Source organism: Scyliorhinus canicula, chromosome 25 (genome assembly GCF_902713615.1).
Source record: "Scyliorhinus canicula chromosome 25, sScyCan1.1, whole genome shotgun sequence".
Lineage (NCBI taxonomy): Eukaryota > Metazoa > Chordata > Chondrichthyes > Carcharhiniformes > Scyliorhinidae > Scyliorhinus > Scyliorhinus canicula.
In genome coordinates this window covers 22,578,354-22,650,442 of record NC_052170.1, presented here as the reverse complement: position 1 = coordinate 22,650,442, position 72,089 = coordinate 22,578,354, and the positions used below count along the sequence as shown (strand labels likewise).

Genomic DNA, 72,089 nt, shown 5'->3' with positions numbered 1-72,089 from the left:
CAATTTTAAATTGCCCAACCGATTGCAAATGGGACACTAGCACCAGAAATATTTGCTCAGGGTCGATTCAATATAGAAACCCGCGCTTGCCAGCGTAATCCCCATCCTGGGCCCTGATTGGTTAACTGGGTTATTAACTGGGTTATGTGACCTCGGCCTGGGGACAAACACCACACCCCTCCCTGTCTAAAGTTCTTTTAAAGTTCTACCGCAGCACGGTAGCATTGTAGCTAGCACACTTGCTTCACAGCTCCAGGGTCCCAGGTTCAATTCCCGGCTTGAGTCACTGTCTGTGCGGAGTCTGCACGTTCTCCCCGTGTCTGCGTGGGTTTCCTCCGGGTGCTCCGGTTTCCTCCCATAGTCCAAAGATGTGCGGGTTAGGTGGATTGGCCGTGATAAATTGCCCTTAGTGTCCAAAATTGCCCTTAGTGTTGGGTTGGGTTATGGGGATAGAGTTGAGGTGTGGGCTTGGGTAGGGTGCTCTTTCCAGGAGCCGGTGCAGACTCGATGGGCCGAGTGGCCTCCTTCTGCACTGTAAATTCTATAATTCTATCTATGATACATTGATAATAATTAAGTTACTTAGTCCCCAATAATTAAAACATTAGGCCCATGCAATCATTTCACTATAAATTGAGTCTATCAGGTGGTTTCCGATTTCATGAGGAGTGACATAACTCTGGGGTGCCTTCTACAGAAACGACGGTACCCAGAATCTCCTCGGGTACTGGTAACCCAGCTTCAACTGTTTCCATGGAGACAACTGACCCGCCTGTCACAGGCTAGTTTACAACTTCACCACTTGGATAGTCAACAGCGTTTCCTGCTGGCAACATGGTTTCAGCTGACATTACTGGCTGCTGGAAGAACTCTCGTTCTCTTCCGTGGTCTACATGCTTCCGGGTGATCTTTCCTTGTCCATCCACTTTATAAGACAAAGTTTTTATACAACAGCTCCTGGGGCCCCAATCGGGCCGCTTCCAAAATTTCTGACACACACGGCTGCTCCACTGAAAATGACCGTGTTGATTTGCCTGAACCATGATTTTTCTTCTCACTGCGCTGACTGACCTCCACCCTCCCCAGCAAATTCGGAAACACCCCGCTTAGTCTGGCCCTAAGATGCTGGTCCATCAATAACCCTGCTGGCCGCACTCCTGTTGTAGAGTGCGGATTAGTTCTATAACCCAGAAGGAATTGTGAGATCCTGGTCTCCTGGGCTTCCCCTCCCTGCTTCTTAAGGACCCACATCGAAGGGTTGGACTGCTCATTCAGCCAGTCTATTGGATGCTGGGTGGGAAGGCTCAGTCCTGATGTGTCTGATCCCATTTAAGGAGGTGAAGCTTTGAAATGAAGCACCGGTGAAGTCTGTTCCAGTGTGGATTTCAGGTGTCCTGTCATAGCCTTCATTTCAAACACTGCCATCCAGTTTGAGTGGACGTCAATGAGGAGCAAAAACATTGGGCAGGATTCTCCGACCCTGGGGGCCAGAATGGCCACCCATCGTGGCCAGAATGGCCCCACATAATCAAGAGGAATTCATACCCATGGCCGGCCCACCCATTCCCCAAGAAAACAATGGAGCTGCTAGGCAACCTTTCTTGCATTTACCACTGTTCACAGCGCTTCATCAGACTCTCAATGTCGACATCGACGTCGGGCCACCATACATAACTTCTGGTGTGCATCTTTGTGCTGAATTTCACACTGACTATAAAATTCTGATTAAATTAAAGACACTTAAGAGTCAGAAATTAATACGCAGTGTACTTAACCCAAATAGAATAAAATCGTTACAGCAGACATACCTTTTTAGAAGCCATTAAGTACCTCACCGTTGGGTTAATTAAATTGCCTCAGACAAAGCCTCTAAGAAAGGATCTTGGATTGACAGAACATAAATCCCTTTTAATTACTCAATTAAAACTGCAGCTATAAACTGTACCGAGAGGCCCTCACTGAACCAATTAGGTAACTCTCGGTCACTCTGAACCATATGGCTGCCTGAAACGTGGGAGATGGCAAACAGTGGGAGTCAATCTTGAAATTTTATGCTCAACGATTTATTTAAAAAGCTATTGACACCTTAGACATCACGAGACTCGCAAATCTAGGCACTCATTTATTCCTGTCCTGCAAATGGTGCAGTCAAAGTTCTGTTTGAACAGCCTGTCTCACCAAAAGACAATCCCTCAGGACTGTTTATGAGTATGATTTTATTACCTTTAGTCAATTTATTGGGTGGGGTTACTGAGTTATGGGGATAGGGTGGAGGTGTTGACCTTGAGTAGGGGGTAGGGTGCTCTTTCCAAGAGCCGGTGCAGACTCGATGGGCTGAATGGCCTCCTTCTGCACTGTAAATTCTATGTAAAAAAAAAATCTATGTTCTTTGTATTAGTCAATTATACTTGAAGCTATTATAGGATTTTCCATGTGAAACATATTGTTCTGCGAAATAAATTAACCAGATAACAAAGGGCTGTTACCAGATTCCTATTTTTAAACTCTTTTGGTGTGATTCCCCATCTCGCTGCACCAGATTTCCCCTGGGAGTCTCCGTCTCTGGCCAATGGGGTTTCCCATTGTGGGCAGCCCCTCGCCCGTCAGGTCCGCCGGCGAAAGGAGAACCCCGACAGCAGAGAATCCAGCCCTGCATCTTTGTACTTTATAATCTAGAACGTTTTTATAGTAAAATCCCCCCTTAAAAAATATAAACTGTGCATTTTACTTTGGATAAGCCTTCGATCCGAGACACTCATTCAGAACGTCTTAAATGACAGAAGGGTACACAACCGCAAGACGGTTTAGTTAGTCTTTAATTTCCCTCGAGTGAGAGCTAATTCTGTGTCTTGCAGAAAGATACTTTTCCCTCCTCCAGTGGCTTAGTCAGAAATAGACTTGTAATATTAATGGGTCTGGTCAGGGAATTCTAAACTGGCGACATCTTCATCTTAGATATGCCCGATGGCCGGTACCATGCAGTTTAGCCAGGAGTAACTCCCTTCCTGGGACAGGGACAACTAATGTGGCTCCCCAAAGTATGATGCCACCATCTCTTCAGAAACCGACTCACTTAGCACACCCGTGCCTCACTTTGGACAGCAGTGGATCCCTGCTTGTCCGATTCTTGATTTGCTGTGCCAAAGCAGTCGACGTGTCCTAGGAGTTCATCACCATAACAATTTCCTGCAGTACTGGGGGAGGTATTACACCCTCTGGTGAAGGCAGACGACTCAGCGTCCCTTGACATTAAATGGCATTGCCATCACTGGAGCCCCCACAAATCAACATCCAGGGTGTTATTATTGATCAGGAACTGAACTGGACCCAGCCACATTAATACTGTGGCTACCAGGGCAGGTCAAATGCTCGGAATCCTATGCCAAGTAACTCACCTCCTGAACTCCCAAAACTTGACACCATCCAGGACAAAGCAGCCCCACTTGATTGCTCCCCCTTCCACAAACATTTGAACCCTCCACCACCGACGAATAGAACATAGAACAGTACAGCACAGCACAGAACAGGCCCTTCGGCCCTCAATGTTGTGCCTAGCCATGATCACCCTACTCAAACCCACGTATCCACCCTATACCCGTAACCCAACAACCCCACCCTTAACCTTACTTTTTATTAGGACACTACAGGCAATTTAGCATGGCCAATCCACCTAACCCGCACATCTTTGGACTGTGGGAGGAAACCGGAGCACCCGGAGGAAACCCATGCACACAGAGGGAGGACGTGCAGACTCCACACAGACAGCGACCCAGCCGGGAATCGAACCTGGGACCCTGGAGCTGTGAAGCATTTATGCTAACCACCATGCTACCCTGCTGCCCATAGTGTAGTGGTAACCTTGTGTATCATCTACAAGATGCACTGCAGGAACTCACCAAGGTTCCTTAGGCAGCACCTTCCAAACCCACGACTACTACCATCTAGAAGGACAAGAGCAGCAGTTACCTGGGAACCCCACCGCCTGGAGGTTCCCCTCCAAGTCACTCACCATCCTGACTTGGAAATATATCGACCGTTCCTTCACTGTCGCTGGGGCAAAATCCTGGAACTCCCTCCCTAACAGCACAGTGGATGTCCCTGCACCCGAAGGACTGCAGCAGTTCAAGAAGGCAGCTCACCACCACCTTCTGAAGGGCAACTAGGGATGGGCAATAAATGCTGGCCTAAACAGTGACATCCACATCCCGTAAATGAATTTTAAAAAAGCACGGTGGTAGCGCCACATGATGCAGGGTATCTCCGGTGCGAACATGGTACTTTGAGCGCAATTCTGTGACCCCGCCCAGCGAGGAGCCATGACAAAGCATGAGTCGCTCAAGAGCCCCAGATTGACTCCAGGCCGGGCCAATCAAAAATTACCCAACTCTTTCCGCCCAACACGATTTGGATCTCGCCCTCGCGAGCGTGTACCTCTCTCACTCTCTGTCACACTCACTCACTCACTCGCACCATCTCTCACTCTCTTGCTCTCCTCACTCTCCCTCACTTATTCACTTGCTCCTCACTCTCTCTAACTCTGCCAATCTATCTCCTCTCTCACTCCCACGCACACTTTCCTCAGCATCTCTCACTCTCTCTGCACTTTCTCAATCTCTGAGACTCTCACTCTGTCAATCTCACCTCATTCTCACTGCCTCCTCAGTCTCTCCGATCTCTCACTTACTAACTCTTCCTCTCTCAATCTCAAACTCTCACACTCTCTTTCACTCACCCCTCAGTCTCACTCACTCTCCCTTAGTCACTCTCAATCCCTCATTCTCTCACTCCTTCCTCACTCACTTTTTGTCATTCTCTCCTTACTCTCCCCTCACTCTCACGACTCCATACTCTCACTCTCTTTCACTCTACCCTCACTCACAATCTCTCACCCCCTCCTCATTGCCTCTCACTCTCTTACTCCCTCTTTCTCTGTCAATCTCTATCACACTCTCTCACACTCTCTTTCATTCTCTCCTTGCTATCTCATCCTCTCTATCACACTCTCTCACTCTCCTCTCATGCTTGCCTCATTCTCTGTATTCTCTCCTCATACTCTCTTGCTCTCTCCTCACCCTCACTTTCCCACCCTCATTCTTTCCTTCCCTCCTCCACTCTGATTCTCTGTCACTCACTCTCAGTCTCTCCTCACTCTCTCACTCGCTCATCGCTCTCACACTCACGTCACTGTCTCCTCACTCTCTCTTCCCTCATGCACGCCTCACTCATTCTTTGCTCACTTTCTCTTTCTCTCTCTCTCACTTTCTCCTCATTCTGACTCTCCCCATCTATCTCCCCTCTCTCTCCTCACTCTCACTCAGTAACTCTCCTACTCTCTCCATCCTTCTCAGTCTTTCATTCCTCACTCTCACACTTTCACTGCCCTCACTCACTCACTCTCATTCTCTCTCTCACACTTTCTCCTCATTCTGACTCTCCCCATCTATCTCCCCTCTCTCTCCTCACTCTCACTCAGTAACTCTCTTACTCTCTCCATCCTTCTCAGTCTTTCATTCCTCACTCTCACACTTTCACTGCCCTCACTCACTCACTCTCATTCTCTCTCTCACACTCTCAATCTTACCTCATTCTCACTCTCACTCTTACCTCATTCTCACTTTTTCTTACTCTCCCCTTACTTTTGATACTGAATACCCTCTCGTGCTCTCCTCATTAACTCACAATCTCTCTCACTCCTTCCTCACTGCCTCTCACTCTCCTCACTCTCTATTGTGGTGATCACAAGTTAACCAGATGCAACACAACTGAGCAACCACTAGAGGGAGTACGGGAGAGCCATATAAATAGATCAGGACAGGAAGTGAGGACACACTTCACTGAGGGCAGAACTTGGAGCAACACATATACAGAAGACACTCTTCACAGCAGGCGGGCTGGTAAGCAGGACACACAGCAAGCAAAGCTGGTAGTTAGCACTGGAAGGTAGTTCTAGGTCGAGCTCTGGAAACTGAACGAACTCACAATAAAGCATCTTCTCCACACTTGAGACTACGAGCTTTATTAAGACACGAGTAACAACACATCTATAACTCTCTCACTCTCTATCACCTCCTCTCACTCTCTCCTCACTCTCACTCCCCCCCTCATGCTCGCCTCACTCTTCATTCTCTTACTCTGTGTCACTCTCTCACTCACCCGCACATTCTCCCGCTCATTCCGCCCTCTCTTACTCTGCTCACTCTACCTCACGTCTCTCACTCTCTCCTCACACTCGCCTCAAGCCATCGCACACTCTGCTCACTCACGCTTTCCTCAAACTCTTTGGCTCTTTGACAAAGAATCATCGGACTCGAAACGTTAGCTCTTTTCTCTCCCTACAGATGCTGCCAGACTTGCTGACATTTTCCAGCCTTTCGTGTGCTAACCACTGTGCTAGCTTGCCGCCCTTTCCCACTTGCTCCAAGAAAACCACCATCATACCGGAGCCAAAGAGGAACCAGGTAGTGTGCCTCAGAAACTACCTTCCAGTGCCTTTGACATCATCGTTATGAAGTGCTTCGAGAGGTTCATCATGCGACACATCATCTCCATATTTCTAGACTGCCTTGATCCACTCCAATTTGTATACCGCCGCAATCGGTCCACAGCAGATGCTATCTCCCTGGCCTTACACTCATCCCTGGAGCACTTTTACAGCAAGAACTCCTACGTCGGACTCCTATATGGGGTACATGGTAGCACAGTGGTTAGCACTATTGTTTTACGGGTCGTGGGATCGATTCCCGGCCTGGGTCACTGTCTGTGCGGAGTCTGCACGTTCTCCCCGTGTCTGCGTGGGTTTCCTCCGGGCGCTCCGGTTTCCTCCCACAAGTCCCGAAAGATGCGCAGGTTAGGTGAATTGGGCAGCACGGTAGCACGGTGGTTAGCATAAATGCTTCACAGCTCCAGGGTCCCAGGTTCAGTTCCCGGCTGGGTCGCTGTCTGTGCGGAGTCTGCACGTCCTCCCCCTGTGTGCGTGGGTTTCCTCCGGGTGCTCCGGTTTCCTCCCACAGTCCAAAGATGTGCGGGTTAGGTGGATTGGCCATGCTAAATTGCCCGTAGTGTCCTAAAAAAAGTAAGGTTAAGGGGGGATTCTTGGGTTACGGGTATAGGGTGGATACGTGGGTTTGAGTAGGGTGATCATTGCTCGGCACAACATCGAGGGCCGAAGGGCCTGTTCTGTGCTGTACTGTTCTATGTTCTATGTTCTATTCTGAATTCTCCCTCAGTGTACCCGAACAGGCGCTGGAGTGTGGCGACTAGGGGATTTTCACAGTAACTTCATTGCAACTTGTGACAATAATAAATATTATTCTTATTCATTGACTTTAGTGCCAACTTCAACACCATAATGCCAGCCAAGCTCATATCCAAACCCCAAAGTCTGGGACTTGGCTCCACCCTCTGCAACTGGATCTTTGATTTCCTGATTTCTAGACCACGATCCGTAAGAATAAACACCAACGAAAGTTCTCAAAACCAGGGGGCAGCAAGGCTATGTATTTAGCCCTCTACTATACTCCCCATACGCACACACACAACTGTGTGGCAAAATTCAGCTCCAAATCCATCTACAAGTTTGCTGACGATACAACCGTAGTGGGTTGGATCTCAAAGAACGATGAGTCAGAATGCAGGAGGGAGATAGAGAACCTAGCGGAGTGGTGTAACAACAACAATCTCTCCCTCAATGTCAGCAAAATTAAGTAGCTGGCCGTCGACTTCAGGAAGCACAGCATTGTACACACCCTTGTCTGTATCAATGATGCCGAGGTGGAGATGGTTGACAGCTTCAATTCCCAGGAGTAAACATCAAAATCAATCTGTCGTGGTCCACCCATGTCGACGTTAGAACATAGAACATAGAACAGTACAGCACAGAACAGGCCCTTCGGCCCTCGATGTTGTGCCGAGCAATGATCACCCTACTCAAACCCACGTATCCACCCTATACCCGTAACCCAACAACCCCACCTTAACCTTACTTTTATTAGGACACTACGGGCAATTTAGCATGGCCAATCCACCTAACCCGCACATCTTTGGACTGTGGGAGGAAACCGGAGCATCCGGAGGAAACCCACGCACACAGGGGGAGGACGTGCAGACTCCACACAGACAGTGACCCAGCCGGGAATCGAACCTGGGACCCTGGAGCTGTGAAGCATTTATGCTAACCACTATGCTACCCTGCTGCCCCTTAAATTCCACTGTTATTGCTGTTATGACCAAGAAAGCACAATAACGCCTTAACGTCGTGAGGAAATGAAGGAATTTTGGCATGTCCACATTGACTCTTACCAATTTTACAGATGTACCACAGAAAGCATCCTATCTGGCTGCATCACAGACTGGTATGGCAACTGCTCGGCCCAAGACTGTATAAAAACTACAGGGAGTCGTGAGCACAGCCCAGGTCATTACTGAAAACCGCCTCCCATCCATTGACTCTGTCTACACCTTCTGCTGGCTTGGAAAAGCAAGCAGCACAATCAAACACCCCTCCCACTTGGGTTATTCTTTCTTTAACCTCTTCTATCGGGCAGAAGATATAAAAGTCTAAGAACACACAGTAACAGATTCAAAAACAGCTTCCCCGCTGTTACCAGACTCTTGAATGAATATTTTATGGATGGAACTGATCTCTCCATGCATCTTCCCTGGGCTTCACCCAATGTCTGTGTCTATGTATTTACATTGTGTACTGTCATGGGGGTGTCCCTTTAAGAAAGCTTTTTGTCTTATCACATGGCTTCAATGATGTCATTATGTGGGTGGAGCTGGGCTGTGGCTCTGTGAGCTGTTTTTGGTTTTGCTTTCAAATTTGGCTGCTGTGGACTCAGACAGAGAACTGAAGTGTTTTGGCCTGTCTCTCTCCCTATTTTCATTTGAAATATCAGTTCCAGTAAAAATCACTTTGGTGGTGAATTTAAAGACATAGTTTGCTTTTGTTGCTCTCTTTATTTGGTTCTAAATATGGCGGTCAATATGGTCGCCTTTCTCAATTCTAATTACGTTTGCTTTAGAGTCGCCAGGTATCTTTCGATACCGCCACAAGGTTCAAACCCGGATACTGATCAAAGAGCCGATACACCAGTTAGTTAGTTCAAAGTCAATACTATTTATTTACACACAGTAATATCTACTCATGCACAGATACCATAAACTAAACTATCACTAACGCTAAAGCCTATACTTAGCTTCGGGTGCCCACTCAGTCAGAGGAACAATGGCCGTTGTTCGGATCTGAGGCTGCTGGGGTCAAAGTGGTAAAGGAGAACAGCTAAGGTCGTCCGTCTGGTAGCGAGCGTTGACCTTGGACCTTGCTTCTGGTGCAGCTGGTGGACGGGTTTCTCCGCTTTGAGAGCCGAGTCCAAGAGAGCGATTCTCTCTTGGGGCCTTCTTCTTATACCTGAAGGGGCTTCGCGCGCTTTTGAACGGGCCTTGAACTTGGCCCCGATTAATTGGGCCGTATCTTGATCACTCGTATTGATCTTGACCAATAAAGGGGTGGGTGCCCTGATGGCTGGGCGTGTCCTAGTTGGCCGTTGGCCTGGCTTTGTTTATGCTTTCGGTTTGGGGAACTGGCGTCACGAGGTCTGGAGCCAGATCAGTTACTTGAGTATCTCCCTTTGTTCCCGGAGATGGGCCATCAATATGCTAATGGACGTACAGTTTCAGTCTTGTCTGGGAGATGTTTCTTCAATATGCATCCAGGTTCTGTGCCTTCCTGCTTTCTTAGCATTGTCCATAGTTCCCTATCGTCTTTGCAAACATCTATTTTGTATTCTGGAAGTGGCGAAGCGTGAAGGATCACCTCACCGCATCTTTTTCGTTCGCCTCCCAAGTTGGGCACCCATAAGCACTGACAGGCTCTACACTGCTCTGTCCTGTGAATTGCAACTTTTACCTAAATTATTTTATGTACATACATCATTATCAAATTCTACGGGGCACTATGACATTCAGGCATGCATTACAAAATAAAAAAACTGAACCTCTAACTGTCCTTAACTAAACCATCCTTACTCAATCAATCAAAATAATTCACAACATTTTAAACTGTACAATAGCAGCAACACAGGTCTCCCTGGCTTGGCAGTCAAGCACAGGGTTTTACATTTCTTTATTAGAACGGAACACAAAGAAAACAGATGTACTTTAATTCACTTAAAGGGGTTGGGGGCTTTGTTGAAGTCTGAAAATAGGGATCTGAAGGTGTATACCAGGGTGCGGGAGGCTTTCCTCCACCATTTCCTGAGTCTTAGGGTCTGAACGACACTGCAGAGTATCGCAAGTACTAATAGTGATTCGACAACGTAGAATAGGGAATATCAGGTGATGAACTTGTCACACCAGGTCGGTGCATTGGTAACTATCTCGGGGTACAATGTATGGCAGGGGTGGGAAACATTCACGGCCTGTGTGGTAGGGGTCAGGGGGGTAGCGTCCACATGCAAGTGGAGGGATCCCGCTGAGATGCAACTGTAGAGCATGATGATTGTCTTCACCTTTCCTTCTTTCTTTCTTCTTTTCTTCTTCTTGAGGCTTCTGTGGTTCCAGAGTTCTAAGGACACAAGCATAATTTCTGAAATTTTCTTGTTTAAGATCTCGTATGTCTGTCTGTCGGTCCTTTATTGTCAATCGGGGCGGGGACCCTCATTGCGTCTTCTTTCCATTTCCTACTCTACAAATGTGTCAAACAGACGTGGCCAAGCCTCATACTCGCTGTAGTTTGTTAGATCGGGACCTATTACCTGAATAAAATTTAAGGGCGGGGACCAGTGCCGTTTCTCCACTGCCTGAGCGACTGGCAAGAACAGGAAGAATTTGTGGTTGTCGTGGGGGTTGCATTTGTTGCTAACTTCTACCCTCAAAGCAGAAGAGCAGTTATGATCGCTTGTCTGCCGACAAACTAGTTCCTCTAACAGCCATTGGGCGACAGAAGGGTAGTTCTGACTGCATCAAGACTTTTTTTTTAATAAATGTTTTTATTCTCTATTTTCGAATTTTCCTCCAAAATTCACACCCCACCCACAAACAGTCAACGGTAACAAATACAAAATCAATCCACTTAACAATAACAACGATCCCATCCTCCCACCACCCCAAACAACGGCCCTCCTGTCAATATATGCATCCAATAAAACAAACCCTCCCACGGTGGAAACAAAAAGCAAGGGAGAAAAAGAAAAAAGGAGTCCGGGACCGCTCATAGTTCCATAGAGTCCGCTCCTCCCCACCCCCCCCACCCCCGTGCACACACGCAACACCGTCCAACCTCTGAAAGAGTGCCGTACATGATATCCAAGAGTTGTAACGCCCCCCACTCCTTCCCAACTCCTCCCATCCACTATCTCTTGTAAAACTCCTTCCCCCAACCTCGGTTCCTTCCCCTCCAACTTTCCACCCCGGCTAGACCACTTGGACCCTGTTCTGCCAGGCTCCGATGGCCGCAGCCACTCCCCCCACCTCACTCCCGTTCACTGGCCGGCTTAAACCGGCCAGCATGGAGGCCCCCGCCCGGGTCCCTTTCCCCCTTGCCCAACCCTAGGAAAGCCCAAAAATCCCCCTTTTAGCGCACAAACCCCGCATATCCACCTACACCCCAAAGAGCCCTCACTTCGAGTGAAAGTCCCTCCCTTGTCCAAATATATACAACATTTGCTCCTTTAGCCCCACACGCGCACACACAGTGAAGCAAACAAACAAAAAAGAAGAAAATACAGTCATGAGGTTAGATCGGCACATGGTCATTTCTCAATTTCTCAGTTCTGCCAGTCCTTCTGCCTTTGCAAACTCCTCCGCTGCTTCCGCCGTTCCAAAATAAAAGTCCTTGAGCTTGTAAGTCACCCTCAGCTTCGCTGGATATACAATGCCGCACTGCACCTTGCTCATGTACAGTGCCCTCTTCACCCGGTTGAAAGCAGCCCGCCTCCTCGCCAGCTCCACCGTAAAGTCCTGGTATACACGTATACCAGCTCCAACCTACTGCACCACCCACTTCTGCTTGGCCCAGCACAGGACCTTCTCCTTCACACTGTACCTACGGAAACACAGAGTCACTATCCTTGGCGGCTCACTCGCCTTTGGTACAGGCCTCCACGACCGATGAGCCCTGGACCTGTTTTCCAGGTCTTCCAATTTTCCTCGAGGACCCATATTAATCTCCATAACCTTCCGCACCTCCTTCCCCATCGACGTAAGTTGATCACCATGCTGCAATAATGTCTCCTCCACTTCCTTCAGCACCTCCCCTTGCTCCCGCACCTCCGCCACTGCGCTCGCCACCGCCGTCGTCACCGGGGAAATCGCCTCCTCCACCAGCACACTCAAAACCTCCCTCATCTCCTTCCTCATTGTCTCCATGTATTTTGTAAACTGCCTTTCAAATTCCGCAGCCATTACCTTAGTTATTTCTTCAGCCGTAAGCAATGCGGCCTCCCCTGATGCTCCAGCCTCCATTTCCCTTGGTGACCCCGCGGTGACCTTTCTACTCCCCGATGAACTTTCAGCTGTTTTCACAGCAATTTTCTTACTGCACCTCAACATATCCCTTCCCTGTACTTTCTCCTGGCCTTCACCGCCTTCGCTGCCCCTAGGACCGGGCGTCAATCCCCGACAATGCCGTTCCCAAACAGGAGCCCTCCAACGCGCGGCTGTCTCCCGCCCGCCGTCACCGGAAGTCAGCCGTCACCGCTTCTTCAATGGACTTGGTGAGATCTTTTCACAGTTGTTCCCTCTGCTGCTAGAATTCAGCTTTCATAAAGGCCCTCAGGTCAGCTTGAGGCCTTTAAGCTCGCCCTTCCCCCGTCTGCATGCTGGAAGAAGCTTTTGTCTCTGCTGTAGCTTTAGTCAAATCTTTCACTGTTTCTGCGGGTCTGGTAACCAAGAAACATACCATTCCCGGGGGAAAGTACTCCTCCAACATTCACCTTCACCTTTTCATCAAAGTTCCACCCCATAATGCTTAAAAAAGAGCTCTTTCCTGTAACCTTGGGCAGGAGCTGCCTTTTGTGAGACCACTTACTCCATGGTGCACACTGGAAGCCCTGACTGCATCAAGACTTTGTAGGGCTTCACAAATCCTTATTAAACACATCCTAATTTATCCACTGAGATCTTGAACCTCTATTCAGTAGGGTTTTAGTTATTCTTAACAAAAATTGAGACCCCTCCGTGCTGATGTTTCTCTTATGCAGGAGTTTTTTTCCCTCTGTTAAGCTTTTTCACTCTTGTTTCTTTGCTTCAACTCTCTTGACTGTGTTTCAGAGCAACAGGATTATTCTAATTGCCATTTTTCGCAATTCTACATTCTGTTCCTGGTTGTCCCTTTCAGTTGTAATCTGATATTAAGGATAAGTACCCTTTCTGGGCCCTATCCAATGCTGACTAAGGCACTATCTTCCTGTTTTAGTTAAGGGTCGATTGGTTATTGGTCTCCGAAGATTCTAGGCGTCCCTATTTCTCTAGGATTTTCCCCTCACAATCTGCCTTACTCTAAGGATGATTTATTTTTTGGCCTCCTTTTACTAGTAATGGATGCAATATTTTTAGTGCTGTCACTAAGATGTCTTGCAGACCTTTTCTCAGGGTCAGCATCTTCTAGTCTGCTGATTTTCACACCCAACCTGAGTTTCAGTCACCTCGATCCACAGAATATCCTTACGAAAGTCAATCACACATGACTTTCCAGACTAAACTCGGCAGGTAAAGTCTGACTCACACATAGACCAGAAACTTCTAATATTCTAGCCTTTGTGCCGGTTAGAAACTTCTAATATTCCAACCGTTTCTTGGGAACTAGAAACTTCTAATATTCTAGCCCCCACTGTACCCCCATTCTGCTCAGCTAGAAACTTCTAATATTCTAGCCTCGCATTACCTAGAAACTTCTAATATTCTAGCTTAGCTTTACCTAGAAACTTCTAATATTCTAGCTTCGCTTTACCTAGAAACTTCTAATATTCTAGCCTCGCTTTACCTAGAAACTTCTAATATTCTAGCCTCGCTTTACCTAGAAACTTCTAATATTCTAGCCCCTACTGTACCCCCATTCTGCTCAGCTAGAAACTTCTAATATTCTAGGCCTCCACGCTGGATGCCATGGAGAAAGCAAAACAACCGGCTGGGCGTAATTAACACGGTGTTAACACGTCGGGTGCCATGTAGAAAATAAAGCAACCCGCTAGGCATAATTAACAGGGTTTTAATAAAACGTTGGGCGCCATGTTTTTGAAAACTCACCACTATTCTTAGAATTCCCCCTATACCAAAAAAGGGTCGATATTCTAAATGGTGAACAGGGATTCTCACTCCCTGACTCCGATGCAGGCTTCGGTGGGTGCTATTCAGGTCAAACTATATTTTCAAGTTATCCCCCAGTATAACCCATACCTTCACCGAAGAAGTTTACCTACTTACCCCTTGGTAGCATCGATGTCCTGGGTCCTGTGTTACTAAGTAAGTAAAGTAGGCTAATAACCACTGTTTCAGGTTAAAACTTTTAAGTTATTTTATTATTATAATTTTTCTTTTAAAAGCTGCAATCACTGTCTTTACCGAAAAGTAAAAAGATCTTGCTTCTGGATTCTTCTGGTTGGTTGAAGGGACCTTCAGGCCCACCTTGACAATCAATCTTCTTTTTAAAATCTGGTCTTCTTTAGATGTATTCGCTGGTAAGCTCGGTTGCTGTGTCCTATCTTTCCCATGTACCGAGCTGTGAGAGCTGGCTCTGCTGGCTATCTCTGAGCTGACTCTGAGATGACTCTGCCTCCTCTTTAAATTCTAGTCTTCCTTAGATGTATTGGCTGTTTTTAGCTCAGCTGCTATGTCTTATCTTTTCCATGACCGAGCTGGCTGTAAGCTGACTCTGCTTGCATCTCTTGTTCCTTCTCTGCTTCTCTCCTCTCTCTCCCCCTCTGGTTCTCGTAGTTCCTGCTCTGGTCTCTGGGTTTATATTCTCTTTCCAACAGTTATTTAATTTTTATGACTTTATTGTGAAGTAACTTATTTCACTTTGATTGTAAAAGGTACCTTTAATCTAAATCTTTCTAACACGACAAAGTATTCATTTTGACATGACCTCACCACTCAGGTCTCTGATTACATTGTTTCCTTTGTGATGTTCAAAGTTCCTTTGTGATATTCAAAAATGCTTTGGTTTCAATAGGGATGCGAATTTTGGTTTGGTTCCTGTCATTTCTGTAGTTTTATTTTCTAATTGTGTCCTCAGCTCATAATTTCGACTTTGATTTTGGCTCTAAATTATGTTTCTCGTAGACTGATAGTCTCCAATTTTCTTTAATTTACCTGATATCGGCAGAACGTCACACCTAGAATTGTCATCAAATCCAACTGAACCTCATCCTTTCCAGCTGCTTGCTAAGATAGTTAATTTCAATGAAGGTGTGAATCATTGCTTTTAGCTGTATGCTAGAATCCACTGGGTTGTAACTTGAAAGGTTTACATTCATCACCTAGCTCAACTGAAACTCTCATCCATGCTTTTCCAGATGCTTACTAAGACAGTTAATTTCAATGAAGGTGTGAACCATTGTTAGTAGCTCCATACAAAAATCCTGTTTGGGAGGAGGAATCTGCATTTTATAATCCTGCTCTTTGCAGCTGCTGTTAACCCTTCATGGGATCTTTCCCTGTATCCTCTCATGTTTCTCTCAGACCAGATATTGCCAGACTTCCATGTTTCAAATGACACATCTTATCATATTATCAATTACAAGGGGGGTCGGTGTCCTATATAGTCAATTTGCAATTTCGTCAAGGGGCCATTAACGGGGCGGGTGTGACTTAGTTGAGTTTTTCTTGCATATCTGTCCGGATTATTCTGGGCACAGATTAAGCAATTCTTAATGTAATGTGAAACATTGGCTTTTAAATCAGGCCACCAGCAGAGAGGTCTGAGGTGGGCTAGGGTGGGTTCAATGCCCTGGTGGCCATGACTGTCATGGAACTGACAAATAATTTGATTCCTGTCCTGGCTGGGGACTGCATTAATGCCGTCTTTTAAAATCACACCATCATGTGTGGTTATCACGTTTTTAAACTTATAAGGGGCTGAGAAATTGCCTTTAAAAACTTCCCTGAGCTTCTCATCTTCCTTTTGAGGCTTTGCCAAATCTTGAATGTTGGTCTGTGAGACCTGAACCGCATGTACTGGAGCACTTTCGGGGGGGGGGGGGGGGGGTTCCAAAAGTGACCATGTCTGGAACCTGCCTTTGCTAGGACGTCTGCCTTAATATTACCGGGGGGGGGGGGGGGGGGGGGGGGGGGGGGAGAACGATAATGACTATGAACTTTGATGATTCCATATTTACGGTCTTTGGTCATTTTTAGGATATGCTAGAGTAATGGGGCTGAGGTTGGGGCTTTCCGTCTGCGGAAACGAATCCTCTAGTTTCCCACAGGGGTAGGAATTCGGTTAAACTGTTGCAGACATATAGACTGTCAGAATATATGTCGGCTGGGGTCAGAAACGAGTCGGGGTGATCTACAATATAAGCAATGGCTGCCAGTTCTGCTGCCTGCGAGCCCAAATGTCCTGGCGATCTTAACAAAATCTTCTAGGGCGCGTCCCTGCGCGTCCTCTACATAAATACCGCAACCGGTAATTCGATTCCCGTTTAGAACTGTGGAGGAGCCATCCACATGGACTCTAAGGGGTGTGTATGTGCCTGTGGACTGGGGTCTCTGGGGTGTAGTACCTAGTTTCGAGGGAGCTGACTTCAGTATAAAGGGTCCTGTATTATGCTTAGTGGATATTATTTTGCACTCGTGCCTGCATATTGTAAATTCTCGGCTAGGAACGTGTGGGTCGTCTTGGTTCTCTTAACTGTTACATCCCATCCCTGTAAGAGAAGGGTCCATCAGGAGGCACGAATTTGGCTGGCTGTGCCATCCTTAAGTCGACCATCTAGTAGTAGCTGTGTTGGGGTGTGTTCAGTGAGAATGGTGATGGGGTTGAGTCCTGTTATGTAGGCGAAGTATTGTACTGCCCAAAAAACTGCGAGCAGGTGCTTTTCGCAGGCAGAAAATCCTTGCTCGACTGGATGTAATACACGTGAGGCATATGCCACAGGGCCTAATTGATCATGTCGTTCTTGGAGGAGTATGGCTGAAAGGGTTCGGTCAATATTTGCAACCTCAATTGCGTACGGGGAAAGTGGATCTGGGACCTATAATGCAGGGGTTGTGCTGAGGGCTCTTTTGAAAGCATGCATGGCATCCATGTGCTCTGGAAGCCATTCCTAAGGTGCTTGTTTCTTGAGAAGTTCGGATAGGGGCGCTGCTTTAGTGGCAAAACCATCGATTTGGTTTATGCAGTAGCCGACCAGCCGACTAGAAATTACCGGAGGGCTGAGACATTTTGGGGCAGGGGTAATTTGACGATCGGGTTGATTCTTTTCTGCTCACTCTCGCATTTGCCATGTATGATTACTGTACCTAAGTAAATCACTTTTTCCCGTAAAATCTGGGCCTTCTTGGGGTTCACTTCACAGCCAATTTGTTGTCGGAGTCCTAAAAGTTCGGCGAGAAGCGAAATGTGCTCTCCCTTTGTGTCCATCTGTAGTAGCAGATCATCTACATATTGGACCAGACAATCGGGCCGGGGAAATTTTGCTAATCCATTTGCCTGCTGTCAGTGGAAAATGGAGGGGGAGTTGTGGAAGTCTTGTGGAAGGCACGTCCACGTATATTGTTGTCCCTGGAATGTGAATGCAAATTTATATTGGCACACTTTATCCAATGGAATGGACCAAAAGCCGTTGCTAATGTCCAAAACCGAAAAAATTTGACTGTAGTCCCTGTTCGAGTATGGTCTCAGGACTCGTGGCTACGGTGGGGGCTGCTACTGGGGTTACTTTGTTCAGTTCCCGGTAATCAATGGTCAGTCGCCATGATCCATCGGGTTTCCTGAAGGGCCAAATTGGTGCGTTATTCGTGGAGGCTACAGATCGGAGTACGCCTTGATCAAGCAGACTCTGTATCACTTTTGAGATTTCTCTCTCTGCTTCTTGGGGAAAACCGTACTGCTTTTGGGGTCTGGGGTCGGGACCTGTAATATTCACCAAGCCAGCGATCTTGCCACAGTCGTGTTTCGGCTGTGCAAATGCTGCTGTGTGTCGCTGCAGGACTTCCCTAACTTGTTTTTCCTGACTAATGGCTCGAGGGTCGAACCAGAAGTCTCCTACTGCGCTAATTCTATTTTCATACTCTCCAACTGTGAGTGTGGCGGGGGCTCGTGCTGCCTTTGCCATTCTCCGCACACATTTATTCACTGGATCGAATGAGAGGTTGTGGGAGCTCATAAACGTCATCCCTAAGATGTGTTCTGCTGTCTGGGGTAGATCGACCAGAACTACTGGGTGTTTCATTTTAATGTTCCCTATCTGAATGGCTACAGGGGCTGTGATGCATCCCTGCTGCAAGTGCCCTGTAAAACCACTGAGAGTAATGGTGTCCGTGGTGGTCCATGTGTCTCGCTGAAACATTGTTGAGGAATTTATCGTGGTACGGGACCAAAGAAATTCCACGGGGTGTCCCCGGACCGTGGCTGCCACTACTGATCTCCCGGACTTGTCCCAAAAAGGGTCGCAGACCCAAGTTGGGGAGCCCGAACACCGTCTGTGGGTGCCGTTCATATCTGTGTTCTCAGAAGGGAGCTAATACTGTGGATTGGCTTTGCCCTATTCTTATTTAGGGTGCCTGCCTGTTGGTTTCTCTGCTGCTTCTGGGGTGCATTGCACTCTCGTGCAAAGTGTCCTAAATGTCCACAATTATAACACTCCTGGGATTTTGGTTGCTGTGGGCCGTTCCTGCCCTCCTTTACCGATGCAGGGTTCTGGTGCGTCCTAACTGGATGCATGTCTGCCTGCTCTTCCTCTGCTTTAGCAAATGCGGTTTTGCCTTGGATGGACTGTTCCCAAGCGCGGGACAATCTTTTCAAAACCCATTTCTCGTTGTGGGTCTCATCTGAGGGGTCGTAATTTGCGCAAGCTCTCTGTCCTACTTCTGTCGCATGAGAGACTAGGATGCGGGTCCATTTGGCCATACTATCTGGGGACAAATGGGCGTGTGCTAACTCTCCGAATGCTGCAGTAAAATGTATCCACAAGCGTCCAACAGACGCTGTGGGGTGCTCTATCTTCTTTTGCCGACACTTGTTTAGGCCTTCTACGGGGTCTCCTTTGTTATAGCCGATCGCATCTAGGATCGCTGTGTGCATTTCTTGGAGTGTGCCTCCTCCTACATTCTGTGGGTCAGGAAGGGCTGCTACAACTGAAGGGTCGAGGCTTAAAACTGTGAGCTTCACTTGCTCCTTTTCATCCAGGCCATACATGGTCGCCTGCTGTTTTACTGTGGCAAAGAACTGGTGGGGGTCCGATGTGGGTAGGAACGGTGTTATCTTATCATTCGCATCTCTTAATTGGGTGACGGTTAACGGGGTAGTGTATAGGAAATCTGTGTTTCCTTCTGCTGCGACCCTGCACTGTGTGGTTACAGGGTTCATAGGGGTGTGTTCCGCTTGTGCAGTCGGGGGTTGGGGTGCTTTTCGTTTCTGGGGTTTGTCCTGTGTACATGCTCCATGTACATATCTATGGGCAGACTCATTTAACTCCTGCCAATCGGGGCCGTTTTCCTGGTCTAACTGGGGTCCAAATGTGCTCTGAAACCCATTCTGAACAGGAAGCAGAGATTGCAATTCTGCAATTTGCTTCCGGCACTTTGCATGATCGACCGAGCTCTGCCTTTGTTCCGTCGTGGAAGTGTGGAGTGCTCGTAGGGCTGCTTTTAAATCGTTACACTGTTCTTGTAACTGCTCGACCTGTTGTTCGGTTTCCTGTTTTACCAAGACCGGGCGCTACGTCTCTTGGTAGGCTTTGTCATATTGGGACTGAAAGCTGCTCAAATGGGCGAGCCAAGACTCCTGTGCCCGCTTGGCATCCTCCATATCCTTGTCCCTCGCCGCTAACTGCTCTCTCAGTTCCTTGTTCTCTCTCTCATATCCACTCACATCTCCTTCACTACTCTTGTCTCTCTCTCCTCAATCTCTCTACGGAGCGTCCTCACGACCTCCTCTGTGCCTCGTAATTGTGCCAAGCAGGACCCGATTGCCATCGGCTTGCGCACTTTCCCTAAGCTCTTCTTATGGATCTCTGTCAGCTTCTCCCACCAAGTATGCCCTATACTTTGGGGACCTGTTTCGTCATTGGCGCAGAATTCGCTCCAAAGGGGCCATCCTTTCCCTTTGAAATATTTCCTAATCTCTTCTTCCCATACGGGACACTGTCCTACTCTACTGGTCACTGCGACCTCGAATTCTTGGGGGTTTGTAAGGCGTTCCATTGCCATCATTGCCATCTTTCTCTATCTCTGTGATCTCTACCGAATTTGGAACAGGAGGTGATAAAGTGGTGATGTAAACACGGGTATGGCTTACGCTAATTTCCGGCCAACAAAACTCCCGACTGTTTTACGCAACAAAATCTCTCAGGTTTATCTTATATCCCTGTTCATACGCATGCAACAACACACTTCCGAATCTTAGAGGTTTGATCAGTATCGTTCTTACACTTGTGGTTTTTCTGTTTCCAATTGGATTCCAATTCAAATTTGGGTTCTCTTGGAGTGACTAGGCCACTTCTAGGTCGAATTCCATCAGAGGTCGCCAGTAAATGTTGCTGGCGGTCAATATGGTCGACTTCCTTAATTCTAATTATGTTTGCTTTAGAGTCGCCAGGTACCTTTCGATACCGCCGAAAGGTTCAAACCCGGATACTGTTCAAAGAGCCGATACACCAGTTAGTTAGTTCAAAGTCAATACTATTTATTTACACACACAGCAATATCTACCCATGCACGAAATACTACAGACTAAACTATCACTACTGCTAAAGCCTATACTTAGCTTTGGGCACCCACTCAGTCAGAGGAACAATGGCCATTGTTCGGATCTGAGGCTGCTGGGGTTTAATTGGTGAAGGAGAACAGCTAAGGCCTTCGGTCTGGTAGCAAGCGTTGACCTTGGACTTACTTGCTTCTGGTGGACAGGTCTCTCTGCTTTGAGAGCTAATTCCAAGAGAGCTTTTCTCTCTTGGGGCCTTCTTCGTATACCCGAAGGGGCTTCGCACACTGTTGAACGGGCCTTGATCTTGGCTCCAATAAATTGGGCCGTATCTTGATCACTCGTGTTGATCTTGACCAATAAAGGGATGGATGCCCTGATGGCTGGGCGTGTCCTCGGTGGCCGTTAGCCTTGCTTTTTTTATGCTTTCAGTTTGGGGAACTAGCGCCGCGAGGTCTGGAGCCAGATCGGTTACTTGAGTATCTCCCTTTGTTCCCGGAGATGGGCCATCAATATGCTAATGAACCTACAGTTTCAGTATCGTCTGGGAGCTGTTTCTCCAATATGCATCCAGGCTCTGTGCCTGCCTGCTTTCTTAGCATTGTCCATAGTTCCCTATAGTCTTTGCAAATGTCCAGTTTGTATTTTGGAAGTGGCCATCCCAGATGGCTACACTTTCCGGAAGGGTTGAAACCTGCTGGTGACATGGGGTCAGAATCTCAGGGAAAGCCAGTCTTAGTCAAGTGAGAATGCAGAGTACTGGCCATGCCCTTGAAAAGGGGTTTTAAGTTCCTGGGATTTTGTTTTTGAATTGGAACAGTTAAGGGGGATTCATTACATGTTATATATAGAAGATACAAAAGTCTAAGAACACGCAGTAACAGATTGAAAACAGCTTCCCCACAGTCATAGTCAAGTGAGAATGCAGAGTACTAGGCCACGGCCTTGGAAAGGGGTTTTTGGTTTATGGGATTTTGTTTTTGAATTGGAACAGTTAAGGGGAAATTCATTAAGTGTTATACATAGGTTACTGTCGCTGTGGGATGTCTTTATGTTTGTAATTGATTCAAATTCTTGCTGTGTGTTTATATAAATGTTAACTAAGTTCTTAGACTAAAGATTATTTTAATCAAGTTGTCTAGGAAGACTGTTGAATCACACCTCAAGTGAAGGCTCTTGTGCTCATCCAAGCCAAATTCAACAAAATGTTTTTAAACCTTGGCCCATAATAAATTGAGAAGCCATGGATTAAAATGTTATCTTTCGTGATTGGGTTGGCTTAGTGAACGTAGAGACAGTGAGTGGTGAGCATATTTGTATTTGTTTCCAGGCTGAGGTAAGGCCGCTGTTCGAGTCCTCCCGGGTCGGGTCGGGTCGAGACGGTTCATATGGGTCAGTCCACGGAAGTGGAAAACTTCCACTTGGACGGTACTTGGGACTACGATGTGGTGGCCATCACGGAAACTTGGATAGAAGAGGGGGAGAAATGGTTGTTGGAGGTTCCTGGCGATAGATGTTTCAACAAGATTAGGGAGGATGGTAAAAGAGGTGGGGGGGGGGGTGGCATTGTTAATTAGAGATAGTATAACAGCTGCAGAAAGGCAGTTCGAGGGGGATCTGCCTACTGAGGTAATATGGGTTGACGTCAGAAATAGGAAAGGAGCAGTCACCTTGTTGGGGGGTTTCTATAGGCCCCCCAATAGCAGCAGAGATGTGGAGGAACAGATTGGGAAACAGATTTTGGAAAGTTGCAGAAGTCACAGGGTAGTAGTCATGGGTGACTTCAACTTCCCAGCCATTGAGTGGAAACTCTTTAGATCAAATAGTTTGGATGGGGTAGCGTTTGTGCAGTGTGTCCAGGAAGCTTTTCTAACACAGTATGTAGATTGTCCAACCAGAGGGGAGGCCATATTGGGTTTAGTACTTGGTAATGAACCAGGGCAGGTGATAGATTTGTTAGTTGGCGAGCATTTTGGAGGTAGTGAGTACAATTCTGTGACTTTCACTTTAGTAATGGAGAGGGATAGGTGTGAGCAACAGGGCAAGGTTAACAATTGGGGAAGGGTAAATACGATGCTGTCAGACATGAATTGAATTGCATAAGTTGGGAACATAGGTCATCAGGGAAGGACACAAGTGAAATGTGGAACTTGTTCAAGGAACAGGTACTACGTGTCTTTGATATGTATGTCCCTGTCAGGCAGGGAAGAGATGGTCAAGTGAGGGAACTATGGTTGACAAGAGAGGTTGAATGTCTTGTTAATAGGAAGAAGGAGGCTTATGTAAGGCTGAGGAAACAAGGTTCAGACAGGGCGCTGGAGGGATACAAGATAGCCAGGAGGGAACTGAAGAAGGGGATTAGGAGAGCTAAGAGAGGGCATGAAAAATCTTTGGCGGGTAGGATAAAAAAAACCCCAAGGCCTCTTACACATATGTGAGAAATATGAGAATGACTAGAGCGAGGGTAGGTCCGATCAAGGTCAGGAGCGGGAGATTGTGTATTGAGACTGAAGAGATAGGAGAGGTCTTGAATGAATACTTTTCTTCAATATTTACAAACGAGAGGGGCCATATTTTTGGAGAAGACAGTGTGAAACAGACTGATAAGCTCAAGGAGATAATTGTTAGGAAGGAAGATATGTTGGGTGTTTTGAAAAACTTGAGGATAGACAAGTCCCCCGGGCCTGACGGGATATATCCAAGGATTCTATGGGAAGCAAGAAATGAAATTGCAGAGCCGTTGGCAATGATCTTTTCGTCCTCACTGTCAACAGGGGTGGTACCAGGGGGTTGGAGAGTGGCAAATGTCGTGCCCCTGTTCAAAAAAGGGACTAGGAATAAACCTGGGAATTACAGGCCAGTTAATCTTACTTTGGTGGTAGGCAAAGTAATGGAAAGGGTACTGAGGGATAGGATTTCTGAGCATCTGGAAAGACACTGCTTGATTAGGGATAGCCAGCATGGATTTGTGAGGGGTAGGTCTTGCCTTACAAGTTTTATTAACTTCTTTGAGGAGGTGACCAAGCATGTGGATGAAGGTAAAGCAGTGGATGTAGTGTACATGGATTTTAGTGAGGCATTTGATAAGGTTCCCCACGATAGGCTTATGCAGAAAGTAAGGAGGCATGGGATAGTGGGACATTTGGCCAGTTGGATAACAAACTGGCTGACCAATAGAAGTCAGAGAGTGGTGGTGGATGGCAAATATTTAGCCTGGAGCCCAGTTATCAGTGGCGTACCGCAGGGATCAGTTCTGGGTCCTCTGCTGTTTGTGATTTTCAGTAATGACTTGGATGAGGGAGTTGAAGGGTGGGTTAGTTAATTTGCAGGTGATACGAAGATTGGTGGAGTTGTGGATAGTGAGGGGGGCTGTTGTCAGCTGCAATGAGACTTTGACAGGATGCAGAGGTGGGCTGAGAAGCGGCAGATGGAGTTTAACCCTGACAAGTGTGAGGTTGTCCATTTTGGAAGGACAAATATGAATGCGGAATACAGGGTTAACGGTAGGGCTCTTGTCAATGTGGAGGAGCAGAGAGATCTTGGGGTCTATGTTCATAGATCTTTGAAAGTTGCCACTCAAGTGGATAAAGCTATGAAGGCCTATGGTGTGCTCGCGTTCATTAGCAAAGGGATTGAGTTTAAGAGCCGTGAGGTGATGATGCAGCTGTACAAAACCTTGGTCAGGCCACATTTGGAGTACTGTGTGCAGTTCTGGTCACCTCATTTTAGGAAGGATGTGGAAGCTTTGGAAAAGGTGCAAAGGAAATTTACCAGGATGTTGCCTGGAATGGAGAGTAGGTCTCACGAGGAAGGGTTGAGGGTGCTAAGCCTTTTCTCATTAGAACAGAGAAGGATGAGGGGCAACTTGATAGAGGTTGATAAGATGATCAGGGGAATAGGTAGAGTAGACAGTCAGAGACTTTTTCCCCGGTTGGAACAAACCATTACAAGGAGACATAAATTTAAGGTGAATGGTGGAAGATATAGGGGGATGTCAGAGGTAGGTTCTTTACCCAGAGAGTAGTGGGGGCATGGAAAGCACTGCCTGTGGAAGTAGTTGAGTCGGAAACATTAGGGACCTTCAAGCGGCTATTGGATAGGTACATGGATTAGGGTAGAATAATGGAGTGTAGATTAATTTGTCCTTAAGGGCAGCACGGTAGCATTGTGGATAACACAATTGCTTCACAGCTCCAGGGTCCCACGTTCGATTCCCGGCTGGGTCCCTGTCTGTGTGGAGTCTGCACATCCTCCCCATGTGTGCGTGGGTTTCCTCCGGGTGCTCCGGTTTCCTCCCACAGTCCAAAGATGTGCAGGTTGGGTGGATTGGCCATGCTAAATTGCCCTTAGTGTCCAGAATTCTATGATAATCTATGATTAACCTAGGACAAAAGTTCGGCACAACATCGTGGGCCGAAGGGCCCGTTCTGTGCTGCATTTCTCTTCAAAATCTCCTGACCCGAAAGTAAATGTAAAAATGCCAAGCTTCCATATTAATAAAATACCAAATCTGATAATGGAATCCCCGAGTTATTAATTAGTAAGCCATGTTAACAGCTGAATGTTAAACAGAATCTTATTGTGATGAGCGAAGCCAGAAGTAATACCTTTCGGCATTCCTTGCCTGCCTGGACCATCACTGGAAGTCAGAAAAATTGTAAGTAATTAAATCTAGTAAATCTAAACAGTTGTTAGATTTTGGGTCAATTCACAGCCCCAGTCCCTGAAGCACAACCTGCAGTATCAGAAATAGCAAACTTCAGAATCTTAACGAGTACGTCAACCACCTTAATTAGCGCGAATCAGGACGCGGGTGGGATCGAATTACAAACTTTCCCCGGGTGTCGATATTTTCAACTCTCCTTAGCCCCTGTCCCCACCCTTGGTGGGACATCCCACTGTGTCAGAAAGTTTAAGAATGGCAATAGACAACGATGGACGCATCAGAGAAAAATGCTACAACGGTCATGTCAATGATGCTGCAGATTAGAAGAATTTGGACAAATATACAAAATGGAAGAGATTGGCGAAAAAATAAACTGGGTCCCTTACAGGCAGAGACAGGAAAATGTTAATTGGGAATAAGGAACTAACAGGTGATTAAAGGAATATTTTGTGCCTGTCTTCATAGCAGAAGACGCAAAGAAAATATCAGAAATCGTGTCAAAATCAAGGGTCCGATGAGGGAGAGTACCGTTGTATTAGTTAAATGAAACGTACTAGAATATACTGGTATCGCATGTAGGCCAGACCGAGTAAGAAAGACAGATTTCTTTCCCTAAAGCACATATTTGATCCCAGAACAGACCCCAACAGTTGCTAGAATACCGGACAGAAGCTCCAATATTTAATTTAATTTGTTACATTATAAGGAAAGGATACTTTGCTCCAGCAGTGATTTCACACACAAATAGGGGAGTACTTTGAAATAAACATTACTAACACTATTATTAACTTTAATACCATTCAGACAATTACCAGTTAAACAATGACTAACTGTACAATGACACACTAAATCCTAACTGCTATCTTTATGTCTACTCAAACAACACCCATCTCTGGTCGCAATCCAATTTTAAATACTATTGGCAGAACCAGGAGTACTTGCTTAATAAAGATGTCTTAGATATCCTGCTTTGGGAAAGATATTCTTCATGAACCAGCTTGCACACCTGTCTCTACTGTTTAACCTGCCAGCCCTTGAGAAGGGCTGGCAGGTTAAACAGTGGGGCAGCATGGTAGCATGGTGGTTAGCATAAATGCTTCACAACTCCAGGGTCCCAGGTTCGATTCCCGGCTGGGTCACTGTCTGTGCGGAGTCTGCACGTCCTCCCCGTGTGTGCGTGGGTTTCCTCCGGGTGCTCCGGTTTCCTCCCACAGTCCAAAGATGTGCAGGTTAGGTGGATTGGGCATGCTAAATTGCCCATACTGTCCTAAAAAAAAGTAAGGTTAAGGGGGGGATTGTTGGGTTACGGGTATAGGGTGGATACGTGGGTTTGAGTAGGGTGATCATTGCTCGGCACAACATCGAGGGCCGAAGGGCCTGTTCTGTGCTGTACTGTTCTATGTTCTATATGTTCTAAACTGCTCCTATCCTGTTCACAGGCAAATCTTTAACTTTGGCCTCCTTCTGCACTGTAGGGATTCTATGATATGCACTTAAAATGGCTTTTTTCACCTGATCATAATCTGAAAATGATGCAAATGCTTCACCACCTCTGCCTACCTACCTGTTTGAACCAACGATAGCCACGTGGTTTTTGGCCACTTCAATTATTCATCTATTTTCTCAAATTAGATTTAAAAACATCTACATCTTTCTCATCAAACCTTGGCAGTTCTTGAATATGTTTAAACACTAGCGAGATACTAAATGAATACTTTTCGTCAGTATTCACTCAGGAAAAAGATAATGTTGTGGAGGAAAATGCTGAGACCCAGGCTATTAGAATGGATGGCATTGAGGTGCGTAGGGAAGAAGTTGTTGGCAATTCTGGACAAGGTGAAAATAGATAAGTCCCCGGGGCCTGATGGGATTTATCCTAGGATTCTCTGGGAAGCCAGGGAAGAGATTGCTGAGCCTTTGGCTTTGATTTTTATGTCATCATTGGCTACAGGAATAGTGCCAGAGGACTGGAGGATAGCAAATGTGGTCCCTTTGTTCAAGAAGGGGAGTAGAGATAACCCCGGTAACTATAGGCCGGTGAGCCTCACGTCTGTTGTGGGTAAGGTCTTGGAGAGGATTATAAGAGATACGATTTATAATCATCTAGATAGGAATAATATGATTAGGGATAGTCAGCATGGTTTTGTGAAGGGTAGGTCATGCCTCACAAACCTTATCGAGTTCTTTGAGAATGTGACTGAACAGGTAGACGAGGGTAGGGCAGTTGATGTGGTGTATATGGATTTCAGTAAAGTGTTTGATAAGGTTCCCCACAGTCGTCTATTGCAGAAAATACGGAGGCTGGGGATTGAGGGTGATTTAGAGATGTGGATCAGAAATTGGCTAGTTGAAAGAAGACAGAGGGTGGTGGTTGATGGCAAATGTTCAGAATGGAGTTCAGTTACAAGTGGCGTACCACAAGGATCTGTTCTGGGGCCGTTGCTGTTTGTCATTTTTATAAATGACCTAGAGGAGGGCACTGAAGGTTGGGTGAGTAAATTTGCAGACGACACTAAAGTCGGTGGAGTTGTAGACAGTGTGGAAGGATGTTGCAGGTTACAGAGGGACATAGATAAGCTGCAGAGCTGGGCTGAGAGGTGGCAAATGGAGTTTAATGTAGAGAAGTGTGAGGTGATTCACTTTGGAAAGAATAACAGGAATGCAGAATATTTGGCTAATGGTAAAATTCTTAGCAGTGTGGATGAGCAGAGGGATCTCGGTGTCCTTGTACATAGATCCCTGAAAGTTGCCACCCAGGTTGATAGGGTTGTGAAGAAGGCCTATGGTGTGTTGGCCTTTATTGGTAGAGGGATTGAGTTCCGGAGCCATGAGGTCATGTTGCAGCTGTACAAAACTCTGGTACGGCTGCATTTGGAGTATTGCGCACAGTTCTGGTCGCCTCATTATAGGAAGGACGTGGAAGCTTTGGAACGGGTGCAGAGGAGATTTACCAGGATGTTGCCTGGTATGGAGGGAAAATCTTATGAGGAAAGGCTGATGGACTTGAGGTTGTTTTCGTTAGAGAGAAGAAGGTTAAGAGGTGACTTAATAGAGGCATACAAAATGATCAGAGGGTTAGATAGGGTGGACAGCGAGAGCCTTCTCCCGCGGATGGAGGTGGCTAGCACGAGGGGACATAGCCTTAAATTGAGGGGTAATAGATATAGGACAGAGGTCAGAGGTGGGTTTTTTACGCAAAGAGTGGTGAGGCCGTGGAATGCCCTACCTGCAACAGTAGTGAACTCGCCAACATTGAGGGCATTTAAAAGTTTATTGGATAAGCATATGGATGATAATGGCATAGTGTAGGTTAGATGGCCTTTAGTTTTTTCCATGTCATTGCAACATCGTCGGCCGAAGGGCCTGTACTGCGCTGTATCGTTCTATGTTCTATGTTCTAACTAGGAAGGGTTACTTCTCCGAGACTTTCCTCAACATCTGCTTTTAACTGCAACCTTTAAATTGATAATCTCTTTGCAGTTCCATTTACAAAAATTTAAAATCTCTATCCTTGGAAGCAAATTAGTGGCCAGGTTGTGCTTAAGTGAGAGCACGATGAGTCTGTTAAATCGTGGGACAGGCCAAAATCGAGAAGCGCGCCGGTTCCGATCTGTTTGTGATCTAACCAGCTGCTCCCTTTGTCAAAATCAGGAGGCTGGATTCTCCGCATTCGGCGATGGGGCGGGGAATCCGTTTTGGAGCAGTTTATAAATTCTCCGCCCCATGAAAATCGGCGTACTCGTGGCGTACGCCAGGCCGAGTATCCACTGCTTCAGGCCATTGACTGAGGCCCGCACCGCGATGCTCCGTCCCTGACCAGCCGGACTCCCGACGCCGTGGGACTCTCATGGTCCCAGCCGTTTGTGAAAGCGTCGCAAAGCGGCTGCGTACTCAATCCAGGGTCGCCACAGTCGGGGGAGGGCCGATCGGTGGCCAGGGGGAGCCTCATTCGGGGCTCGGGACAATGTGGGCGGGCAATCCGGGACACGCGAGCGGCCGATGCGGGGCACTACTTTGCTGGTCCATGTCCGCAGGCTGGGTCCGCCATGGAGTACGGGCTTAAGGGCCCGCTGCTGCGGGCCGGTGCCGTGCGCGGGCCTCTGACCCATAAGTGCAGGAAGCCATATCGGCAGCTGGAGCTGGCTCCCTGCTAGCCCCCAGCAAAGCTGGGATTCTGTGGCCTTTTGATGCCAGTTCTCCTGGTGTAAATCACCACAGCTTTCACAACAGTGTCGGTGAATCCAGCCGAGGATCTTGAGTAACCAATAATCACCACTTAAGCCCAATCTCTTTACAATTAGCGGGAGCAACCTCCTATTTAACCGCCTCACCAGCAAATGATCATGTGGTCCCTGGCTCTGCGGCTGCATCTCCACGGAACGGGCCCATCGGTTCCAGAAGCCCAAAACCCGTCTGGACAGCCGCTAGTCCGTGGGGTCAGCCTGCCCTCAGACCGTCTGCCCCTTCCCCCTCTCGAACGTTCCTACCTCCACCTGCTGTGCCGGCTGGTGTCCCAGGAGCCTCTTCGCTGAAGTGCCCAACTGAGTTTCTCTGGGATTTTGGGAAGGCGTTGGAAGCAGCTGAGATGGGAATTCAGTGTCATCCCCGGACACAAGCTCGGGGATGCGGGAGGTGGGCTCCCTTCCGTGTCGGTCTTATCGTCATCACACGGTGTTCCGGTTGTGGCTGGGGTTGGGGACGGGGGGCACCAGAAGGGACTGCAGCCATCATCAGCGGCTCCTGCAAGACACAAAACAAGACGCATGATTGCATCGTCGCCCGGGAGGGAGTGGGGGATGGTGGGGGGGGGGGGGGGGGGATGTGTGGGGATGGAGTGTAGCGGTGGTGATGAAGAAGGGGCGGTGTGGCTGTGGGGCTGGACTGAGTGTGATGGTGGAGAGGGGATAGGGGGTGGCACATGCCACGGGGAACTGCAACTCAGTGGGGTCTCTTTTCCTTGCCCAATGCGATCTCCGCCCCTTCCTGGGCCCACCGACCGCGTCCAGTGCCCCCCTGTTCTGCTGCAGTGAGGGGGCCGCATGTCCAACAATCCCGCTCCAGTCTTCTCCCGCTCCCGGCGGTTGTGCACGGCCTTCTCCTGGGGGAGAGGGGGTAACATGAAAATGAACATGTTAGATAATCCGGTGCATGCAGCCCAGGGGGTGGGTCGATCCTGGCTTCATTGGCGAGACCACCCGGCCATGGCGGCCGGCATGGGTACCGGCATGAGGTGCAGGGTGGGGTTCAGCCATCCTCCAGGTGTGGGGAGGGTGGATGGGGATACGGGTGTGTATGACGGGGGTTGGTGCTTGGGGCACACTGCTGCCTACTCACCCTGGCTGCCCTCAAAAGTTCACACAGTTGTTTTCGAGCACGACTGGCCAGTCCGGAACGGTGTTGTCCACGTCGTTGACGACCTCTGCCGCGTGCCCGCTGGCCTGGTGAACAGCAGCTGGCAGCCTCCTTCCCACCCTGGGGGTCCACGGTGGCCCACCTGTCCTGCACTGTGTCCAGCAGGGTCTCCAGTTCCACATCGGTGAATCTCAGGGCCACGCATGTTGCTGCCATCTTGTTGGCTGGGATGGTGTGTATGGGAGTGACGTGTGTATACGCAGCTGTAGCTTGTCAGCCCCCTGAGTGTCGGTCCCAAATCTGGTCACATTGGAATCAGTTGTGTTCCACATGGTGCCGGTGCTAGCCCCTTAACAGTTAGTGGGCTGGCCCAAGTGTGGCAATAGTTTTGCTATCTTAGAAGCTCACGAATCTTGCCGAGGCATCCACACTTAGTCTCAGGAATGAAGCACCAGCTACAGGAGTCTACAGATCATACGTTAAGTAAACAACACATGTTACCTGGCTAACCTCACACTTAGTTCCAGCACAAAACCACAGCTACAACGGGTTCCTTTTCTTGTGTTTCATAAGGGCACGTTCCACTTTTACGAGCAGGCTTCTGCTATTTTCCTTCTGCAATTTCCCGCCCATGACTAATCTAACTTGGCAATTGTTATATACGCTATTCGTTTTCGTCTCACAAACATGGTGCAATCGTGAGGTTCGTACGATTATTATATTTTCGGACTATGGCTGGGATTCTCCCTGTAAATATCTGCAAAGGTAGATGTTGGGCGGGAAAAGTGGTGTTTAAGCTGCCAACGGCAATGGCAGCTCCCTCCACGATCTGGGGCACCTTTTCTAAAGTTAGTCCCCGCACACAGCGGGCACACCACTTCACCCAGGTATGTCCCCGGCACCCCTCCTGGCACAAACTTGGCATGCCCCAACCCCCCTGGCACTACCCTTGCATCAAACTGACACTACCTGGATAGTGCCGGGGTGCCAGCTTGTTGCCAGTACCCTGGCATGACCCACTCCCCCTGAGTGCTGCACTCACCTGAGCTCCGCGGAAGTACTGTTCACCAGGTTCACACAATTGGACACCAGTCGTACTTCCTGCCATTCTGCCATTATGCCAGCGTGGATGGATGTTTTGATATGAGGCGATAATTCCGGCTTAAGGGCCTGATAATGAAATGAAATGAAATGAAAATCGCTTATTGTCACGAGTAGGCTTCAATGAAGTTACTGTGAAAAGCCCCTAGTCGCCACATTCCGGCGCCTGTCCGGGGAGGCTGGTATGTTAATTAACATTAACATAATGATATGTTAATTTATTATAATATTCCTGATATTGAACATAAGGAAACACAGCCCATCACTGATGAGGTGAGGGGACAATTGGGTCATATGAAACACAATTTTGCACTCCTCACAATACTTTACCCTCCTGTCCCTGAACCCACCCAGTGTGGAAGGGAGTGAAAAATCCCAGCCTATATATTTTGCTTTATATTATATTTATGTTTTGGCACTGTAGCTTTTGAGGTAAGATTACTAAATGGAGTCATGTGACCTGTGCTGGAGTCTGCTTGGCAGGAATTGTTGCAGGCCAAAAGAGACTTAGATTGTTTCATTGTGAGGGAGGTGTGAGGTATTTGGCCTTGGAACCAATGCCAGCATATGCTGGGTACACCATGAACGGAAATCTCCCGAAGTAAGAGAACTATATTATAGCTATTAAGCTGTACACGGTGGAGTTGTAAAATATCCCTTTTCTTCTAAGGCGAAAGTAGAGTTGTGATCAGAGATAACTGATTAGCATTTCTACTTAGATATAAAAGCCAATGCATATCCTGTTCTGATGGGGACAGAGAGTAGACGAAACCATTTTGAGATCAGGTTACATGTTTCCCTATAAATCCATGAATATCAATGATGTGCTGGGATGCAGTTTTTCTTGAGTAGTCTGCGGCCGACTGAGAGGAAGGGAGCAAGCAATAGATCAAATTACGTCGGCCTGCATCATCAGCAGAGAAAATGTGAATTCTGTTGTTTGCCATGTGGAACACTTAGTTTGAAGACCTATGCCGTGAGGAATTAAAACGAGGCTGGAAATTTCCACCGCTTGGAGTTAGAGGATGAAATATCTTTCACAGACAGATAGTACTGGGATTAGAAGTTACCTAGCTGGGAAAATACAAAGGAGGCACTGCATTGGAAGCTGGAGCAGCTGGGAATTATTTGCCTGAGACTTTTAGTTCTGAAGAGAATGATAAGTAACAAAAAACTGGTCACTCTGGAATTCAAAGTACAAGTTACCTGCACCTCAAAATGGCGTTTGTTTGATCAATAGTGTATTTTAGCCACTTTTAATAATATTATATTGTTATTAGTCACGGCAGAACACTTTTTCAGTGTGAAATCTTGATGTGTCATCTTTTCAGCTTGTAGCTGGTGGTTTGAATTTCAGTTCAACAGTTCATGGTCTTTTGGGCATCACAATACTTGAAGCGTCCCATATTTTAATCTCATCTATTCTATTCACCTTCCTTCCTGAGGCTTATTGTGTTGAAGAATGGCGAATATCCTGGTCTTTCCTTAGCGAGGTAAAGGCTTCCTGTTTGCCAACAGCAGTGGCTGCTTAATCGTGGTTGATGGACCCTCAGCATTGGAGTTCCTTGCTGTGAATTATTTCAGCCATTTTATGTCAATGTGTCGAGCTACTTAGTGTGTTAATATGTCTAAAAGCTGTAGTAAGCACGCAATAAAACTGGAACGCGCACTCAATGATTTAGGGGTACATACTCAACGGAATACATGTACACACTCAATAGAACTTTTAAAAATTAATTTACGGGGTGTGACATGAAATGAAATGAAAATGGCTTATTGTCACAAGTAAGCTTCAAATGAATTTACTGTGAAAAGCCCCTAGTCGCCGCATTCCGGCGCCTGTTCGAGGAGGCTGGTACGGGAATTGAACCCGCGCTGCTGGCCTGCCTGGGTCTGCTTTAAAAGCCAGCTATTTAGCCCAGTGAGCTAAACCAGCCCCGTAGGAGTCGCTGGTTAGGCCTAGCATTTATTGCCTATCCCTAATTGTCCCTGACAAATGGTTGTGAGTCGCCTTCCTAAACCGTTGCAGTCCATGTGGTGTAGGTATACCCACTGTGCTGTTAGGGAGGGAGTTCCAGGATTTTGACCCAGCGACAGTGAAGGAGCGCCCGATATATTTCCAAGTCAGGGCGGTGAGTGATTTGCAGGGCAACTTGCACAAACTCATTGGAATAAGTCTCCACACTCCTGGTTGGTTCAGGTGTGAGACACGAATTAGAGGATTGCAGAGTTATAAAGTTAAATGCCTCGCAAAGTGGAAGTGTGTTTAACAAAATTGGATACAAATGCCACTATCCCTTGGCCTTACAAATAAGGAACTTGAGAATTTGCTGAGGTTTGTGGCGTCTGTTATCCTGAACTGGGAACTCAATAGTTCTCTTCGTCTACACGGCTTACTGCACCCAAACCGCAACCCAGAACATTGTGGACAGCGCCCACTCATGAGAGATTTGTCTGAAAAGCCATTGGTGTGCAGTCACATTAAAGGCAGGATTGCACGACTGACCTCTCTCATGTTCTTCAGTTCCGAGCATTTCCAGTTAAATCCATCATTAAGGAACAGAAGTAGAACATCTTGATATCGAGCCGACACAATCCATCACTGTAGGTTCTGAGAAAAACACTGAGAGACCAGCAAGAGGAACAGGCTGAGGTACAGAGCCAAATTTCTCTTATTTCCTCTCATATATTCTTCAAAGACAGTCAGTACTTCCAGGCGAGAACATGGAGCTAAATGATTATCAAAATTCCAGTGAGTTACACCGTGATCAACAAACGAGCGACAGAGGAGAGCAGGAAGAGTTAAAACCAGGTACGCACCAGTGGTTTCATCCTTACTGTACAAAATATACACTTTGAGATAATTAACTAGAATTTATTAACCTTCAGAAGAATGACATCGCAATTTCTCATTATTTGAGAGACAACATGGTCAGAATACTCCACTTCTTCAGAAGAGATGGATTTTCGAGCTGAAAAGTGAACTAAAACATGAAAATGCTGGGGGCAGTACCCACGGAGAGAGAAACAGAGTTAGCGTTTCCATGCCATTTGACTCTTCTTCGGAGTTAAAGACGGAGAATCGGAGGGATTTTACACTGTTAGAGGATTGAGCAGGTGGAACAAATTAGAAAGTCAGGGATAGGTGGGAGCTAGGAGAGATTGAAAAGATATATAGGGCACAAGACGGAGGGAGTGTTAATTGTCGTGTTCAGGATGAAAGGAGATAAGTTTGATAAAGTTTCCCATGGCAGGTTGATGGAAAAAGTGAAGTCGTATGGGGTTCAGGGTGTACTAGCTAGATGGATAAAGAACTGGCTGGGCAACAGGAGACAGAGAGTAGTGGTGGAAGGGAGTGTCTCAAAATGGAGAAAGGTGACTAGTGGTGTTCCACAGGGATCCGTGCTTGGACCACTGTTGTTTGTGATATACATAAATGACCTGGAGGAAGGTATAGGTGGTCTGATTAGCAAGTTTGCAGATGATATTAAGAGTTGCAGATAGCGAGGAGGACTGGCAGAGAATACAGCAAAATATAGATAGATTGGAGAGTTGGGCAGAGGAATGGCAGATGGAGTTCAATCCACGCAAATGCGAGGTGATGCGTTTTGGAAGATCAAATTCAAGAGCGGACTATACGGTCAATGGAAGAGTCCTGGGGAAAATTGATGTACAGAGAGATCTGGGAGTTCAGGTCTATTGTACCCTGAAGGTGGCAACGCAGGTTGATAGAGTGGTCAAGAAGGCAGACAGCATGCTTGCCTTCATCGGATGGGGTATTGAGTACAAGAGTCGGCAGGTCATGTTACAGTTGTATCGGACTTTCGTTCGGCCACAGTTGGAATACTGCGTGCAGTTCTGGTCGCCACATTACCCGAAGGATGGGGATGCTTTAGAGAGGGTGCAGAGGAGGTTCACCAGGATGTTGCCTGGTATGGAGGGTGCTAGCTATGAAGAAAGATTGAGTAGATTAGGATTGTTTTTGTTGGAAAGACGGAGGTTGGGGGGGACCTGATTGAGGTCTACAAAATTATGAGAGGTATGGACAGGGTGGATAGCAACAAGCTTTTCCCAAGAGTGGGGTTGTCAATTACAAGGGGTCACGATTTCAAGGTGAGAGGGGGAAAGTTTAAGGGAGATGTGCGTGGAAAGTTTTTTTACGCAGAGGGTGGTGGGTGCCTGGAACGCTTTACCAGCGGAGGTGGTAGAGGCGGGCACGATAGCATCATTTAAGATACTAGACAGATATATGAACGGGCGGGAACAGAGGGAAGTAGACCTTGGAAAATAGGAGACAGGTTTAGATAAAGGATCTGGATTGGCGCAGGCTGGGAGGGCCGAAGGGCCTGATCCTGTGCTGTAATTTTCTTTGTTCTTTGTTGAGATGCTGATAGTGGCATAAAAGTCAGGTAGAAGTATGTGTTAATAGCAGAACAACGGACTGTTCTCTGTGAAAGGAAAATTTAAGAACAAGTGACAAAGCAGGGTTGGTGGGGGTGACAGTTGGGTTGAGGAAAAAAATGGATTTTAAAGAAAAACTCAAGATGGAGGATAGATTTCACAGCCTGAAGTTGTTGAACTCAATGTTGAGTCCAGAAGGCTATAAATTGCCTAATGGGAAGATGGTCTGCTATGGTCATATGAATGTTCTTGTTTTCCTTTCACAGTCTTATGCCCGATACATCTTTGTCCAATCTCTCCTCGCTCCCACCTATCCCTGACCTTCTACTTTGTTCCCCTTTCACCCCCTTTTAAACCACAGAAAATCCATCACATTGGGCGGCACGGTAGCAAGTGGTTAGCACTGCTGCTTCACAGCTCGGTGGGGGTCCCAGGGTCGATTCCGGACTTGGGTCACTGTCTGTGCGGAATCTGCACTTTCTCCCCCTGTCTGCGTGGGTTTCCTCCGGGTGCTCCAGGTTCCAGTCCTGAAAGCCGTGCTGTTAGGTGAATTGGACATTCTGAATTCTCCCTCTGCGTACCCGAACAGGCGCCGGAGTGTGGCGACTAGGGGCTTTTCACAGTAACTTCATTGCAGTGTTAATGTGACAATGAAGATAATAAAGCCTACTTGTGACAATAAAGATAATTATATACATCTTTCCCTCTGTTTAACTCTGAAGTATAGTCGTACCGAATCGAATCAATGGCGTGAATTTTACAGACCCATCTGCACGGGGTGGAAAATCCAGCGGACCATTAATAGGTCCATTGATCTTGGGTGTGAATTTTGGCCTTGGGGCAGGAGAGATTGGGAAATTGCGCCCGTTAACTGTTCCATTCTCCACAAATGCTGCCAGTCATGCTCAATGTACCTAGCATGTTCCATTTCTATTTCAGATTTACAGCCTCTGCAGTACATTGCTTCCAGTTTAGCTAAATAAAGCAGCTGTTGTTTGTAACGGTCCATAACTTGCGATATTCCAATATCCCGCCCTGTTTAGATCTTTGACCTACTGTTAACGATCACCTTGAATCGAAGAGATAAGAGTTTGAAGAGCGCAACGGTGTTTAGTTTTACTAATACCAGTGTGAATATCAACACTCAGCTTTTCCTGCGTGTGATGATCGGAATACCTTGCCCCTTTAAGAGGCTTGTGATGATCAGAATACATTGCCCCTTTAAGAGACTTGCAATGATCGGAATACATTGCCCCTTTAAGAGGCTTGTGATGATCGGAATACATTGGCCCCTTTAAGAGACTTGGAACCCTGGGGGACTCCGCCTCTGGCTACGCCCCCTGGGAAACAGTACTTAAGATGAGACTCCATTTTGCGAGCACACTTCTCATGGAGGCTGCCATTGTTCGCTGCTTATTAAAGCCTTTGATTACTGACCTAACTTTCGTGTCGTTATTGAGAGTGCCTCACTGCGGAAGACGCTGTGAGCTGTTCACCAAAATCAACGCGTGGCCTCCCTGAAAGGGGCCAACTTTGGTGGATCCGGAATGTCCTGCTGGCAGGAGCGCTTGGGAAATTTGCCTCTTCTCCAAGTCCGAATTGATAAAAGTCTGGGATTGTTTTTCACCGGGCAGATTCCTGTGATGCTCTCTCTTAAACTTTACAGACCGAGATGGGAAATCAGCTGACCCTGTCCGAGGAAAATGGTCACCTTTCATCATCTTCGTTCTCCCAGGTCTCTCCATCCTGCTGTCTGTCGTCATTCTAAGCACTGTGGTTATACTCTGTAAGTTTTCTGATATTTTCAACTGTGGAACTAAACGGGTTGTGAATTCGGCTCGCCCCGCAACCCTCCAAGGGGGGGGACCTCCTCCCAAGTTTAAGCTAGTTTCCTCAATTAACTGAGTTCAGTGACTCTCCAGTGAGGAACTGGAATATTCCTGATTAAGCCTGGATGAAATTTAGTATTTCATAGTTTCATAGAATTTACAGTGCGGAAGGAGGCCATGCGGCCCATCGAGTCTGCACCGGATCTTGGAAAGAGCACCCTACCCAAGGCTAACACCTCCACCCCATCCCCATAACCCAGCAACCCCACCCAACACTAAGGGCAATTTTGGCCACTAAGGGCAATTTATCGTGTCCAATCCATCTAACCTGCGCATCTTTGGACTGTGGGAGGAAATCGGAGCACCCGGAGGAATCCCACGCAGACACGGCGAGGATGTGCAGACTCCGCACAGACAGTGACCCAAGCCGGAATCGAACCTGGGTCCCTGGAGCTGTGAAGCGATTGTGCTACCCACAATGCTACTGTGCTGCCCTTTTTTGAGTTAGGTGTTAAATATTAAACACAAAAAAAGGGGCAGCACAGTGGATAGCACTGTGGCTTCACAGCGCCAGCGTCCCAGGTTCGATTCCCCGCTGGGTCACTCTCTGTGCGGAGTCTGCACGGTCTCCCCGTGTGTGAGTAGGTTTCCTCCGGGTGCTCCGGATTCCTCCCACAGTCCAAAGACGTGCAAGTTAGGTGGATTGGCCATGCTAAATTGCCCTTAATGACCAAAAAGGATGGGTTACAGGGAAAGGGTGGAAGTGAATGCTTAAGTGGGTCGGTACAGACTCGATGGGCTGAATAGCCTCCTTCGGCACTGTATGTTCTATGTTTAGGGAAAGAGCACGAGTTTCCCCTTCAGTCAACTCTCAGTGTTCTTGTTCAAAGTCTTAGTCCTGTTTCAGTTTCCTGTCTGTTCGTGGGTCGATGTTGAAGGTAGTTGGCACGAATCAATGAAATGAAAATGGCTTATTGGCACGAGTAGGCTTCAAATGAAGTTTCTGTGAAAAGCCCCTAGTCGCCACATTCCGGCGCCTGTTCGGGGAGGCTGGTACGGGAATTGAACCGTGCTGCTGGCCTGCCTTGGTCTGCTTTAAAAGCTACTGATTTAGCCCAGTGTGCTAAACCAGCCCCTCTTGAATCTCTCTCGAATCATTGAATCTTTCTCGAGGAGAAGGAGTTCATTCGGCTCATTGAGTCTGAAAGATATCCTCTGGAAGAGCATCCGGGCAAGGCCCACTTGCCCTGCCCTACCCCGTAACCCAACCTAATCTGCACATCATAGGACAGCAAGGAGCAACTTAGCATGGCCAATCCACCTACCCTGCACATTCTTCTTCGCTCTTTGCGAAAATCTTCCTTTCGTGTCTTCGGTCATTGTGGAGTTGTGCTCGTTGCCGAACTCAAAACCGACCAAACCTAGAAGAAAAGCTCTGACCCCCCTGGGCGACCACGTCTAACCCTTCTCCAATTTGAGTAACACCTAGTAAACCAAAGAAGCCCAATGGCTGGTTTTCTATCCATTTTGCTACATTGGAAGTGAGTGAAATTGGATGCTTTCCCTGGGCCTGGCACCATGCTGTCATTTCCAAAGGTGGAATTGGAAGGTGGTAACCTGTAACAATCCCACTGGATAAGGGGATGGAACAGAAATTAAGTTTGAGCGAGGAACGCGAATGCCGGCCTCACAAAGTGATTTTTCTCCATCAGTGCCGGGGGAGCCAAATCCAGTCTATACTGACGCGTGAGTCAATACCTTGTTTCCATTTCAGTTTCACAGCACTTCAGTGAAGTGAAGGTGCCAGATGCTGATTTCAAGTCGGAACATTCCCAGTTGAAGAGTAATGGTGAGTGTGGAATCCCAACCTGACAGACCTCTGGGTCTCCAATTCAGCGATTCTTCCAGTTTTGTAGATGGACAAAACTCTTACTACAGATTCCAAATGATCAAACTGTCGCCTGGGATTTAGATTTGGATTTATTGCCACGTGTACCGAGTTAAAGTGAAAAGTATTGTTCTGTGTACAGTCCAGACGGATCATTCTATACATGTAAAATGTAGGACATACGATAAATATGCGATAAAGGGGCTGTTTAGCACACAGCTAAATCGCTGGCTTTGAAAGCAGACCAAGCAGGCCAGCAGCACGGTTCGATTCCCGTAACAGCCTCCCCGAACAGGCGCCGGAATGTGGCGACTAGGGGCTTTTCACAGTAACTTCATTTGAAGCCTACTCGTGACAATAAGCAATTTTCATTTTCATTTCAAATACACACTGTAAATACATAGACACGGACATTGGGTGAAGCGTACAGAGCGTAGTACTACTCAGTAGAGAAAACGCGTGGAAATAAGAGGTTGGAAGAGAGAATAACCGAGGTGGGAGGGGCCTTTGATTATGGGATGGAACATTTAAGTTACAAAGAGAGGTTGGATAGGCTTGGGTTGTTTTCGCTGGAGGGGGGGGGGGAAGCTGTGGGAGCGAATGATTATGGAGTGGGTAAATGTAAATGTTGCCACAGTCCCAGAGGACCATAGGCTGCTTTCCTCTTTGAAGGTGGGGGGGGGGGGGGGGAGCTGACTGGTAGTGATTTAACCTGAGGGTCACCACACCTCAGAGGGGCAAGGTGGAGAAGGCGGGGCGAGAATTGAATCTGTGCTGTTGGCTGCGTTCTGCATCACGAACCAGCTGTTCAGCCAACAGGCCCCTTGGAAGGGGGAGCAATCAAACTGGCAGCTTTGTCCTGGATGGTGTTCAGCTTGAGTGTTCTTGGAGCTGCAAGTGGGGAGATTATTCTATCACACTCCTGACTTGTGCCTTTTGAATGGTGGACATGCTTTGGGGAGTCAGGAGGTGAGTTATGTGTTGCGGAATTCAGAGCTTCTGACCTGCTCTTGTGGCCACAGTATTTATATGGCTCGTCCAGTTCAATTTCTGGTCAATAGTAATCCCCAGGATGTTGGTAATGGGAGATTCAGTAATGATAATGCCATTGAATGTCAAGAGGTGGGAGTTTCTCTTGTTGGAGTTAGTCATTGCCTGCAACTTGTTGCATGAATGTTCATTGCCACTTGTAAGCTGAAACCTGGATATTGTCCAGGTCTTGCTGCATTGGGATAAAAGCAAATTACTGAGGATGCTGGAATCTGAAACAAAAGAGAAAATGCTGGAACATCTCAGCAGGTCTGACAGCATCTGTAGAGAGAGAAAAGAGCTAACGTTTCGAGTTGATTTTAGGGCAGCACGGTATCATAGTGGTTAGCACAATTGCTTCACAGCTCCAGGGTCCCAGGTTCGATTCCCGGCTTGGGTCACTGTCTGTGCGGAGTCTGCACGTTCTCCCCGTGTGTGCGTGGGTTTCCTCCGGGTGCTCTGGTTTCCTCCCACAGTCCAAAGATGTGCAGGTTAGGTGGATTGGACATGATAAATTGCCCTTAGTGTCCAAAATTGCCCTTAGTGTTGGGTGGGGTTACTGGGTTATGGAGATAGGGTGGAGGTGTTAACCTTAGGTAGGGTGCTCTTTCCAGGTGCCGGTGCAGACTTGATGGGCCGAATGGCCTCCTTCTGCACTGTAGATTCTATGATTCTATGAGTTATGAACAATCCCAGGCAGCTTGCAATAATGGCTCCATGGAGACCGGCCCCCATGATTCGGGGATACTGACTTGCGGAGGTTCCTGGAGGCGGTGGAAAGCGGAAAGGATGTCCTTTTCACTCCGGGGGGGGTGGGGGGGGGGGAGGGGGGAAGGTGAGCCACACGGCAGCCAGTATGGCCTGGGACAAGGTGGCAGCAGCCATCAGCTCCAACAGTATGACCATGAGGACTGGACAGCAGGGCAGGAAGAAGGTGGGGGTGGGGGTTAGGTAGGGGGTAGGGTTGGGGGCTACGGAGGTTGCGGGGGGGGGGCATTATCGGCATGGGGTATTGCACAGCACATTAAACAACTTTGTGCACAGCCATTACGATGCCTCTGTCACTTTCCTTCGCAATACGGGCTGCACTCATATACTTTGCCCATCGCTCCAGGCATCCCCCCTACCCTGTGGCACCCACCTACCCTCCGGCCGTGATCATGTCCCCAGAGCTGTGTCCCATCCCCCTGGGTGATCGGACGTTGGCTGTTGTGTGTGTAATGTTACCTTCCACAATACTCAGGTGCAGTGTGCAGTCACCAAGGTGCGATCGGAATGCTAGGCAATGACTCCCTCATGCTTCATAGAATTTTTTTTTTACAGTGCAGAAGGAGGCCACTCGGCCCATCGAGTCTGCACCTGCTCTTGGAAAGAGCACCCTACCCAAGGTCAACACCTCCACCCTATCCCCATAACCCAGTAACCCCACCCAACACTAAGGGCAATTTTGGACACTAAGGGCAATTTATCATGGCCAATCCACCTAACCTGCACATCTTTGGACTTGTGGGAGGAAACCGGAGCACCCGGAGGAAACCCACGCAGACACGGGGAGGATGGCTTCATGGCCCACCTACCCACAGGAATCCACTGGGGATGCATCAAGTGCTGACTGAACCACGAGTGCCAATTCTTTACTAACGATAGCCTTTAGCCGCTCAGCCAGAGTCCTCAGCAGTCGATGGAGGTTATGGGTGATTGGCGGGGCAGGCGGACAGGGTTGCCCGCGGAATGGAGTTGGGATCAAGGGGTTGGCATGGTGGTGCCATGGGCATATGCCCCCCCCAGTTGCCCTCCTAGGGACTCCCCTCCCCCCTCCCATGGCGGCCCATCCTTGCAGAGTCCCCTACCCCCTCGCCGAGCACTGGGTTGGCAAGCCCAGTACACCCAGTCTCTTTCCCTGTGAGCAAAGGTTGCTGCTCATCTCCTCGGCTCCCCACAGAAGTCCTTCTGCCAGGTTCACATTTTTCAAGAGGAGAACTAATCGGTGACAGAGTGACCACTTGCTGGGGAGGCCGATGAATGGCGGGAGGCCTGTGGATTATGGGGTCGCTCTGGTTGATTTTATGGAAAGTGGTGATAATTGGTTTTTTGCCACGCTCCGGCGAGATCCCGATTTCACCTTTGGGAGCGGGCCGGCTGCATCACAAACTGTTTAGTGCCTGGCACAGATCTTGGCCTCCCGCTATACACAGGCCTCGTCTCGCTCGAGCGACAGCGTAACGAGGCCGGAAGATTGTGCCCCGTGTTTCAGTTTCACAGCTGTTCACTGACATGAGGGTGTTAGACATTGATTCCTCACTGAAAAGCAGAGGTCCGTGTGAAATCCCACTCAGACAGATAGGTCTCCAGTTTGGATAATTCTAGTTTTTCAACATGGTTTGGTCATTCTCTGGAAACTCACCCTTGGAACTGATGGGACCATCAATTCACTAGACACGCGCTTTAAGATATGAACAGTGGTTTTAATCTACTTACAACAGAGCCAGCCTGTTCCGCGTTGAACTCTCGATGAACTGAACGACTGGCTCTGAGCATTGGTATTTCTACAGCAGTCCAGGGGGAGGAGTCGTGGGCGGAGTCAAGGGCGGAGCCCTGTACAAACTCCTAAGCATTCCCAGCGCTACTCCCCCTAGTGGTCGGGCAACGCAACTGCGCTTACAAATGCAGCTGAATTACGGAGTTACATTCACCACAGGAACATTTTGAGCTCCTTTTGAACCTGGAGGGTCTGAATGCCTCCTGTAGTAAATACAACAAGGAACAAAGATTGTACAAAACCTTCAGGAGACCCGGAAAGGTGATATAAACACAGGTTTATTCTGAAGGCAAATGTAAAGGCCGCAACACGGCACACAGCACATAGGTCCCAGCCGGGACTACCGAACATGCCAGTCCCAATCCGGGCCGGCTTTAAGTGATAGTTTCATGAGCCCCAGCTAATAGGCCTCCATCCCTCAGCAGGACTATTGCGTTGTCCCCATGGGTCTCGTGAGGGTTGAGACAAGTTTTACCTGAATGAAAATCACCAGAATAACATTTCTGTATTTTAGTCTGGATTTGTTTTCTACCTGGAGCTCAAATAAATAAATAAACAGGCCCAGCTAACTGACAATAAATATCAATCAATCAAATCTAATACGCACCTACGCTGATATGATATTGTGTTTTTTTTATCTGTGGCAGGGAGTTAAATATAAGGCAAGGTGGGACAATTGTATCCATCCCATGGCATCTTGACCTTAGAGTTTACTGTCTCTTGTTGAAATAGATTATAAACCTTCTGCGCCTGCTTCATACCAGTTGTTTGACGTGACAACCTGGACTATGATGCAACACATCCAACTCCATGATATCACGTGCTTACCCTGACAGAGAGACAAGTTACCCTTAAGAAGTTGCAGTAATCAGATCAGTTGAGTTGAGAGTTGAGGCCTGGGATAATTACCAACAACTGATATTTACGGATTTGACCAGCAGCTTTAACATAATGAAATATCTCAAGTTGCTTCACAGGAGCATTGTTAATCAAAACAAAGGCCAAGCCACAGTCGGGGCTGGTTTAGCTCACTGGGCTAAATCGCTTGGTTCAATTCCCGTACCAGCCTCCCCGGACAGGCACCGGAATGTGGCGACTAGGGGCTTTTCACAGTAACTTCATTGAAGCCTACTCGTGACAATAAGCGTTTTTCATTTCACATAGGAGATCATTGTGTCAGTTTGATCAAGGCGTTAGGCTTTGTGTAGTGTCTTCAAGGAAGAAAGTGAGGTAGAGAAGTGTTGAGAGGGCATTCCAGAGCTGGAGGCCGAAACAATAGTAGATGTAGCCACCAGTGGTGGAGTGACTAATATTAGGGATGTAGAAGAGGTGAGAACTGGTGGAGCGAAGATATTTTACTGGGCTGTGCACCCAATCCATCCCTGCCGGGTGCAGTTCAGTGCGGAGGATTACAAAACCCCACAGAGATCAGCTGTGGAGTCCTGGATGGAGCCACTGATGTAAATATTGAGCAGCTCAGTCACTCTCAGCGACACTGACAGTAGATGCCCTCCGAGTCCCCATGGCGCCAATTCCCGCTGGCGGTGGCAAATGTGGCCAACCAGTTCCCTGGCCATGCGTAATTTTCAGCGACACTGGGTCTCGGACAACTGCAGGTATGTTAGATGCTGTCTGGTGACTTGGGTGAAACGAGGTGCTCCGAGCAACGCCTCTCTGGGGTTCATCCTCAACGTGCTGTTATGAAACCCTGGGCTAGTGCGCGATCCACTCCAGCCTCATTCGCCCCAGAGTCAGAACATAAATGAATAAACCAATAATTCTTATTAAAATACCCAAAGTCTTTGTCTCTTGGCTGCCCAATAATGATAGTTACCCGGGTTTGTAAATGTAGACACAGTTATTGTTTATAACAAGAACAATAATGAGATGCGCAGCAGATACAGTTGGTTAACTAATTTTTTTAAGTAAATTTAAGAGTAGCCAATTTTTTTCTTTTTCCAATTAAGAGGCAATTTAGCGTGACCGATCCACCTAACCTGCACATCTTTGGGTTGCGGGGGTGAAACCCACGCAGACACGGGGAGAATGTGCAAACTCCACACGGACAGTGACCCAGAGCCGGGATTCGAACCCGGGTCCTCAGCGCCGCAGTCCCAGTGCTTAACACTGCACCACATGCCTCCCTACATTATTAGTTAATAGTTGGTTAACTATTAACTAATACCCAACTCCCACTTTAACGTTCCCCCCCCCTCCCAACACCCCCCCACCCCCCACCCACCCACCCTCTAAGCACAGGCACAAGACAGATAAAGACAGAGGGGTGGAAAGGGATAAAAAAAATCATAAAGAAAAAGATGATGGTTCTTAGCTCACTTCTCTTCACAGCGTAGAACATACAACATTACAGCGCAGTACGGGCCCTTCGGCCCTCGATGTTGCGCCAACCTGTGAAACCATCTGAAGCCTATCTGACCTACACTATTCCATTTTCATCCATATGTCTATCCAGTGACCACTTAAATGCCCTTAAAGTTGGCGAGTCTACTATTGTTGCAGGCAGGGCGTTCCACACCCCTACTACTCTCTGAGTAAAGAAACTGCCTCTGACATCTGTCCTATATCTATCACCCCTCAATTTAAAGCTATGTCCCCTCGTGTTGGTCATCACCATCCGAGGAAAAAGACTCTCACTGTCCACCCTAACTAACCCTCTGACTATCTTATATGTCTCTATTAAGTCACCTCTCAGCCTTCTCCTCTCTAACGAAAACAACCTCAATTCCCTGAGCCTTTCCTCGTAAGACCTTCCCTCCATACCAGGCAACATCCTAGTAAATCTCCTCTGAACCCTTTCCAAAGCTTCCACATCCTTCCTATAATGTGGTGACCAGAACTGCACGCAGTAGTCCAGGTGCGGCCGCACCAGAGTTATGTACAGCTGCAGCATGACCTTGTGGTTCCGAAACCCAATCCCCCTGCTTATAAAGGCTAGCAGATTTGTTGCAGCCTGTACTGGCCCTCGCTGTAGATTCATTCAGTCCCAGTAGTTTAAAAATACAGTACTCACAACCTGCCCGGAGAGACAGGGTCTTTGTTCAATCAAACTTGGCTTTCAGTTTGTGCTTGTCTTCACACCTCTGTGGTTTCAGGAACACAGCACCCACAGGCTACTGGAGAGAGAGAGAGAGAGAGACGGCCCTCACAGCAGTATTTCTGGAGAGAGTTAGCTGGATCTTTCTGAAGAGAATTAGCAGGACCTGTTCAGTGTTCTGCCAGAATCAAATCTGAAACCTCAGGCCTCTGAGAGCCATTCCATTAGGATAAGATCCAACGATAGAATCACCACCTGTTACCAGGCGGAGCACGGCCTTTTGGGTCAATCCATTTGCCACCAGCCAAATCAATCAAACCAAGTCCCAACCCTATCTCTCACTGGTGCCGGGAAGTCAGCAACTCCAGTTTGAACCAACGCAGGCTTCTGAATTCTTTTTCTTGAATTAAATATACTTGCCTCAAAGACGCATGTCCAAAAATCATCCACGGATCAGAAATGTAACGGCAAAAATAAAAGAAAGGGAAAATGAGGGAATAACGGAATAAACAGGAAGTAGGCTTACAGTGTGGAGTAGGCATTGCCACCCCTACGTATTCACAGTTCTGCTCCTGCCTTTGGTAAGTCAGGCGCCTCCGCTGACGTTTTCTTCTCTCCTGTCTATCAGCAAAAAGAATGACAGCGAGATCCCCAGACTCCATGTTTCAGACGTTCTCCTCATCACAGTATCAAAGAGAGAGGTTAGCATTTTTCTCTCAAAGATTTATTTTTGCCCATTGATCTTCAGAAGCTATCTCTCACAGCAGCTTCATGTCCTGGCCACATTATTGACGCCCTGTCCTTACTTTGCACTCAGCCCTGGCTAGACCCCACACCGCATGACTAAGTGGTCACAGCTTTGACCATTCTACTCTCACAGGCATTGTCTCAACCTTCACTGGAAGGCCTTGCGCTCATCCTCATCTATGAGGGCCACCTTTCCAAAAACACTCAGCACACAGCCAAGGTTTCGGGCATTCTCATTGGACAGGGTGTCATTTCCAACTCTCTGAGGGAATATAATTCATTGCCCAATCAGCCAGTGGTGCATGCACACCAATGGCAGTCAACAATTTTGGAAGCCAGTGTACCAAAGGTTAAATGCTGAGCAGCAATCAGTGACACTCACACACATGAGTGATGCTTGAGTGGCCATAATTGTGTGACTAGTTTGGCACCTTGCATGTCAATTAAGTTATAGTCGAATGGTCTCAGCTGCAACTGCTTACCGATCACTTTCCATTCGTCTTGCCGTTGTCGACATCCTGCCTCCAGAAGGTCCCTCTCCTCTCAGACTCAGTTTGTGATGATGTCCCACCCACCAGCTCACCACACCACCCTACGCTCTCCCTCCCATTGTGAGGCCCTTCCAAGAAGCCCAGGGCACAGCAGCAAAAGGCACCCTCAGGAATGGTGCTCTTCACACTTGACAGGTTTCACCCTAAGTCAACCCCTCCCCTGTACCCTGGAGCCTTCACCCTCCACGCCCCTCCCCTCCCCCACCACCCGCCAGGTAGTACGTGACTAGGCCCTTGATACCTGGCACTGCCATCTGGCACTTCCCCAGCACTGGCCACGGCACTGTCAGGATATTGCCCAGGCATGATTCCATCCCCCCCTTACCCCAAGTGTACTCACCCGCGTGCCTCTGGTGGGTTATTTCCGGCAGGTGCGCGTCACAGACGACCTGTTGTGATTTATGTTGGCGTGAGGACACACTGACGTGAATGGACAATCTAACATAATAACTAAGAGCAGGGTTCGGCAATTCAGTACCTCAAGCCCTCTCCATGGCAGATCTCCTCTTGGCTTCAACTCCACTTCGTGCCCCTTCTCCACAACCCTCCAACCCATTACTAATGAAAGTCCCGGCGTCCACCAGACTCTAGGGTAGCGAATTCCACAGATTCACGACGCTTTGAGAAGTAATTTCTCCCAATCTCTGTTTTAAATCTGCTACCCGTTATCCTTAAACTGTGATCTCTCGTTCTAGATTGCCCCAGAAGAGGAAGCATCTGCTCTACGTCTACGTTGTCAATACCTTTTATTATCTTATCGACCTCAATTAGATCTCCTCTCATTCTTATAAACCTGAGGAAGTATCGGCCTAAACTGCTCGCTCAATCTCTCTCCATAAGACGAACCCCCATGTCTAAAATCAATCTAGTGAACATCAACGTGGGGGGGGGGAGGGGGGGGGGGTGAATGAGATTCACACGGTATTATAAGTTACCAATTTCACTCTGTTCCAAGTATATATATGTATCAATATTGTAAGTGCACTACCTGACCACCAGGGGGAGTAGCTCTGGGAGTACTCGAGAGTTTGTACTGGGCTCCCCCCTTGGCTCCGCCCAGAACTCCTCCCCCTGGAGCTGCTGTATAAAGATCCGTGCCACAGAGTCAGCCAGCCAGTTCACCGAAAGTTGAACGGCTAACAGGCTGGCTCTGTTGTAAGTATATTAAAACCACTATTCTAATCCTACAAGCATGTGTCCGTAGAATTGATGGTTCCATCAGGGGGACAATCCGCATATTCAGTTAGACGTAAAGGGTCGGGATCCCCTTTATTGCATACAATCCTTTTTCGGTGTCCCGCTCAATTGTCCGCCCTTTTCCGCCCATTAAAAATGGGCATTGAAAATCACACCCTTGGGTTTTGTACTTTCGTCTGAGGATTGAGCAGCAGTATTACCACAAATTCAAAGTAAGCCTGGGGGGGGGGGGGGAAAGGTGATAATGAGGAACTGTTTCTCTTGGAGAAGCAATGCCACATGATCTGGAGTGTTGTTTCTCTTTCAGTTACACGACTGTCCGAAGAGGTGAGAAGCTTACGCACTGAACATAAGTCTGAAATTTCAAAGCAGAAGCAGGGTAAGTTTAATTACCATCAGAAATTAATTAGCAGAATGGGGACACATTGATTACATGGACTGATACGGCTGTATAACTATATATTACTGGCTTTAAATATTAAATACAATTGTATCCAGTGATCACATCAGCAATTTCCCTTCTGTTTCTGTTGCTAGGGTTGCATTTCTCTGTAACTCGCAGGCTGGGGTGATGCCAGGAGCAGTCAAGATGCAAGGGTCTTTTTTCATCATTGGCCTTAGAATCAGAGAATCCCTTCAGTGCAGAAGGAGGCTCTTTGGCCCATCTAGCCTGCACTAACTCTCTGAAAGTGCACCACGCCCAAGCCCAATCCCCTACCCCTATCACCATAACCCCACCGAACCTGCACATCCTTGAAGACTAAGGGTCAATATTAGCATGGCCAATCCCCCTCAACCCGCACATCTTTTGGACGGTGGGAGGAAACCGGAGCACCCAGAGGAAACCCACGCAGACACGGGGAGAAAGTGCAAACTCCACACAGAAAGTCTCAGTGGTGCCTTTGGGTCAAGGCTGTGAAGAAATATTCCCAATTCAATGGTGAATGCAGAACATGTTGGTAGAATCTCTGTAGCACCGACCTTCTAATTGGGGCAGCACGGTAGCATGGTGGTTAGCATAAATGCTTCACAGCTCCAGGGTCCCAGGTTCGGTTCCCGGCTGGGTCACTGTCTGTGCGGAGTCTGCACGTCCTCCCCGTGTGTGCGTGGGTTTCCTCCGGGTGCTCCGGTTTCCTCCCACAGTCCAAAGAATGAAATGAAATGAAAATCGCTTATTGTCACGAGCAGGCTTCAATGAAGTTACTGTGAAAAGCCCCTAGTCGCCACATTCCGGCGCCTGTCCGGGGAGGCTGGTACGGGAATCGAACCGTGCTGCTGGCCCGCTTGGTCGGCTTTAAAAGCCAGCGATTTAGCCAAGTGAGCTAAACCAGCCCCTTGTGCGGGTTAGGTGGATTGGCCATGCTAAATTGCCCATAGTGTCCTAAAAAGTAAGGTTAAGGGGGGGGGGAGGTTGTTGGGTTACGGGTAGAGGGTGGATACGTGGGTTTGAGTAGGGTGATCATTGCTCGGCACAACATCGAGGGCTGAAGGGCCTGTTCTGTGCTGTGCTGTTCTATGTTCTATGTTCTAAAGTCACCCAATGTCGGAATTGAACCTGGATCCATGGTGCTGTGAGGCGGCAGTGCTAACCACTGTGCCACCTTGCCACAAACATTGGCTCCATACCCTACAAAGCCTGATGGAGGGCAAGAATATCTCCCTTGTAACACCTACCGTTTCCCCTTATGAATCGGCATTCCTCCATGTTAGACAAGACTGGCAGGACTGACTGAGACAGCAAAGTGCATGGAATATACCGATATAGGGAATTCAGTTCCCGCCATCCAGTGTGACTCAAGTGTGGCAAGGACGGACCTCGTCACATTCTGAGTGACAGAGCTGTCAAACAGAACTTGCTAACGGTGAGGAAACCACCTCGACTGTGGCCTGGTGTCTGTGACTGGCGATGTCTCTGGGATGTCCATCTGCCGAGCTGCCTCTGGGGCCTGGAACCTGGGTGTAGTAAGCTGTGTCTGGAACTGTGACTGGGGCCTGAGCCAGCAAAAAGACTTTGGGGCTTTGGACTGTGATTGTGTTGTGGGCCTCTACAGCCATCTTGCAGTTTAGCTTCTATTGGGATTGTCCCTAATTTAGGAACGATCCAATTACTAGACTCAGATGTGTGAGACCCTAAGTTGGACAAGTCAAGGAGCACTTGATGGTCCGTAACGAGCAGATTTAGAAAGCTGGTAAAGCCTTGGTCACTAAGGAGATTTATGAGGTACTGGGTTGTCCATGCTGGCTCTAACATTCGTTCCAATCTTTTCAAAGATCCACCTCAGGTCCAGTGTCCTGACCAATGGAGGAGGTTCCAGAAAAGCTGTTATTACTTTTCATTGGTGAAGAAAAACTACACTGATGCCCAGAGATCCTGTACATCAATGCACACCAATCTTGTCGTCATTAACAGTGCTGAGGAACGGGTAGGGGATTATTATAATTTCAAACTCACCGACAGCTGATTGTTCAGTGATGATATAGAACTAGAAGGACAGCGAGAATGGATATTCCTGTGCTGATTCTAGCTCTTCAACTGGATCTACCATAGGGACCTGGAAACAGGAGTAGGCCATTCGGTCCATCAAGCCTGCTCTGCTATTTAATATGGTCATAGCTGAGCAGACACGTCAATGGCTTTTACACCCACTATCCCCGTAACTCTTGATGTTATTGCTAATCAGAATCTATCAATCTCTGCTTCAAACATACTCGGTGACTGAGCTTCCACACCCTGCTCTGGGACAGAGAATTCCAAAGATTCACAAACTCCTGTGTAAAAAAAAAAAACTTCTCCTCGTCTCGATCCGAATTTTGAAATTGTTACCCCTGGTTCTAGACTCCCCAACCGAGATAAACTCTTTCCTACACCCACCCTGTCTATTCATTTAAGTATTCTGTAGATTTCAATGAGATCACCTCTCATTCTTCAAAACTCTAGGGAATACAGGCCCTGTTTCCCAATCTCCTTCATAAGACAGTCCCGTCATCCCCGGAACAAGACGAGTGAATCTTCGTCGCACTCGCTCAACGGCAGTAATATCCTTCCTGAGGTAAGAGGACCCAAACTGCACACAGTGCGGTCTAACCGAGCTCTTATACAATTGAAGCAAGACCTCAATACTCCAGGTCTCAAATCCTCTTGCAATAACGGCTAACATTCCATTAGCTTTCCTAATCGCTCATATGTACGGCTAACTCCAGTCCTGCCAGACCACTGTATCTTCTCAATCAACTATTTATGTACATTAGAACCTTGCGATGATGTGACCCACAGACTCCATGGGTGGGATTTACCAAGCAACCATCCAACATGTGTTTCACAGAGAAGCTGGTGGACTACCATTTGCTGGTGGCGGGATCTTCCCATCCCTCTGTTGTCAACGGGATTCCCCGTTGAATGCAGCCCTTCCCATCCTGATACCCAAAGTGGCGGTGCACCCTCAGCGGGATGGGAAGATCCCGCCGGCATGAACAGCTGGAACGTTCCGTCAAATATGAGGGAGCTTTGGTTGCTACATATCTCCAATCAGTGACTCCCTCTGTACCTGTGAGAACCTAGAGAAAGCCTTCAGAACCTCCCCTATATTTGACCAGCTTCATCAATGACAAAGTGCATGTCATTGGTCGCCTCGGAAGTAAAGCAGTGGCGGCTGGGATGGGCAGGAAATTGAGAAATTCTTGAGATGTCAACACTAGATCCCTGGAAGGAGCATAATGTTAAGGTCACATCAGGGATGTGATGTCTTTGTTGGTCACTGAAAATGGGTCCCCTTCGAAGATCTTCTTCCAGGAAACTGGATGTCAGCAATGGCCTGCGGCAAAGGTCTAAGCATCCTGAGGCATGATTGCAAAATCCTACCTCCCCTTGTTCAATCTCTGACCACCTACTCCAGTAACACAACCATTACAACACTGCCTCATCCAGAAGACCACACTTCCCAGTGTTGCTCAGAAACTCCACATTAGATTATTCACTGAAGGGCCTTGACTTCTGACAGAAACATTATTGCAAGCTAACCGGAACTGAAGCCAAATTCGACTCATCTTCAGAAGATAAGGTAGAGTAGCAGGTGGAGGCCATTCAGCACTTAGATTTTCTAGATTTAGATATATTGCCACGTAAACCGAGGCACAGTGAAAAGTATTGTTCTGCATACAGTCAAGGCAGATTTCATAGAATTTACAGTGCAGAAGGAGGCAATTTGGCCCATCGGGTCTGCACCAGCTCTTGGAAAGAGCACCCTACCCAAGCCCACACCTCCACCCTATCCCCATAACCCAGTAACCCCACCCAACACTAAGGGCAATTTTGGTCACTAAGGGCAATTTATCATGGCCAATCCACCTAGCCTGCACATCTTTGGACTGTGGGAAAAATCGGAGCACCCGGAGGAAACCCACGCAAACATAGAATTTTACATAGAATTTACAGTGCCGAAGGAGGCCATTCGGCCCCTCGAGTCTGCATCGGCTCACGGAAAGAGCACCCTACCCAAGGTTAACACCTCCACCCTATCCCCATAACCCCATAACCCAGCAACCCCACCCAACACTAAGGGCAATTTTGGTCACTAAGGGCAATTTATCATGGCCAATCCACCTAACCTGCACATCTTTGGACTGTGGGAGGAAACCGGAGCACCCGGAGGAAACCCACGCACACAGGGGGAGGATGTGTAGACTCCGCACATACAGTGACCCAAGCTGGGAATCGAACCTGGGACCCTGGAGCTGTGAAGCAATTGTGCTAACCACAATGCTACCATGCTGCCCATACATGAAAAACACAGGACATATGATAAATACAGAATATAAATACATAGACAGAAACATCGGGAGAAGCATACAGAATGTCGTGCTACAACTGTAGAGAAGATGCGTAGAGAGATCAGTTCAGTCCATAAGAGGTGCATTCAGGAGTCTGGTAACAGTGGGGAAGAAGCTGTTTTTGTATTTGTTCGTGCGTGTTCTCAGACTTTTGTATCTTCTACCCGATGGAAGAAGTTGGAAGAGTGAGTAAACCGGGTGGAATAACCAGCGGGAGGTGTAGATGGAGTCAATGGATGGGAGGCAGGTCCATGTGATGGACTGGGCTGTGTCCACGACTCTCTGAAGTTTCTTACATTCTTTGTGCGGAGCAGTTGCCATACCAGGCTGCGGTGCAGCCCGATAGGATGCTTTCTATGGTGCATCTATAAAAATTGGTAAGAGTCAATGTGGACATGCCGAATTTCCTTCGTTTCCTGAGGAAACATAGGTACTGTTGTGCTTTCTTGGTCGTAGTGCTGACGTGAATGGACCAGTAAAGGTTGTTGGTAATGTGTATAACTAGGAATTTGAAGTTGTCAACCATATCCACCTGGGCACCATTGATGCAGACAGGCACGTGCACAATACTTAGCTTCCTGAAGTCACTGACCAGCTCCTTAGTTTTGCTGACATTGAGGGAGAGATTGTTGTTGTTACACCATGCCATTAGGTTCTCTATTTCCCTCCCTCCTGTACTCTGACTCATTGTTGTTTGAGATCAGACCATTATCCCCATAACCCAACCCAACTATGGTTATGTGATTGACAAATCTGTTAACAAATCCACAGTCGTGTGTGTATAAGGAGAATAGAAGGGGGCTAAGAACGTAGCATTGCAGTGTCCAGGTTTGAGGACTATCATGGAGGAGGTGTTGTTGTTTATCCTTACTGGTTGTGGTCTGTGTGTCAGAAAGTCAACCATCCAGCTGCAGAGGGAGGAGCCAAGTCCTGGGTTTTAGAGCTTTGATATGTGCTTGGCTAGGGTTGTGGTGTTGAAGACGGAGCTGTCGTCAATGAATAGGAGTCTGACGTAGGTGTCCCTGTTGTCAAGATACTCCAGGGATGAATATCTGGCCAGGGCGATAGCGTCTTCTGTGGATCGATTGCGGTGGTATGCGAATTGCAGTGGATTAAGGCATTCTGGAAGTATGGAGTTGATGTGCCTCATCACCAACCTCTCGAAGCACTTCATTACGATCAGTGCCCTGAGAGACTGCTCTGCCATACAATTAGATCATGGCTGAATTGATGAAGGCCTCAACACCACTTACCTTCCTGCTTTCCATAGCCCATGACTCCCTTATCCATTAGAAATCTCAGCCTTGAATATATTCAACAACTCAGCCTCTGGGATAGAAAATGCCAAAGATCAACACGGCAAAATATAGCTCCTGTCTTAAATGGGAGACCTTTTCATCTGAATCTTGCTTCCTCACTGGGGAAAATATCCTCTCAGCATCTCGCCTGCCAAGCCCATATAGAATCACATATTTTTCAATAAGATTGCCTCTCATTCTGCAAAACTCCAATGCACAACCTGCCCAACCTTTCCTCATAAGGCAACCCCATTCATCCCAGCAATCAAGCCACCAATGCAATTGTGTCCATCCTTAAGCCAGGAGATGAAGGCTAGACATAGTAGTCTTGGCCCTGTATAAATTTAGCAAGACTGCCCTACTCCTCAACCTCCACCCTTGCAACAAAGACCAACATTCCATTTAGCTTTCTAAATTCTCCTTTCCACAAAACCGTGTTGAACCTACTTCATTACATTACGATTTTACAAATGTCCTCCTTCTACTTTGTTAATAATGGATTGCAACATTTTTCCAATGACAGATGTTAGGCTAAACGGCCAGTTTCCTGCTGTCTGTCACCCCACTTTCTTACATAGGGACATTACTTTGGTAGTTTTTCAATCTGCTGGGACCTTTCCAGAATCTATGAAATTTTGGAAGATTGCAACCAATGCATGATTTTCACTGCTTTTAAGACCTTCGAGTTCAGGCCATTAATTCCAGGGGACACGTCGGCCTTTAGTTCCATTAATATAGAATAGTGCATTTTCTCCAGTGATAATAATAGCTGGAGGTTCCTTCCTCCCCATAGCCCTACAGATATTCCTCTCCAGGTAATGATCAAATTCTCTTTCGAAAGCCTCAATTGAACCTATCTGCACCATAGTCTCGGACAATGCATCCTGTATCCTAACCATTCACTGAACAAAAACAGACAGTAGTGGGTGCCTGGAACTCGCTGCCGGAGGAGGTGGTGGAAGCAGGGACGATAGTGACGTTTAAGGGGCATCTTGACAAATATATGAATAGGATGGGAATAGAGGGATACGGATCCCGGAAGTGTAGAAGATTTTAGTTTAGATGGGCAGCATGGTTGGCACAGGCTTGGAGGGCCGAAGGGCCTGTTCCTGTGCTGTCGTTTTCTTTGTTCTTTGTTCTAGTAACTCACCAAGGCTCCTTAGACAGCACCTTCCAAACTCACGACCACTACCATCTAGAAGGACAGGAGCAGCAGATACCTGGGAACCCCACCTGGAAGTTCCCCTACAAGTCACTCACCGCACCGACTTGGAAATGTATCGCTGTTCCTTCACTGTCATTGGGACAAAATCCTGGAACTACCTCCCTAACAGCATAGTGGGTGTACCTACATCTGAAGAACTGCAGCGGCTCAAGAAGGCAGCTCACCACCACCTTCTGAAGGGCAACCAGGGTTGGGCAATAAATGCTGGCCTAACCAGCGACGCCCACATCCCATGAATTTTTTTTTTTACAACTCCCTGGACCATTCCAGTGAATCGTATATGTACCCAATCTAATGCTTCACATCCTACCTAATTAATGTAATGTCAATAATTCGAAGATTACTCTAGTTGATGCCGAATCAGTGCTTTAGACAAGTTGATCATAACTTGTTTACTCTATGCCCCTAGTTATAAAACCGAGGATCTTGTATGCTTTATTGACTGATTTCTCAATCTATCCTTCCACTTTCAATGATTTATGCATGTGTCGATGTGTTTTACCTTTTAACCTATTTTCCCAGTTCACTTTAGCCAATTCTGTCTTCGTACCTTTACAATTCGCTTTACCTGAGTTTAGGACTTTAGTTTCAGATCCAGGTTGCTCATCCTTAAGCTGAATGTGAAATTCTATATGATTTATTTAGTGTTGTATATTTCTTATGGTCTTATGTTAGGATCACTCTTCCCTAGAGGATCCATTGCTTTGAGTTGATTAATTGTCTTGGCTTCTTACACAACACCAAGTATAAAATAGCCTGTTATCTGGTTAGTTACATGATGTATTGTCCTAACAAGCAGTCCTGAATACATTCCACAAATACGTCCTCAAAACTACCTTTGTTAATTTGATTTGTCCAATCCATATTAAGAATAAAATCACCCATGATTATTTTAGTGCCTTTCTTACTATCCCCAATTATTTCTGGATTTATACTGTGTCTTACAGCACAATTATATTGGGGAGCCTATAAACTACTCCCAACAGTGACTTCTTCTCTTTGCTGTATCTTATCTCCATCCAAACTGATTCTACACCTTGATTCTCTGAACAAGGTCATTCATCACTACCATACCGATCTCATCTTTCATTAATATAGCTACCTTCTCCTCCTCCTTTCTGCCTATCCTTTCAAATCGTCAAAAATTGTTGACTGTTCAATTTCCAGCCTTGTAACCATGTCTCCGTATTGGCTATTATAACTAATCACTTTATTTCTATTTGTGCCATTAATTCTTCCATCTTGTTACCTTGGCAGATAGTGGCATTGTAATATTGTCACTGGACAATAGTTGCCCAAGGCTAATCATCTGGGGACACTGGTTCAAATCCCACCACGGCAGCTTGTGGAATTTAACTCAACTAATAAATCTGGGATCAAAAACTGGTCTCTGGTGACTATGAAGCTATTGTAGGTTATTGGAAAAATCCATCTGATTCACTAGTGTTCTTTTGGGAAGATAAGCTGCCATCCTTACCCGTGCTGGACAACAAATGCTGGCCTTGCCAACGATGCCCACATCCCATGAAATCATTAAGAAAAACACTGTCTGCATTGAGATAAGGAACCTTTCAAGCCGTAGAACCATAGGATCCCTGCAGTGCAGAAGGAGGCCACTCAGCCCATCGATCCATGGATACTGATCCCATGGATCTACCGAGATCCACTCCCCTGCCCTATCCCCATAACCCTACCTAAACTTTGGACACAGGGGGACTTTAGCATGGCCAATCCACCTAACACCTTTGGAGGAAACTGGAGAAGCTGGCGGAAACCCACGCAGACGCGGGGAGAAAATGCAAATTCTACAAGTCACCCGAGGTTACAATCGAATTGCCCATCCCGAATTGCCCTCATACTAAGTGGATTCTTCGGCCATGAAAGGGGGCTGTTAAGGATCAACCTTATTGCTGTGGATCTGAGATCCAGCACGAGTAAGGATGGCAGCTTATCTTCCCGAAAGAACACGAGTGAACCACATGGATTTTTACAACAATCTACGATAGCGTCATGGTCACCAGAGACCAGTTTTTGATCCCAGATTTATTAATTGAATTATTAATGTGAGCAGCAATGCTAACCGCTGTGTCACCCATTTCTGCCCTTTGTTATGGGTGCACTGTTCTGTTTGTAACTTCTGTCTTTTCCTGTCATACTCTGGCAGTCATTGCCCCTCTTATCATCATCACTATCCCTAAATGTCCCACACTTGCAACCTCACACCAACTATTTAGTTTAATGCCCTCCCCACAGCCCTAATGATTCGATTCTCCAGATCACTGATCCCAGCACAATTCAAGGGAAGATCATCCCAATGGAACAATTGTCCTCAATGCATCTGTTGCCCCATGAGTTGAAACCCATTTTTAAAAAATAGAATTTACAGTGCAGAAGGAGGCCATTCGGCCCATCGAGTCTGCACCAGCTCTTGGAAAGAGCACCCTACCCAAAGTTAACACCTCAACCCTATCCCCATAACCCAGTAACCCCACCCAACACTAAGGGCAATTTTGGACACTAAGGGCAATTTATCACGTCCAATCCACCTAACCTGCACATCTTTGGACTGTGGGAGGAAACCGGAGCACCCGGAGGAAACCCATGCAGACACGGGGAGGATGTGCAGACTCCGCACAGACAGTGACCCAAGCCAGAATCGAACCTGGGACCCTGGAGCTGTGAAGCGATTGTGCTATCCACAATTCTACCGTGCTGCCCCAAATGTCTCCCACACTAATCTTCCAGCCTCACATTTCAATCGCCAGTGTCTTCTATTACAGTAGGAACAAAGGTTGGCTTGAAATAAATGGGTGAAGAACTCAGACAGGACGTTGCCAAGTAGGGAGTTGGTCATTAATATTGCCGATAATCTACAATGCTCCGTACACTGGTTTAGCACAGTGGGCCAAACAGCTGACTTGCAATGCAGAACAATGCCAGCAGCACGGGTTCAATTCCCATACCGGCCTCTCCGAACAGGCGGCGGAATGTGGCGACTAGCGGCTTTTCACAGTAACTTCATTGAAACCTACTTGTGACAATAAGCGATTATTATTATTACTGCAGTGACACTTTAATTTGTCTGACAGGTATTTATACAGCACTGGACTCATAAAGGAAGTCACTGGATTGGACTCAGTGATTCGATCTCTGAAGGTGATTGGCGCTGGGTGGATGGGACAGACTATGCTTCCTCTGTAAAGTAAGTTCTCTTTTCCCCTGGACATTCTGCACAATATCCTTGGCATTGAAGATGGTTATAAAGCTGGATTTGTGTTTGAATTTTCACTTCAGATATTTAGCCAAACAGCAAAGCAAATTAGGGACAGAAGCAGTGACATTTGGTGGGCAATGCCAATTTATTGGGTGCCATGAGGTCCTTTCAAAAATTACACCACTGATAGAACAGTACAGCACAGAACAGGCCCTTCGGCCCTCGATGTTGTGCCGAGCAATGATCACCCTACTCAAACCCACGTATCCACCCTATACCCGTAACCCAACAACCCCACCCCCCTTAACCTTACTTTTTAGGACACTACGGGCAATTTTAGCATGGCCAATCCACCTAACCCGCACATCTTTGGACTGTGGGAGGAAACCGGAGCACCCGGAGGAAACCCACGCACACACGGGGAGGACGTGCAGACTCCGCACAGACAGTGACCCAGCCGGGAATCGAACCTGGGACCCTGGAGCTGTGAAGCATTTATGCTAACCACCATGCTACCGTGCTGCCCCATACCGTGATGTGTGCACCCAAACATCTGGGGCTGGATTCTCTGGCCCCCCAATCGCCTATCTCTCAGCGTTGCACTGTCTCTTCCCGCCGCTTGTCAATGGGATTTCCCATTGAAGCCACCCCACGTCGCCGGGAAACCCCTGGGCAAGGTGTGCTGCCGGAGGAAACAGAGAACCCTAACGGCCGGAGAATTCCGGTCCAGATTTTAGATGCCCCAGATGCCTCATTAGACTGGTATTCAGAGCCATGATGGCAGCCGTCTGAGCTTCCACTGCAACTCTCAGATGTTTGGTGGATAATGCTCTTGTTGCAAAGGAAGCTAATATATCGGCCATAATGGTTGGCTCTGCAGATTTGTTAATGGAAGCCACGGGCGAAATTCTCCCCCCCCCACGACGGGTGGGAGAATAGCGGGAGGGCCTTCCCGACTTTTTTGACGCCCTCCCGCTATTCTCCCCCCCCCCCCCGCCGAAATCCCGACACGAATCGCTGCCGCCGTTTTTTTACGGCCGGCAGCGATTCACAGCTGTTAGAAGGGCCGAAGTCCCAGCCCTTTACGACCTTTTTACGAACGGCAAACACACCTGGTCCTGCCGTTCGTAAAAACGTCGTGACCACCTGGAAAAAAATAACCATGGCACCGATTGGCACGGCAGTACCACGGCCGTGCCAAGGGTGCCATGGGCCCGCGATCGGTGCCCACCGATCGCGGGCAGCGGGCCCGATGCCCGCGCACTATTTGTCCTTCCGCCGCCCCGCAGTATCAATATGCGGGGCGGCTGAGGGGCAACCCGGACCGCGCATGCGCGGGTTTCGCGCAAAAACGCGATGACGTCACCCGCGCATGCGCGGGTGGAGTCTTCCCACCTGCGCATGCGCGGCTGACGTCATATGACGCGTCAGCCGGCGCTAAGTCCGACAAGCGGGCTTAACGATTTTCGTTAAGCCCGACTTGTCGGAGCCTCCGACGTCGGGCTGCTAGCCCCGACCGGGGACCAGAATCGGTCCCCCGTCGGGAAGGGGTGCGATGCCGTAAAACCCACCCGGGTTTTACGGCAGTTTGACGATTTCTCCCGTTTTGGGAGAATTTCGCCCCAAATCTTTGCTGGAAAGGACAGACACCCATCTCCACACAAAGCCCTCTGCCAAATTGATGCTGAGCTCTTTCATGCATCTTGACCTCGAATGCAGACTCTCTGGCAGGGTTTCCAATGCCCCTGGTGCATACCCATCAGCCTTCTTCCACAGCCCCAGTGCAGTAAAGTCTCACCTGGATCTTCTGTAACCAATCTGGAATAGGAGCTCACCATCCGGAGAGCTTGTACGTCTGCTCTCCATTCTCCGTGCCCTGACTGCAATGCACTTTTGCTTGGTGGCTTACCATGTGTCGGAATGTGGCGACTAGGGGCTTTTCATAGTAACTTCATTGAAGCCTACTCGTGACAATAAGCGATCTTCATTTTCATTTCATGTGTTCTCACCATGTTCCAACTCCAAATCTGTTATAACTTTTATTAATGTGAGTCTTGATTGTTGGAGATTGTTGGTAGGTAAATATAAATGATTTGGAGGAAAATATAACTGGTCCAATCAGTAAGTTTGTGGACGACACAAAGGTTGGTGGAGTTGCGGATAGCGATGAGGACTGTCAAAGGATGCAGCAGGATAAAGATTTCATAGATCATAGAATTTACAGTGCAGAAGGAGGCCATTTGACCCATCAAGCCTGCACCGGCTCTTGGAAAGAGCACCCTATCCAGGGTCCACACCTCCACCCTATCCCCATAACCCAGTAACCCCACCCAACACTAAGGCAAATTTTGGACACTAAGGGCAATTTAGCATGGCCAATCCACCTAACCCGCACATCTTTGGACTGTGGGAGGAAACCGGAGCACCCGGAGGAAACCCACGCAGACACGGGGAGAACGTGCAGACTCCGCACAGACAGTGACCCTAGCCGGAATCGAACCTGGGACCCTGGAGCTGTGAAGCAATTGGTGCGAGTCTTGGACGGAGAGATGGCCAATGGAGCTTAATCCGGACAAATGTGTGGTAATGCATTTTGGAAGGTCCAATATAGCTGGGAAATATACATTAAATGGCAGAACCCTAAAGAGGATTGACAGGCAGAGGGATCTGGGTGTACAGGTCCACAGGCCACTGAAAGTGGCAACACAGATGGGAAAGGCATTCGGCATGTTTGCCTTCATCGGGCGGGGCATTGAGTATAAAAATTGGCAAGTCATGCAGCAGCTGCATAGAACCTTAGTTAGGCCACACTTGGAATATAGTGCTGGCTTCATCTGCCCCTCCCATCGCAAGATCGCCACGGGCAGGACGCAGACCATGGAAAGGTCCGTTGACCCCGGCTGGGAATTTCCTGTCGCTGGGTGGGCAAAGCAGGAGAATCCCACCCATGGTGTTCAATTCTGGTCGCCACACTACCAGAAGGATGTGGAGACTTTGGAGAGGGGACAGAAGAGATTTACCAGGGTGTTGCCGGGTATGGAGAGCATTAGCTGTGAGGAGAGGTTGGATAAACTCGGTTTGTTCTCACTGGAATGTTCGAGGTTGAGGGGTGACCTGATTGAAGTCTACAAAGTTATGAGGGGCATGGACAGAGTGGATTGTCAGCAGCTTTTTCCCAGGGTGGAAGAGTCATTTACTAGGGGGCATAGGTTTAAGGTGCGAGGGGCAAAGTTTAGAGGAGATGTACGAGGCAAGTTTTTTTACACAGAGGGTAGTGGGTGCCTGGAACTCGCTGCCGGAGGAGGTGGTGGAAGCAGGGACGATAGTGACGTTTAAGGGGTGTCTTGACAAATACATGAATAGGATGGGAAGAGAGGGATAGGAACCCCTGAAGAATAGAAGGTTTTAGGTTAGACGGGCAGCATGGTCGTCCCAGGCTTGGAGAGCCGAATGGCCTGTTCCTGTGCTGTACTGTTCTTTGAGTGAAGTGTGTGTGGTGAATTGAGCAATAAATGAGGTTGTTGGTGCAGTTGGTAGAATATGGCATGTATCTGAAGATGCATCACAGACCCTTGAACACTCGTGTGAGGTCATTAAACTTCTTGTTGCTCAACTCCTACCATTGACCCCGTGACAATCACTTCCTTCTCATCGCTGCGGGATCAGTGATCATCCTGCATCTTATATTCTTTCAGAGTTACCTTAACCAATACACATTCATTCCTACCAGTGGGGCCATGGGGAGACACAGCTCAATGTGATCGGTGTAAATACAAAGGACAACCACAGAGACTGTAACGATCCAGAGATAAACGCTTAATACGGAAAGAGTGACACATCAACAGGGCCATTGAACAAGGTGGCCCACTCTCTCCATTACTATTCAACATAACAATGGGTAACCCATTACAGGGAAGGGCAAATGTGGGAGCAAAAGGCAACTGGCCAATTAAATCCACAGAAACACGCAGCTCGAGCAGCAGAGAATCCAGCCCCACTATATTTTGTGGCTGATGCAGCAACCTTCAGCAGTCCAGAGATGTGCAGGTTAGGTGGATTGGCCATGATAAATTGCCCTTAGTGTCCAAAATTGCCTTTAGTGTTGGGTGGGGTTACTGGGTTTTGGGGATAGGGTGGAGGTGTTGACCTTGGGTAGGGTGCTCTTTCCAAGAGCCGGTGCAGACTCAATGGGCCAAATGGCCTCCTTCTGCACTGTAAATTCTATGAAACTCATGTCCAAGCACCTTGTCATCTTGCAGACATTTTGCATGAAGGCAGAACTCCAAATGAATATCCAGGAAAGATCAAACTTCCACTTTATCAGTGAATAATATTCCTGTACAATCACCAGGGGGAACGAGAGGATAAGCTGGTTTGGGGCTGGTTTAGCTCACTCAGCTAAATCGCTGGCTTTCAAAGCAGACCAAGCAGGCCAGCAGCACGGTTCGATCCCCGTACCAGCCTCCCCGGGCAGGCGCCGGAATGTGGCGACTAGGGGCTTTTCACAGTAACTTCATTGAAGCCTACTCGTGACAATAAGCGATTTTCATTTCATAAGCAGGAATCACCATGAACATCCCCCACCACCCCAGGGAAAACCCTTGGGTGCACAAACAGAACCCTGGAAAGGTTTAATGGAAGGGAAATGATCCTGTGAGCTTCATTTTCATCTCTTTTCGATTGCCACTGTCAGTTTTATTTTGGCCCACTATGTCGGGCGGGGGGGGGGGGGGGGGGCTTGCTGCTCCTACAAGGACAGGGAACATGTCTTCTTCCTCTCTCACCTTCACCGAGTCTTTCAATGCATTAATGAACATTGAAAAACCCAATGGAATAAATTAGCATCTAATTATTGGACCTCTGGTGCTGATGAATCCCCCCCACGCCTGTGAAAATGACGACATGTCTCCCACAGCATGTACCTGATGGAGATAACCCACCATAAGAGCTCAGGTAAGTGAATCACTCAGAAGGGAGAGAGTTATGCTCAGACAGTGCCAGGGGAAGCACCAGGGGCAGTGCTTGGGCAGTGCCAATGATAGGACTGGGGGACTGTGCTGGGGCAATGCCGGGGGTAGTATTTGGGCAGTACTTGGGGGGGCAGAGGCGGGGTAGTGTTTGGGCAGTACTAGGGGCAGTGTTTGGGCACTGCTTGGGGTAGTTTGCACTGAGGGAAATGTCTGGACAGTACCAGTGGGAATTGCCAGGGGAAATGCTGGGGGGGCAGTGTCTGGGCAATATTTAGGAGAAATGCTGGCAGTAGTGCTGGGGGAAGAGCCAGTGGAGTAACACAGGGCAGTATCTGGGAAGTATCAAGCAGCAGTGTATGGGCAGTGCCGGGGGCTGTGTATGGGCAGTGCCAGGGGGCTGTGCCAGGGGGGGGTGTGTATGGGCAGTGCCAGGGGGCAGTGTATGGGCAGTGCCAAGGGGCTGTGCCAGGGGGCAGTGTATGGGCAGTGCCAGGGGGCAGTGTATGGGCAGTGCCAGGGGGCAGTGTATGGGCAGTGCCAGGGGGCAGTGTCTGGGCAGTGCCAGGGGGCAGTGTCTGGGCAGTGCCTGGGGGCAGTGTCTGGGCAGTGCCAGGGGGCCGTGTATGGGCAGTGTCTGGGCAGTGCCTGGGGGCAGTGCCAGGGGGCAGTGCCAGGGGGCAGTCCCAGGGGGAAGTGTATGGGCAGTGCCAGGGGGCAGTGCCAGGGGGCAGTGCCAGGGGGCAGTGTATGGGCAGTGCCAGGGGGCAGTGTATGGGCAGTGCCAGGGGGCAGTGTATGGGCAGTGCCAGGGGGCAGTGTATGGGCAGTGCCAGGGGGCAGTGTATGGGCAGTGCCTGGGGGCAGTGTATGGGCAGTGCCAGGGGGCCGTGTATGGGCAGTGCCAGGGGGCAGTGCCAGGGGTATTTTATGGGCAATCAGTGCCAGGGGGCAGTTTATGGGCAGTGCCAGGGGGCAGTGCATGGGCAGTGCCAGGGGGCAGTGTATGGGCAGTGCCAGGGGGCAGTGTATGGGCAGTGCCAGGGGGCAGCGTATGGGCAGTGCCAGGGGGCAGTGTATGGGCAGTGCCAGGGGGCAGTGTATGGGCAGTGCCAGGGGGCAGTGTATGGGCAGTGCCAGGGGGCAGTGTATGGGCAGTGCCAGGGGGCAGTGTATGGGCAGTGCCTGGGGGCAGTGCCAGGGGGCAGTTTATGGGCAGTGCCAGGGGGCAGTGTATGGGCAGTGCCAGGGGGCAGTGCATGGGCAGTGCCAGGGGGCAGTGTATGGGCAGTGCCAGGGGGCAGTGTATGGGCAGTGCCAGGGGCAGTGTATGGGCAGTGCCAGGGGGCAGTGTATGGGCAGTGCCAGGGGGCAGTGGATGGGCAGTGCCAGGGGGCAGTGTATGGGCAGTGCCAGGGGGCAGTGTATGGGCAGTGCCAGGGGGCAGTGTATGGGCAGTGCCAGGGGGCAGTGTATGGGCAGTGCCAGGGGGCAGTGTATGGGCAGTGCCAGGGGGCAGTGTATGGGCAGTGCCAGGGGGCAGTGTATGGGCAGTGCCTGGGGGCAGTGTATGGGCAGTGCCAGGGGGCAGTGTATGGGCAGTGCCAGGGGGCAGTGTATGGGCAGTGCCAGGGGGCAGTGTATGGGCAGTGCCAGGGGGCAGTGTATGGGCAGTGCCAGGGGGCAGTGTATGGGCAGTGCCAGGGGGCAGTGTATGGGCAGTGCCAGGGGGCAGTGTATGGGCAGTGCCAGGGGGCCGTGTATGGGCAGTGCCAGGGGGCAGTGTATGGGCAGTGCCAGGGGGCAGTGTATGGGCAGTGCCAGGGGGCAGTGTATGGGCAGTGCCAGGGGGCCGTGTATGGGCAGTGCCAGGGGGCCGTGTATGGGCAGTGCCAGGGGGCAGTGCCAGGGGTATTTTATGGGCAGTGCCAGGGGGCAGTGCCAGGGAGGCAGTTTATGGGCAGTGCCAGGGGGCAGTGTATGGGCAGTGCCAGGGGTATTTTATGGGCAGTGCCAGGGGGCAGTGTATGGGCAGTGCCAGGGGGCAGTGTATGGGCAGTGCCAGGGGGCAGTGTATGGGCAGTGCCAGGGGGCAGTGTATGGGCAGTGCCAGGGGGCAGTGTATGGGCAGTGCCAGGGGGCAGTGTATGGGCAGTGCCAGGGGGCAGTGTATGGGCAGTGCCAGGGGGCGGTGTATGGGCAGTGCCAGGGGGCAGTGCCAGGGGGTAGTGTATGGGCAGTGCCAGGGGGCAGTGTATGGGCAGTGCCTGGGGTGTGTATGGGCAGTGCCAGGGGGTGTGTATGGGCAGTGCCAGGGGTGTGTGTATGGGCAGTGCCAGGGGGGTGTGTATGGGCAGTGCCAGGGGTGTGTGTATGGGCAGTGCCAGGGGGGCAGTGTATGGGCAGTGCCAGGGGGCAGTGTATGGGCAGTGCCAGGGTGCAGCGTATGGGCAGTGCCAGGGGTGTTTGTATGGGCAGTGCCTGGGGGCAGTGCCAGGGGGCAGTGTATGGGCAGTGCCAGGGGGCAGTGTATGGGCAGTGCCAGGGGGCAGTGTATGGGCAGTGCCAGGGGGCAGTGTATGGGCAGTGCCAGGGGGCAGTGTATGGGCAGTGCCAGGGGGCAGTGTATGGGCAGTGCCGGGGTGTGTATGGGCAGTGCCAGGGGGCAGTGCCAGGGGGCAGTGCCAGGGGGCAGTGCCAGGGGGTGTGGCTGGGCAGTGCCAGGGACTGTGGCTGGGCAGTGCCGGGGGGGTGTCTGGGCAGTGCCAGGGGACTGTGTCTGGGCAGTGCCAGGGAGGTGTGTATGGGCAGTGCCAGGGGACTATGTCTGGGCAGTGCCAGGGGGGTGTGTATGGGCAGTGCCAGGGGGCAGTGCCAGGGGACTGTGTCTGGGCAGTGCCAGGGGGCTGTGTATGGGCAGTGCCAGGGGGCTATGCTGGGCAGTGCCAGGGGGGTGTGTATGGGCAGTGCCAGGGGGCTGTGTATGGGCAGTGCCAGGGGGCTATGCTGGGCAGTGCCAGGGGGCTGTGTATGGGCAGTGCCAGGGGGCAGTGCCAGGGGGCAGTGTCTGGGCAGTGCCAGCGGGGTGTATGGGCAGTGCCAGGGGGCAGTGCCAGGGGGCAGTGTCTGGGCAGTGCCAGGGGGGTGTATGTGCAGTGCCAGGGGGCTATGCTGGGCAGTGCCAGAAGTAGTGCTAAGAAGAGGGAGCTATTGCCTGGGAAAGGAGTGGGTGATTTATTTAAATTTTTTTGTATCAGGGCAGCTTTTAAAAATGGGCCACGGATCTTTAAAAGACTAAGTGATTGAGAAATTTGCTGTTGGGGCTGACGGCTTCAAAGCCATTTTTCCTGTCAGTGCTGCCAATAAGTGGGACCATTTCACCCTCGATCTTGACCAATTGTGATTTGAAAGTGAATATAAGGAATGGGAGCAGGAGTGGGTTATCTGATGCTTTGAATCTGCTCCACTCACTCAATAACATCATGGTCGAGTTTCATAGAACATAGAAAATACAGCACACAACAGGCCCTTCGGCCCACGATGTTGTGCCGAACGTTTGTCCAAGATTAAGAACAAATTAATCTACACCCCATCATTCTACAGCATTCCATGTACCTATCCAATAGCCGCTTGATAGGTACATGGATTCAATTTCAATTCAATTTCCTGCTTGGTGCCATATCCCTTAGGAGTCCAAAAATCTATCAATCTATTCTGGAATGTATCACTGACTGAGCTTCCACTGCCCTCTGGGGTAGAGAATTCCAAAGATTCAAACCCTCTGTGTTGAAGAAATGCCTCCTCCTCTCAGTGTGTACCCATCAATCCCTCTCAAAATCTTCAATAATGCTACCTCTCATTCCTTTTACCTCCAGGGACTATCGACCCATCAAACTCAATCCCTTCTCACTGGACCAACCCCTCATGCCAGGAATCAATCTAGTAAAGTTCCTTTGCAACCTCTCTCAGACACGTATACCCTTCCTGAGAGATTGACCGAAACTTTGCACAATATCCCAAGTGTGCTTTCACCAGGTGTTGTACAATGCAGCAAAACCTCTGTATTCCTGTACTCCAATATCCTTGCAATAAAGGCCAACATACCATTTAGCTTCCTAATTGTTCACCATACCTGCATGTTAACTTTGTGTATTTTAGACAAGGGCACTCTTTGATCATCAAAATGGCTTTTCTCCATTTAAAGTTCAGTTGAAGCAGGAGTTTTCACTTTTTGTCTTTCAAGGTTTTGGAGTCCAGATGAACCCAATAATCGTTATAATGTTGAAGACTGTGCAGAACTGCTCGTTTTCGGCGAGTGGAATGATGCACCGTGTAATTTTCATCGATATTGGATCTGTGAAAAGTCAGCATAATATTTGCCGTAATGTTACTGCGAGTGGAAAGTGAATCTGTGTTAAAATATAGGGTGGGAATCTCACACTCTGTGCACAGAGTGCTGGCTGGGGCGAGAAAGCCAGCGTGTAGCTCCCCAGCTGCGCAACCGGGTTTTCTCACCAGATCCTCTGGCACACTGTGCACAGAATATCTAGGGGCGTAGTTCCCCTTCACGTTGGTGGGGCGGGACTTGATGGAGCGGCCAATGCCGGCTCCACAGAGATCGGTGCACCCATGAAAAAGGGTGCCCCGATCTGCACCCTGAAACTCACCTGCATGGCGGAGGTGGACCGTGACCCCCCCCGACACACACGTAGGCAACCAGTCAACTCCGCCCTCCCCCACCCCCCACACACACACACACGCCCGCCCTCCCACACATAAACACTAGGGCTACCCCCACACATAGAATCCCCCTGATGGGGCTCCCCAGAGGGCCTGATCTCAGCATAGCCCCCTTGGCACATCCCCCGGCAGTGGCACTGTCGGACTGGCCCATCAAGGATGGCACTGTCAGGTTGGCACTGCCAGGGGGGCAGTGGGTGGCACTATCCGGGAATGCCCCTCTCCCGTCAGGGACTGTGCATACCCTTGCTCCCCCAGCTGTTTCCCCCTCGACATCTTCACATTTTGCAGAAGCTGTTGTAAAATTTGTGTGACGTGACGTCACAGCGGTAAGGGGGGGAATTCCTTACCTGGGGAACATATGGCGGGAAATCCCCTTAAGTACATTTAAATTTATTGAAATGAGGTCCGCACCTCATTATCCCGACTTTTGTTTTCCGAATCTCGCTATGAAATTGTATTTTATTGATGGCTCAGAAACTGCAACAATTAATCATCAGTGGATTGGTTAATTGTGACAATTGTGTTTTTTTTTTGCTTTGCATTAGCTAAATATCATAAAAGAAAGTGTTAAACTGAGGAACTGTGTTTATTTCTCATTCTTTGATGAACCCCAGAGGTTAGTTCCTTATATTCTGGTTTCTCATGAACAACCTGGGCTACAAGATGTTTAAAATACTGCCGAAAACGGCGAAACGCTCTTGGTTTTTATTGTTTTGAAACAGACCAAAATAAATGTCATGAAGTGTTCTGGCCTGGTTAAATCTGCTGTTTATTTTCTCTTCATCTGAGTAACGCGATTTGCGTTTCTGAGCCTTATGCCTGTGTGTTTAAAGACAGCACGGTAGCATTGTGGATAGCACAATCGCTTCACAGCTCCAGGGTCCCAGGTTCGATTCCGGCTTGGGTCACTGTCTGTGCGGAGTCTGCACATCCTCCCCGTGTGTGCGTGGGTTTCCTCCGGGTGCTCCGGTTTCCTCCCACAGTCCAAAGATGTGCAGGTTAGGTGGATTGGCCATGATAAATTGCCCTTAGTGTCCAGAATTGCCCTTATTGTTGGGTGGGGTTACTGGGTTATGGGATTATGGGGATAGGGTGGAGATGTTGACCTTGGGTAGGATGCTCTTTCTAAGAACCGGTGTAGACTCGCTGGGTTGAATGGCCTCCTTCTGCACTGTAAATTCTATGATCTATGATCTATGTTGTTTGTTGGTGGTCAGACAGGATATAATAAGACCATAAGACATAGGAGCGGAAGTAAGGCCATTCGGCCCATCGAGTCCACTCCACCATTCAATCATGGTTGATTTCAACTCCATTTACCCGCTCTCTCCCCATAGCCCTTAATTCCTCGAGAAATCAAGAATTTATCAATTTCTGTCTTAAAGACACTCAATGTCCCGGCCTCCACCGCCCTCTGTGGCAATGAATTCCACAGACCTACCACTCTCTGGCTGAAGAAATTTCTCCTCATCTCTGTTCTAAAGTGACTCCCTTTTATTCTAAGGCTGTGCCCCCGCGTCCTAGTCTCCCCTGCTAATGGAAACAACTTCCCTACGTCCATCCTATCCAAGCCATTCATTATCTTGTAAGTTTCTATTAGATCTCCCCTCAACCTCCTAAACTCCAATGAATATAATCCCACGATCCTCAGACGTTCATCGTATGTTAGGCCTACCATTCCTGGGATCATCCGTGTGAATCTCCGCTGGACCCGCTCCAGTGCCAGTATGTCCTTCCTGAGGTGCGGGGCCCAAAATTGCTCACAGTATTCTAAATGGGGCCTAACTAGTGCTTTATAAAGCCTCAGAAGTACATCCCTGCTTTTATATTCCAAGCCTCTTGAGATAAATGACAACATTACATTTGCTTTCTTAATTACGGACTCAACCTGCAAGTTTACCTTTAGAGAATCCTGGACTAGGACTCCCAAGTCCCTTTGCACTTTAGCATTATGAATTTTGTCACCGTTTAGAAAATAGTCCATGCCTCTATTCTTTTTTCCAAAGTGCAAGACCTCGCACTTGCCCACGTTGAATTTCATCAGCCACTTCTTGGACCATTCTCCTAAACTGTCTAAATCTTTCTGCAGCCTCCCCACCTCCTCAATACTACCTGCCCCTCCACCTATCTTTGTATCATCGGCAAACTTGGCCAGAATGCTCCCAGTTCCGTCATCTAGATCGTTAATATATAAAGAGAACAGCTGTGGCCCCAACACTGAACCCTGCGGGACACCACTTGTCACCGGTTGCCATTCCGAAAAAGAACCTTTTATCCCAACTCTCTGCCTTCTGTCTGACAGCCAATCGTCAATCCATGTTAGTACCTTGCCTCGAATACCATGGGCCCTTATTTTACTCAGCAGTCTCCCGTGAGGCACCTTGTCAAAGGCCTTTTGGAAGTCAAGATAGATAACATCCATTGGCTCTCCTTGGTCTAACCTATTTGTTATCTCTTCAAAGAACTCTAACAGGTTTGTCAGGCACGACCTCCCCTTACTAAATCCATGCTGACTTGTCCTAATCCGACCCTGCACTTCCAAGAATTTAGAAATCTCATCCTTAACGATGGATTCTAGAATTTTGCCAACAACCGAG

General features: G+C 48.4%; 1 protein-coding gene across 1 annotated transcript; it reads left to right on the top strand.

Annotated features, from left to right (window-relative positions):
* Positions 1-34,595: 34,595 nt before the first annotated feature.
* Positions 34,596-70,239, top strand: LOC119957251 (CD209 antigen-like protein C). Its single transcript, XM_038785097.1, has 7 exons — positions 34,596-34,794; positions 38,050-38,169; positions 39,987-40,061; positions 49,526-49,597; positions 51,490-51,641; positions 59,658-59,770; positions 68,993-70,239. Exons 1-7 carry the CDS (start codon positions 34,707-34,709, stop codon positions 69,120-69,122), a joined length of 750 nt encoding a protein of 249 aa, XP_038641025.1. The 5' UTR covers positions 34,596-34,706; the 3' UTR covers positions 69,123-70,239.
* The last annotated feature ends 1,850 nt before the right edge of the window (positions 70,240-72,089 follow it).

Bases quoted from the DNA above. Each gene is read 5' to 3' on its own strand.
- LOC119957251 (XM_038785097.1), top strand. From the start codon at position 34,707: ATGGAGCTAAATGATTATCAAAATTCCAGTGAGTTACACCGTGATCAA. The intron at 34,795-38,049 runs GTACGCACCAGT...TAAACTTTACAG, and splicing joins GCAGGAAGAGTTAAAACCAG to ACCGAGATGGGAAATCAGCT. The intron at 38,170-39,986 runs GTAAGTTTTCTG...TTTCCATTTCAG, and splicing joins AAGCACTGTGGTTATACTCT to TTTCACAGCACTTCAGTGAA.